The 70,242-nt window shown below is 47.5% G+C and overlaps 2 protein-coding genes and 2 long non-coding RNA genes across 4 annotated transcripts; all 4 read right to left on the reverse strand.

Annotated features, from left to right (window-relative positions):
* Positions 1-13,613: 13,613 nt before the first annotated feature.
* Positions 13,614-14,589, reverse strand: LOC148378452 (janus kinase and microtubule-interacting protein 3-like). The gene is made up of 4 exons (XM_088367892.1): positions 14,476-14,589; positions 14,182-14,244; positions 13,997-14,095; positions 13,614-13,907 (listed from the first exon to the last, which is right to left on the reverse strand). The coding sequence occupies exons 1-4, from the start codon at positions 14,542-14,544 to the stop codon at positions 13,614-13,616; spliced, it is 525 nt and encodes a 174-aa protein (XP_088224018.1). The 5' UTR covers positions 14,545-14,589.
* A 359-nt stretch (positions 14,590-14,948) lies between these two features.
* Positions 14,949-15,733, reverse strand: LOC148378453 (uncharacterized). Its single transcript, XR_015855870.1, has 3 exons — positions 15,328-15,733; positions 15,173-15,243; positions 14,949-15,036 (listed from the first exon to the last, which is right to left on the reverse strand). It is a non-coding gene; the product is annotated as an uncharacterized LOC148378453 (long non-coding RNA).
* Positions 15,734-36,184: 20,451 nt separating this feature from the next.
* Positions 36,185-36,703, reverse strand: LOC148378454 (uncharacterized). Its single transcript, XR_015855871.1, has 3 exons — positions 36,610-36,703; positions 36,425-36,523; positions 36,185-36,339 (listed from the first exon to the last, which is right to left on the reverse strand). It is a non-coding gene; the product is annotated as an uncharacterized LOC148378454 (long non-coding RNA).
* Positions 36,704-55,699: 18,996 nt separating this feature from the next.
* LOC148378455 (janus kinase and microtubule-interacting protein 3-like) lies at positions 55,700-56,529 on the reverse strand. The gene is made up of 3 exons (XM_088367890.1): positions 56,462-56,529; positions 56,178-56,240; positions 55,700-56,091 (listed from the first exon to the last, which is right to left on the reverse strand). The coding sequence occupies exons 1-3, from the start codon at positions 56,519-56,521 to the stop codon at positions 55,966-55,968; spliced, it is 249 nt and encodes an 82-aa protein (XP_088224016.1). The 5' UTR covers positions 56,522-56,529; the 3' UTR covers positions 55,700-55,965.
* Positions 56,530-70,242: the final 13,713 nt, after the last annotated feature.

Raw genomic sequence — 70,242 nt, forward strand, 5'->3', positions numbered from 1 at the left:
GGATCGTGTTGTTCAGTGCGGCATAATGTTGTTCAGTGCAGCATGGTGTTGTTCAGTGCGGCATGGTGTTGTTCAGTGCGACATAATGTTGTTTAGTGCGGCATAATGTTGTTCAGTGCGGCATAATGTTGTTCAGTGCGGCATGGTGTTGTTCAGTGCGGCATGGTGTTGTTCAGTGCGGCATGGTGTTGTTCAGTGCAGGATGGTGTTGTTCAGTGCGGCATGGTGTTGTTCAATGCGGCATGGTGTTGTTCAGTGCGGGATGGTGTTGTTCAGTGCAGGATGGTGTTGTTCAGTGCGGCATGGTGTTGTTCAGTGTGGAATGGTGTTGTTCAGTGCGGCATGGTGTTGTTCAGTGCGGCATGGTGTTGTTCAGTGCAGGATGGTGTTGTTCGATGCGGGATCGTGTTGTTCAGTGCGGCATGGTGTTGTTCAGTGCGGCATGGTGTTGTTCAGTGCGGCATAATGTTGTTCAGTGCGGCATGGTGTTGTTCAGTGCGGCATGGTGTTGTTCAGTGCGGCATGGTGTTGTTCAGTGCGGCATGGTGTTGTTCAGTGCGGCATAATGTTGTCCAGTGCGCCATAATGTTGTTCAGTGTGGCATGGTGTTGTTTAGTGCGGGATGGTGTTGTTCAGTGCAGGATGGTGTTGTTCAGTGCGGCATGGTGTTGTTCAATGCGGCATGGTGTTGTTCAGTGCGGGATGGTGTTGTTCAGTGCGGCATGGTGTTGTTCAGTGCGGCATAATGTTGTTCAGTGCGGCATGGTGTTGTTCAGTGCGGCATGGTGTTGTTCAGTGCGGCATGGTGTTGTTCAGTGCGGCATGGTGTTGTTCAGTGCGGAATGGTGTTGTTCAGTGCGGCATGGTGTTGTTCAGTGCGGGATGGTGTTGTTCAATGCGGGATCATGTTGTTCAGTGCGGGGTGGTGTTGTTCAGTGCAGGATGGTGTTGTTCAGTGCAGGATGGTGTTGTTCAGTGCGGCATGGTGTTGTTCAATGCAGGATCGTGTTGTTCAGTGCAGCATAATGTTGTTCAGTGCAGCATGGTGTTGTTCAGTGCGGCATGGTGTTGTTCAATGCGGCATGGTGTTGTTCAGTGCGGGATGGTGTTGTTCAGTGCGGCATGGTGTTTTTCAGTGCGGCATAATGTTGTTCAGTGCGGCATGGTGTTGTTCAGTGCGGCATGGTGTTGTTCAGTGCAGGATGGTGTTGTTCAGTGCGGCATGGTGTTGTTCAATGCAGGATCGTGTTGTTCAGTGCAGCATAATGTTGTTCAGTGCAGCATGGTGTTGTTCAGTGCGGCATAATGTTGTCCAGTGCGCCATAATGTTGTTCAGTGCGGCATGGTGTTGTTTAGTGCGGGATGGTGTTGTTCAGTGCAGGATGGTGTTGTTCAGTGCGGCATGGTGTTGTTCAATGCGGCATGGTGTTGTTCAGTGCGGGATGGTGTTGTTAAGTGCGGCATGGTGTTGTTCAGTGCGGCATAATGTTGTTCAGTGCGGCATGGTGTTGTTCAGTGCGGCATGGTGTTGTTCAGTGCGGCATGGTGTTGTTCAGTGCGGCATGGTGTTGTTCAGTGCGGCATGGTGTTGTTCAGTGCGGCATGGTGTTGTTCAGTGCGGCATGGTGTTGTTCAGTGCGGAATGGTGTTGTTCAGTGCGGCATGGTGTTGTTCAGTGCGGGATGGTGTTGTTCAATGCGGGATCATGTTGTTCAGTGCGGGGTGGTGTTGTTCAGTGCAGGATGGTGTTGTTCAGTGCAGGATGGTGTTGTTCAGTGCGGCATGGTGTTGTTCAATGCAGGATCATGTTGTTCAGTGCAGCATAATGTTGTTCAGTGCAGCATGGTGTTCAGTGCGGCATGGTGTTGTTCAATGCGGCATGGTATTGTTCAGTGCGGGATGGTGTTGTTCAGTGCGGCATGGTGTTTTTCAGTGCGGCATAATGTTGTTCAGTGCGGCATGGTGTTGTTCAGTGCGGCATGGTGTTGTTCAGTGCAGGATGGTGTTGTTCAGTGCGGCATGGTGTTGTTCAATGCAGGATCGTGTTTTTCAGTGCAGCATAATGTTGTTCAGTGCAGCATGGTGTTGTTCAGTGCGGCATAATGTTGTCCAGTGCGCCATAATGTTGTTCAGTGCGGCATGGTGTTGTTTAGTGCGGGATGGTGTTGTTCAGTGCAGGATGGTGTTGTTCAGTGCGGCATGGTGTTGTTCAATGCGGCATGGTGTTGTTCAGTGCGGGATGGTGTTGTTCAGTGCGGCATGGTGTTGTTCAGTGCGGCATAATGTTGTTCAGTGCGGCATGGTGTTGTTCAGTGCGGCATGGTGTTGTTCAGTGCGGCATGGTGTTGTTCAGTGCGGCATGGTGTTGTTCAGTGCGGAATGGTGTTGTTCAGTGCGGCATGGTGTTGTTCAGTGCGGGATGGTGTTGTTCAATGCGGGATCATGTTGTTCAGTGCGGGGTGGTGTTGTTCAGTGCAGGATGGTGTTGTTCAGTGCAGGATGGTGTTGTTCAGTGCGGCATGGTGTTGTTCAATGCAGGATCGTGTTGTTCAGTGCAGCATAATGTTGTTCAGTGCAGCATGGTGTTGTTCAGTGCGGCATGGTGTTGTTCAATGCGGCATGGTGTTGTTCAGTGCGGGATGGTGTTGTTCAGTGCGGCATGGTGTTTTTCAGTGCGGCATAATGTTGTTCAGTGCGGCATGGTGTTGTTCAGTGCGGCATGGTGTTGTTCAGTGCAGGATGGTGTTGTTCAGTGCGGCATGGTGTTGTTCAATGCAGGATCGTGTTATTCAGTGCAGCATAATGTTGTTCAGTGCAGCATGGTGTTGTTCAGTGCGGCATGGTGTTGTTCAATGCGGCATGGTGTTGTTCACTGCGGGATGGTGTTGTTCAATGCGGGATCGTGTTGTTCAGTGCGGCATAATGTTGTTCAGTGCAGCATGGTGTTGTTCAGTGCGGCATGGTGTTGTTCAGTGCGACATAATGTTGTTTAGTGCGGCATAATGTTGTTCAGTGCGGCATAATGTTGTTCAGTGCGGCATGGTGTTGTTCAGTGCGGCATGGTGTTGTTCAGTGCGGCATGGTGTTGTTCAGTGCAGGATGGTGTTGTTCAGTGCGGCATGGTGTTGTTTAATGCGGCATGGTGTTGTTCAGTGCGGGATGGTGTTGTTCAGTGCAGGATGGTGTTGTTCAGTGCGGCATGGTGTTGTTCAGTGCGGAATGGTGTTGTTCAGTGCGGCATGGTGTTGTTCAGTGCGGCATGGTGTTGTTCAGTGCAGGATGGTGTTGTTCAATGCGGGATCGTGTTGTTCAGTGCGGCATGGTGTTGTTCAGTGCGGCATGGTGTTGTTCAGTGCGGCATAATGTTGTTCAGTGCAGCATGGTGTTGTTCAGTGCGGCATGGTGTTGTTCAGTGCGGCATGGTGTTGTTCAGTGCGGCATGGTGTTGTTCAGTGCGGCATAATGTTGTCCAGTGCGCCATAATGTTGTTCAGTGCGGCATGGTGTTGTTTAGTGCGGGATGGTGTTGTTCAGTGCAGGATGGTGTTGTTCAGTGCGGCATGGTGTTGTTCAATGCGGCATGGTGTTGTTCAGTGCGGGATGGTGTTGTTCAGTGCGGCATGGTGTTGTTCAGTGCGGCATAATGTTGTTCAGTGCGGCATGGTGTTGTTCAGTGCGGCATGGTGTTGTTCAGTGCGGCATGGTGTTGTTCAGTGCGGCATGGTGTTGTTCAGTGCGGAATGGTGTTGTTCAGTGCGGCATGGTGTTGTTCAGTGCGGGATGGTGTTCAATGCGGGATCGTGTTGTTCAGTGCGGGGTGGTGTTGTTCAGTGCAGGATGGTGTTGTTCAGTGCAGGATGGTGTTGTTCAGTGCGGCATGGTGTTGTTCAATGCAGGATCGTGTTGTTCAGTGCAGCATAATGTTGTTCAGTGCAGCATGGTGTTGTTCAGTGCGGCATGGTGTTGTTCAATGCGGCATGGTGTTGTTCAGTGCGGGATGGTGTTGTTCAGTGCGGCATGGTGTTTTTCAGTGCGGCATAATGTTGTTCAGTGCGGCATGGTGTTGTTCAGTGCGGCATGGTGTTGTTCAGTGCGACATAATGTTGTTCAGTGCGGCATAATGTTGTTCAGTGCGGCATGGTGTTGTTCAGTGCGGCATGGTGTTGTTCAGTGCGGCATGGTGTTGTTCAGTGCGGCATGGTGTTGTTCAGTGCAGGATGGTGTTGTTCAGTGCAGGATGGTGTTGTTCAATGCGGCATGGTGTTTTTCAGTGCGGGATGGTGTTGTTCAGTGCAGGATGGTGTTGTTCAGTGCGGCATGGTGTTGGTCAGTGCGTAATGGTGTTGTTCAGTGCGGCATGGTGTTGTTCAGTGCGGCATGGTGTTGTTCAGTGCAGGATGGTGTTGTTCAATGCGGGATGGTGTTGTTCAGTGCGGGATGGTGTTGTTCAGTGCAGGATGGTGTTGTTCAGTGCGGCATGGTGTTGTTCAATGCGGCATGGTGTTGTTCAGTGCAGGATGGTGTTGTTCAGTGCGGCATGGTGTTGTTCAATGCGGCATGGTGTTGTTCAATGCGGCATGGTGTTGTTCAGTGCGGCATGGTGTTGTTCAGTGCGGCATGGTGTTGTTCAGTGCAGCGTAATGTTGTTCAGTGCGGCATGGTGTTGTTCAGTGCGGAATGGTGTTGTTCAGTGCGGCATGGTGTTGTTCAGTGCAGGATGGTGTTGTTCAGTGCGGCATGGTGTTGCTCAGTGCGGCATGGTGTTGTTCAGTGCGGGATGGTGTTGTTCATTGCGGCATGGTGTTGTTCAGTGCGGCATGGTGTTGTTCAGTGCGGCATGGTGTTGTTCAGTGCGGCATAATGTTGTTCAGTGCGCCATAATGTTGTTCAGTGCGGCATGGTGTTGTTCAGTGCGGGATGGTGTTGTTCAGTGCAGGATGGTGTTGTTCAGTGCGGCATGGTGTTGTTCAATGCGGGATCGTGTTGTTCAGTGCGGCATGGTGTTGTTCAGTGCGGCATGGTGTTGTTCAGTGCGGCATGGTGTTGTTCAGTGCGGCATGGTGTTGTTCAGTGCGGCATAATGTTGTTCAGTGCGGCATAATGTTGTTCAGTGCGGCATAATGTTGTTCAGTGCGGCATAATGTTGTTCAGTGCGGGATGGTGTTGTTCATTGCGGCATGGTGTTGTTCAGTGCGGCATGGTGTTGTTCAGTGCGGCATGGTGTTGTTCAGTGCGGGATGGTTTTGTTCAGTGCAGGATGGTGTTGTTCAGTGCGGCATGGTGTTGTTCAGTGCGGCATGGTGTTGTTCATTTCGGCATAATGTTGTTCAGTGCGGCATAATGTTGTTTAGTGCGGCATGGTGTTGTTCAGTGCGGGATGGTGTTGTTCAGTGCGTTATAATGTTGTTCAGTGCGGCATGGTGTTGTTCAGTGCGGCATAATGTTGTTCAGTGCGGGATGGTGTTGTTCATTGCGGCATGGTGTTGTTCAGTGCGGCATGGTGTTGTTCAGTGCGGCATGGTGTTGTTCAGTGCGGGATGGTTTTGTTCAGTGCAGGATGGTGTTGTTCAGTGCGGCATGGTGTTGTTCAGTGCGGCATGGTGTTGTTCATTTCGGCATAATGTTGTTCAGTGCGGCATAATGTTGTTTAGTGCGGCATGGTGTTGTTCAGTGCGGCATGGTGTTGTTCAGTGCGGCATGGTGTTGTTCAGTGCGGCATGGTGTTGTTCAGTGCGGCATGGTGTTGTTCAGTGCGGCATGGTGTTGTTCAGTGCGGCATAATGTTGTTCAGTGCGGCATAATGTTGTTCAGTGCGGGATGGTGTTGTTCAGTGCGGGATGGTGTTGTTCAGTGCGGCATGGTGTTCAATGCGGAATGGTGTTGTTCAGTGCAGGATGGTGTTGTTCAGTGCGGCATGGTGTTGTTCAGTGCGGCATAATGTTGTTCAGTGCGGCATGGTGTTGTTCAGTGCGGCATGGTGTTGTTCAGTGCGGCATGGTGTTGTTCAGTGCGGCATAATGTTGTTCAGTGCGGCATGGTGTTGTTCAGTGCGGCATGGTGTTGTTCAGTGCGGCATAATGTTCAGTGCGGCATAATGTTGTTCAGTGCGGCATGGTGTTGTTCAGTGCGGGATGGTGTTGTTCAGTGCAGGATGGTGTTGTTCAGTGCGGCATGGTGTTCAGTGCGGGATGGTGTCTTTCAGTGCGGCATGGTGTCGTTCAGTGCGGCATGGTGTCTTTCAGTGCGGCATGGTGTCGTTCAGTGAGGCATGGTGTTGTTCAGTGCGGCATGGTGTTGTTTAGTGCGGCATGGTGTTGTTCAGTGCGGGATGGTGTTGTTCAGTGTGGCATGGTGTTCAGTGCGGCATGGTGTTGTTCAGTGCGGTATCGTGTTGTTCAGTGCGGTATCGTGTTTCTCAGTGCGGTATCGTGTTGTTCAGTGCAGTATCGTTGTGTTGTTCGTATTGTGTTTAACACTTAGCCTCTAACACTTAGCCTCTAACACTTAGCCTCTAGCATCTAGAAGGTAAATAAATAGGAAGGAAGGACTCACCGGTGACGTCTTCGCCCACGTCCAAGCGTTGTACTTTGTATTTTCATCCTTCTGACAGTGGAAAACATAGCCAACAAACACCGTGGAACCTAAACGAATGAAAGAAAACTATCATTTGGCCACAACCAACATTCACAGATACAACACAATGTGACGTGCGGGGTTGAGGTTAAAGGTTGAGTGAAGGGCCCTCGTTTTAAACTACTTTTTTGAAAAGGATTGGGAACAAGTAAGACGTATTTAATTTATTTAATGGGAAGTAGTAAGAGCTATTGAATTTAATCTATGTATTATATTCTATTGTATTGTATTCTGTTGTATTCTTTTGGATTGTATTCACACTAACCCCACTAAAACTTCAGCCCACAAAAACTCGCCTCTGGCGCCTAGCCTCTGGCACTTAGCCTCTAACACTTAGCCTTTAACACTTAGCCTTTAACACTTAGCCTTTAACACTTAGCCTAGAAGGTGAATAAATAGGGTTAAAGGTTGAGTGAAGGGACCTCGTTTTAAACTACTTTTTTGTAAAGGAGTGGGAACAAGTAAGACGTATTTAATTTATTTAATGGGAAGTAGTAAGACTTATTAAATTTATTTAATCTACTTTTCTTCCCAGGCAAAATTTGATGTGCTGCAATTCCAAATTTCCAAAGTGAATGAAGGAATGAAGTCCTTTAAATTATGATTTTGTATAAATACTAGGCATTAACACAAAATCGACGGCACAAAATGGGCAGACTTTACTTGTTTGAAAAGGACTGGTTACAAGACAGACTTTTTTAATTTATTTAATGGGAAGAAGACTTATTTAGTTTAATTGATCTATTTTTGTTCCCTGCCAAAATTCGATTTGCTGCAATTCCAAATTTCCAAAGTGAATGAAGGAAAGAAGTCGTTTAAATTATGATTTTGTTTAAATACTAGGCATAGACACAAAATCTACGGCACAAAATGGGCAGACTTTACTTGTTTGAAGAGGACTGGTTACAAGACAGACTTTTCTGATTTATTTAATGGGAAGAAGACTTATTTAGTTTATTTAATCTATTTTTGTTCCCTGGCAAAATTGGATTTGCTGAAATTGTATTTTGCCAAATCTTGCCTTGAGACCTGATAGGAAGTATTAAACGCTTAGTTAAATCAATACAAGTTGGTAATAAGAGCGAGTAATGTTGGTTGAACCGATGAATGAAGGTTGAAAGCAATTTAAATTATGACTTTGTATAAATACTAGATATTAACAGAACATCTACTGCGCGAAATGGGCAGAGTTTACTTGTTTGAGAAGGAGTGGCTTATTCAAAACTAAGATTTATTTAATCTGTTTGTTCCCAGGCAAAATTGGATGTGATGCAATTCCAAATTTCACCACATGATGGTGCCCAATTTTGACTTCATAGGACATATTAAACACTTAGCTTGTTATTATGTTCAAGGTAATCAGATTTGTTTATTATTCTAATGGCCTCTTCAAAACTATTCTGGATTACTACTTTGGATCTATTCTACATTACTTGGCAACAACATACTCTGTAACAGATTAGGCAGTATAATCATATCTGTTAACTTGAGAGTGCCCACACTCAATCTACTTATCGTGATGTGTTAAATCAATTACTGTTAGACATTATTTGTCTGATAATCTACCAAATCTTTGAATTGAAGAATTTGTGATTTAATTAATAGCTTGTTGTTATGTTAAGGGTAATCAGACTTGTATATAATTCTAATGGCCTTCTTTTGAAAACTATTCTGAATTACAACTTTGGATCTTATATTACTTTGCAACAATCTACTCCGTGACAGATTAGGCAGTATAATCACATATGTTAACTTCAGTGCCCACACTGTATTTATTTATGGTTATTTGTTAAATCAAGTACTGTTAGACATGAAATAGGAAGTGTTTAACATAAATGTTATGGCTACTCACCATTGTAGCTCGCTCCTGGTCAATGATACGAGCCTCTTCTTGCAGTGGAAAACTTGCAGCCAACAAACACCGTGGAACCTAAAGGAATGAAATTAAACATTAACATTTCGCCTCGACCAATTTTCACACGTACAACGCAACGCGGCTACACTTCTGCTATTACAAACGTAAATCTCCTAAAACACAATGAGTGTTACTTACCGTGTACGCTCTAGACGGTCCAGTTGCAAGCAGAAAATAAAGATATTTCTGTTGATAATCGTCGCTGCTCAGTGGCTCACGGCCATCGCGCCAACAGATTTGAATTTTGGCGGAGGTTCGGGCAATTACGTCATATCCACGGCACATGACTGCGACGTAATACCCGCTTATCTGAAACGGCAGTTAAAAGTAGAGTTACATCAAGTTTTCTTGGAACCTAAACGAATGAAAGAAAACTATCATTTGGCCACAACCAACATTCACAGATACAACACAACGTGCGGGGTTGGGGTTAAAGATTGAGTGAAGGGCCCTCGTTTTAAACTACTGTTTTGAAAAGGAGTGGGAACAAGTAAGACGTATTTAATTTATTTAATGGGAAGTAGTAAGACTTATTAAATTTATTTAATCTACTTTTCTTCCCAGGCAAAATTTGATGTGCTGCAATTCCAAATTTCCAAAGTGAATGAAGGAATGAAGTCCTTTAAATTATGATTTTGTATAAATACTAGGCATTAACACAAAATCGACGGCACAAAATGGGCAGACTTTACTTGTTTGAAAAGGACTGGTTACAAGACAGACTTTTTTAATTTATTTAATGGGAAGAAGACTTATTTAGTTTAATTGATCTATTTTTGTTCCCTGCCAAAATTCGATTTGCTGCAATTCCAAATTTCCAAAGTGAATGAAGGAAAGAAGTCGTTTAAATTATGATTTTGTTTAAATACTAGGCATAGACACAAAATCTACGGCACAAAATGGGCAGACTTTACTTGTTTGAAGAGGACTGGTTACAAGACAGACTTTTCTGATTTATTTAATGGGAAGAGGACTTATTTAGTTTATTTAATCTATTTTTGTTCCCTGGCAAAATTGGATTTGCTGAAATTGTATTTTGCCAAATCTCGATTTGAGACCTGATAGGAAGTATTAAACGCTTAGTTAAATCAATACAAGTTGGTAATAAGAGCGAGTAATGTTGGTTGAACCGATGAATGAAGGTTGAAAGCAATTTAAATTATGACTTTGTATAAATACTAGATATTAACAGAACATCTACTGCGCAAAATGGGCAGAGTTTACTTGTTTGAGAAGGAGTGGCTTATTCAAAACTAAGATTTATGTAATCTGTTTGTTCCCAGGCAAAATTGGATGTGATGCAATTCCAAATTTCACCACATGATGGTGCCCAATTTTGACTTCATAGGACATATTAAACACTTAGCTTGTTATTATGTTCAAGGTAATCAGATTTGTTTATCATTCTAATGGCCTCTTCAAAACTATTCTGGATTACTACTTTGGATCTATTCTACATTACTTGGCAACAACATACTCTGTAACAGATTAGGCAGTATAATCACATATGTTAACTTGAGAGTGCCCACACTCAATCTACTTATCGTGATGTGTTAAATCAATTACTGTTAGACATTATTTGTCTGATAATCTACCAAATCTTTGAATTGAAGAATTTGTGATTTAATTAATAGCTTGTTCAGGGTAATCAGACTTGTATATAATTCTAATGGCCTTCTTTTGAAAACTATTCTGAATTACAACTTTGGATCTTATATTACTTTGCAACAATCTACTCGGTGACAGATTAGGCAGTATAATCACATATGTTAACTTCAGTGCCCACACTGTATTTATTTATGGTTATTTGTTAAATCAAGTACTGTTAGAAATGAAATAGGAAGTGTTTAACATAAATGTTATGGCTACTCACCATTGTAGCTCGCTCCTGGTCAATGATATGAGCCTCTTCTTGCAGTGGAAAACTTGCAGCCAACAAACACCGTGGAACCTAAAGGAATGAAATTAAACATTAACATTTCGCCCGGACCAACATTCACACGTACAACGCAACGCGGCTACACTTCTGCTATTACAAACGTAAATCTCCTTAAACACAACGAGTGTTACTTACCGTGTACGCTCTAGGCAAAATTGGATGTGATGCAATTCCAAATCTATCTGAAACGGCAGTTAAAAGTAGAGTTACATCAAGTTTTCTTTTTTAATCAACACAATCATTTACAACCGTTGACCAGAAAGAATCGTCGAAATTCGACGTCCCCCACAAACGCCACGCTCACTCGCTTTTCAGGGCAACAAAAGTACTTCTTTTTAAAAACGATGAGTTGTACTTACCGTGTACGCTCTGGACGGTCCAGTTGCAAGCAGAAAATAAAAATATTTCTCTTGTTAGTCGTTTGTTACCATCCGCTGTGTCTTTGTCAACATCGCCGCCATTTTCCTACTTCCTGCTGCGAGCCACGCCCACGGATTTAAATTTGGGCGGAAGCTCTTTCCATTGGCGTCGTTTTCGCGTATAGCAAATGCGATTGGTTGGGAAGGGGGCACGGTTATGCAGCCGAGGGGTCCTGTGATCGGTGGGATGTAAAGTAGGCGTCGACGTCACGTCCGCGTCACGTGACCACGACGTGGCAGACGTCATATAGCAACCGCTGTTTTGTTTAGTAGACTTACAGTTGTTATGCATTGACATAATGGCGCACACACCAAATAGATTTAAATAAATTAAATAATTCTTCTGCCCACTCTCTTTTAAACAAGTTAACTCTCCCCGCGGATTTGAATTCCGGCGAAAGTTACGCCCATCGACGTCACGTATGTCACGTGACCACGAAGTGGCAGATGTCATATAGCAACCGCTGTTTTGTTTAGTAGATTTACAGTTGTTATGCATTGGCATAATGGTGTGCACTCAAAATAGATTTAAATAAATTAAATATTTCTTCTGCCTACTCCCTTTTAAACAAGTTAACTCTGCCCACGTCCATTGACGTCTTGTCTGCGTCACGTGACCACGACGTAGCGACGTCATATAGTAACCGCTGTTTTGACCAGTAGACTTAGTTATTATGCGTTGACATAATGGCGCACTGGTTAGCATGGCCACCTCTTAAGCATGATGATGCGGGTTCGACGCCTGATCAATGTTAGCATGGAGTGAGCTGAAGTGCATGGCGCTGAAGATTTGAATCTTTGAAATGCGCTGAGGTCTGACATATCAGGCAGAATGGTTTGCCATCACGTTCAACAAAAAATAGAAACTTTCCCACTCTGATTAAAACGTCCTGTGTTCATCTACGTATTTTCGTTTTGCTGTGCATCTTTTCCCTGCCATTTCGAGAGCCCAATTGACACTCATAGTTTAAAGAAATGTGTTTGCCCATCCTACTTTGTGGAATTTCACCACATGCGCTTTTGACCAAAATACCAAATTGAACTCAAGTGAAGCCAACACGCACAACCCCCCCCCCCCCCACACACACACACACACAAATGTTGATATGAACATAAAAGAGCCGCATGCGGTTCGGGAGTTGCGGCTTGGCCAAACCTGTACTATACAACTTTATTTGTATAAAATTTTCACAACAGCTGTCACACAAACAAAGCGGGAAAAACCGAAGACGTGCGTGTTCCGCCCACGCTGGATTTATTTGCACCTTTGAAAAGACACCGTATTGCCGCAGATGTGGCAAAGAGTACTTTTGGGCATCTGAGACGGAAGGATGTCCAAAGCATCACGTCACCTGCTCTGGTAGGCATGGTGGTGGGACGTTGAGGTCAACCGCTTTGGGGTTGGCTGACTCTTTGATCGCAGGATGCCACACACTTGAAGACAGAAGCAGAAAAGCAGAGCTAAATGCAAAATGTACTCACCGGTGACTCCAATTTTTTTCCCCCCTGAAGAAACAGCTGGACGGGTGGCCCCGGCTGGCCAGTGGGACTCTTGTTATTCTGACCCTTTTTAGTGCGCGTTTGGGGCAACAACCGTTTTTTGTGGCGCTCTCTTCTGGTTCAAAAGTGCCCTGCATGTGAATTTGCTTTTCCTGCCTTCTGATTGGATGAGCGCCGGTGTGACGCGGTGCCTCTGTCACCGTGGCGGGGGGTATACGTTGGCATCGGAGCGTCTGCCAACGTCTGAGACCGGCTGGCAGTGTATCGGAGGTGTCGAGTGCGGTGCCGCTGGAGCTCACTCACCAGCTGGTGTTAGGGCCACAGAATGAAGGCCAAGGAGAAGAATAGAAAGAGAAACAGAAACTTCTCCTCCAATTGTTTGATTTGTCTCTTCTGAGCTTCGATGAATTCTTTCAGCTCTTTGTTCCTCTAGGACGGACAAATGGAAAGTGGCATTCAAAAGCCAGTAAGCGTGCAAGTAAGTGCCGGGCTGGCTTTGGGCCCTTACCTGTTGCGCGCTGTGCAGCAGATCCATTCTCTCTTGGAGGATGCAAGCGTCGCGCTCCCTCAACTCGCACATCAGGGCTCGCTTCCATTGGTCCACGGCGCTCCTAAGCTCTTCTCTCTGATCCGCCGTCAGCACGTCATTCACGCCAGCGTGGCTGGCTTTTTCGCCGTCCGTGGCGGGGCAGTCCCGCTGCGGTAGCGCCTCGTACAACATGGCCTCCAGCTCCAGGATCCTCTGGGCCGCAATCCTCGTCCATCAGTGGTCCGGCGGGAGATTTGAGGGCGGCTTACCTTATGAGCCTGGTCCATGGAACACTTCCTGAAGTCCAACTCTTCATCCAGGTAGCCCTTCTGCTTGCAGAACATATCCTAGCACAGCTCAAGGTCAGAATTGTTGGGGCACATTGCCGGAGTTCCCCTTGGCTGATGTCGCGTGTCTGTCTACCTTCTCACTTTCAATGTCCAACATCTTCTGTTGAAGTGCTGACTTGGTCACTTTGATGTATTCTAACCACTGAGGAAAGGCTGCTGTCACATAAGCAGAATGCGAGAGCGTGCGTGGACGTGCGCGTTACCTTCTCGGCTAGGGTGAGAAGGGTCCTGGCGTGAATCACGACCACCTGCTCCTCGTTGGTGAGATTCTGCAAGAGCCCAAAGGCACAGCGTCAACAAGCTTCTTTCAGCGCAAAGCCTTCCAAAAGTCACATTTGAGCCGCCGAGTCTCGTGGAGTGCGAACATAAGGAGTTCGACATACACTTACGGCGTTATAGCCCAGGATGTCCAGCTTCTTCATCAGATCACTGATGACGATGTCCGGGGGAAAGGCGCAAGGAGCAATGTAAGGTGTTCTGGGACCTCGGGTTAAGGTTAGGGTTGCGAGGGACGCCTTACGTACGCTCACGCCCTCGGCCTCGCAGTAGATCTGCAAAGGGCTGAGGCCGTCTGGGAAACGGACTTGCAGAAACTTCAAGACGGGGGAGCGCCACTCCCTCTCCTGAAAGGCAGAGGCATGCATCCGTCCGTCCGTCCGTCCGTCCGTCCGTCACATCTCTGGCCTCAACACGCTTGTGCGAGTCTTCCCACCTCCAGCTCCAGGATGCGGAACTCAAGCAGTTCGTTTTGGTCTCGGATATCCTGGATGTGCTCTTTCAGACGCGCTTCTTCCGCCTCCATCCGCCTGACCTGAAAAGACAGTCAGACCTCATCTGCGGGGCTTCCCGACAGGTGTGACGCCAAGCGACTCCGCCCAGCGCCTTTCTTTCCGTCACCTTTTCGGCCAACTGCTGATTGCTCTGACGCAGCAGCTGCTTCTCCTCCACACACTTGACATTCTAGAAGAGACAAACGCGTGGACAGCTTTGGAATGTTGTGTCATTTTCATCCACAAATTCTTTGGTTGACTGGAAAATGACATTTGCTTTTCTCCGCATTTTCCCAGCCACGTTCGGGGGGGGGGGGGGGGGGGGGGGGGGGGGGGTTGGTCCAGTAATGCCAGACGGATGAGTGACTGAAGAATGTAGCTATTTTGTCTGAGAAAAAGGTGTGCTCATTGATGAGCTTACCTGTCCTTGTTGCTTCAGCGCTGACTCCAGATCTGCTACTCTGCTTTGATAGTGACCCATTTCTACCATCAGCTTTTCTCTGGTCTGAAAGGAGGAGGAGGGAGGCTCCTCCTCCTCCTTTCAGACCAGAGAACACCCGAGGCTGGGTGAGAACGGGGAGGCTGCGACCCGGCCGGGGGTTGCGGGAAGGGGCGCCACCTTGATCTCCTTCTCGGCGTCGTAGTCCCCTTTCGCTGGTCTGGGCTAGCAGAGCGTAGGCTCGTTGCAGCGCTTGATATTCTTGCGTCAGCTGGCGGTAGCGAAGCTCCGCCTCTTCATGCACACACCAATGCAACACAGCACTAGTACCAGAATCAGTCAGACCGGCGACAAAGCACCCGCGACGCAAAGACGAGTCCGATTCCAGGCTGAAGAGGAATGTTTGGTGCCAATACGCTGGCAGAAATGGCGGGCTACCTCTTCGGGTTCCGTGTCGGGGGTTCTGTCGGTGTGAAAAGACAAGGACGATCCGTCCGAGTCCACCAACACGTCTTCGTCGTAGCCGTAAAATGTTTCGATGACCTGCGGGCGCGGAAGCAAACATCTCTCTGAACAAACTGAAGCGACACCTCACGATGAATCGACGAGAGGAACGATAGCGAGAAAAAGGCCATTTCATCTTGCGCAACACCAAGCAGCCGCAAACAAACAGACTCACCTTGCAGGACCTCACGCTTTGTTCCTCCTCAGAGATTCTCGACGTCGGTATCGCAGCAGCAAATCTCTCTCCTGTCGACACAAATAATCCGCCTTTGAGATTCTTTGGATGCAAAGGGAACGAACGGCTCCGGCGCAGAAACAAACGCGACTCACAATGACATTTCTGACATGAGCTCCTGTCTCCAGAGCCTGAAAAACACGTCACCGGCGATGATTGGAGGGACGCTCGTCTTTTCCAAAAGTGACAACTACAGGGTGTGTCAGGGTTTTCCAGATTATCTTTATCGTATCATTGTGTTGCTTTGACTTTGACTGCGACCTGTAATAAATAATATTATTTATCCCTTATTTATCCCTATCGCTTATCCCTTCCTACACAAAGTCGTAAAACACCCCTTGCTATGTTTTGACTAGAGGTCAAGGGCTTCCTCTATTCAATCCACTCTTACACCCACCCTGTTTCTCTTAATTAAAATGCTCGTGCAGGAGCCGAGAGTCAGACTTCATTCGTACAACGGATGGACTCTCCACCTGCAGGTGTCCAAAAGAACTTACTTGTCTCCCGTGTGGTTCTTGCAAAATAAGTTGGAGCGAGCGCAACTCTAACAGGGTGCATTTTGCCACTAGCTGCCTACGGACAATGACGTCGCGCTCGCGGCTCATGGTTGACGGGCTGAGCAGCCGGGCAAGTCCGTCGTTTTCAGCGCACAGCGAGTGGCAAAGGCGCTGACAAAACGGGAGCTTTGAGCTGCTGAAAACGGCAAAACAAGTCTAAAGCGTGTTCAAACGCGTGCGCACAATGCTCCTGCTTGAAAGGTCGGAATTTAAGGGGCCAATTTTTTGGATGGCGGCCGCCGGCCAAGCTTTGGACGGAAAAGGTTTCCTGGCGACAGCGAGCGAGCGCGGCGCTGCCGTACGTGCACCGAGTCGCCTGCCTGAAGACCTTGGACAAGTCGTCGATGATGTGCCGCTGCTCCACAACTTGAAGGAACTCCATTTCACCGTCCTGCTGGCCGCAACCGCGGTCCAGGTCATTGAGCGAACTAGGCCTTCTCTATGATACACAAATGCAGTGGACTCTGTTGGCACGCCGCCGTTGTCCGCGTCAACTTACCAAGCTTGCCATCTCCTCGTTCTCCTGGGTGACAAAGCGCACTTTGTTTTCAAGGCGACTCGCTGCGCCGCTCAACTAATAAGCAAGCGCAATGGGTGCCTCGCTGGATGGCGCGCATCAAACGTAGCGCAAACCTTCAAGCGTGCCGTCAATAAATTACCAGTTCATTGCGCTCTTCAGAAAGCAGGGCGTTTCGATCCTCCAGTTTCCTGATGACTGCGCTGAGCTCAGCGATTTTCAGATGAAACCGTCGCGTGTCCCGATCCTCCTGAGACTGAAAACGCCCCGCAACACACACACACAAGCACTCGTTCAAAGTTCAAAACTGTTTTTGTGCTACCTTCCTCCAGCAACGAACTAAGTCATGCGTACTGCAAGTGTGTGATGAGGTGGCTTACGCAATGAAGAGGATTGCTAGTAGCGGCGTTGACCCCACTTCCAGGGTAGTTTAGGCCCGCCCTTTGGGAATCCCTCAGGGCAGCGATCTGCTGCTCGGCAGCCTGAGTCTGCAGCTGAAGGCGGTGGACGTGGCCGGCCCCAGGGCTTCATCCAAAACACTAACCGCTCTGTCTTTCAGCTTGATCTCATCCGTCTGGATGTACAAACGGGGAGCGCTCAGGCAGGCGGGCAAACTCATTTGCCAGAATTGTGACAAAAACAAAGAGAGCAACCGGCCAATTTTTTTCTTGAATCGACTAGAACACCTTTGCTGTGACAAAAGCGAAGCGAGCAACCGGACATTTTCTTCTTGTGAAATAGAATAGAATAGAATGCCTTAGGTGTCATTGCACTGCAGGTATACAACGAAATTGGGAACATAGCCACGCACCGCGCATCTGATCAGTCCTACCAGTCGGCGGATCTCCCTCTCGCAGTCTCTCTTGGTTCGGCTCAGCTCCTCCCGATGCTGGTGATGAGCCGATCGGAGCTCGGCCGCTCGGGACTGCCAGGCCTGCTGGGCCGCTGCCAGGGCTTCTTCCGCGCTCCTGGTGGAGGCGACACCGCTCGGTCTCCCGACACCGCCGCGTCTCCTCCACCTCCGCCAGCAAAGCGCCCCCCCTCCTCACCTGAGCAGACATTGCGCCACACCAGGCCGTTGAGACCGCAACGGAGCGCCGCGACGCTTACTGGGGACAAGCTACACAATACGGTAGCGGCCGCATCGAAGCCCGACGTGGCGTGCGGATAGTCAGACACGGATAGAGCGGATCACCTTGTCCATGGAGCCGTCCCTCAGGCTGAGGACCAAGGCATTCAGTCGCTGGATCTCTCCATCTTTGATTTTGATCACTCTCATCAGCTCCATTTCATGCTGCCGCAGTAATGTCTCCCTGGTAATGGCTAACTCTTTCTGCTTCTCCTCATGGAGTTTGCTTTTGAGTTCCGTCATGGCGGCGGTGGCACGGTGGTGCTCCGCCCGCAGGTCCTGACTTCTCTCTCTCTCCAGACAGCTGACCTGACATGACTTAGACTTAGACAAACTTTATTGTCATCTTGTCTGCACATGGTGCATACAAAACGAAATTCCGTTGCATACGTCTTACAACAAAGTAGTGATATTGCAGTTGAATAGAAGTAACATATCCTATGAAAATATATATATATACATATATACTATATATATATATATATATATATATTAAAAATAAGTATAAAGTGCAGCAGTGATAATTATGCAATAGTGCAAGTAGGCAAAACAGTATTCAAGAGTGTGCAGAGGAATGCTAAACCATGTATTAAACTTCTATTTAAAGGGTTTATACAAGTTCAGTAAAGTTGGTAGTGCGAGATAGTGCAAGATAGAGGTCCGTAGTGTCATAAAGTACAGTTCTGTGAATGTGTGATGCAGAGTTCAGTTTAGAGCTCAACAGTTCTAGTGTTCAACAGTCTGATGACAGCAGGGAAAAAGCTGTTGCAGAACCTGGTGGACCTGCAGCGGATGCTGCAAACCTCTTCCCAGAGGGCAGCAGGGAGAACAGTCCATGGTGGGGGTGTGATGGGTCATTGATGATGTTACGGGCACGGGACATGCAGCGCTGAGATGAAATGTCCTGAATGGAGGGAAGAGGAGCCCCTATGATCCTCTCTGCTGTCCTCACCACTCTCCTCACGTTCTTCCAATCGGAGGCGGTGCAGCCTCCACACCACACAGAGAGACAGCTTGTCAGAATGCTCTCTATGGTGCTCCTGTAGAACGTCCTCATGATGGGTGGGGGCAGGTGGGCTCTCCTCATCCTCCGCAGGAAGTACAAGCGCTTCTGTGCCCTCTTGACCAGTGCCGTAGTGTTCATAGTCCAGGTGAGGTCTTCTGTGATGTGGACCCCCAGGAATTTGGTGGTGCTGACCACCTCCACAGCTGAGCTGTTGATGATCAGTGGAGCGTGGTGAGGCTGTTTTTTCCTGAAGTCGACGATGATCTCCTTCATCTTCTCCTCATTCAGGATCAGGCTGTTTTCTCTGCACCAGCCCACCAGCTGCTCCACCTCCTCTCTGTAGTCCAGGTCGTTGTTGTCTCTGATGAGCCCCACCACCGTTGTGTCGTCTGCTGACTTCACGATGTGATTGGTGGTGAACCTGAGGACGCAGTCGTGTGTCATCAGGGTGCACAGCAGGGGGCTCAGGACGCAGCCCTGAAGGGAGCCTGTGCTGAGGGTGATGACATCAGAGGTGTTCTGTCCGACCCGGACTGACTGAGGTCTGTTGGTGAGGAAGTCTAGCAGCCAGTTGCGAAGGGGGGTGTTGAAGCCCAGGTGTTCCAATTTTCCTACCAGATGCTGTGGGATGATGGTGTTAAACGCTGAGCTGAAGTCCAGGAACAGCCTCCGCACATGGGTGTTCTTCTCCTCCAGGTGAGCCAGGCTCAGGTGAAGAACGGAGGAGATGGCGTCCTGAGTGGAGCGGTTTTGCCGGTCGGCAAACTGGAACGGGTCAAATAATAGGGGGAGTCTGGAAACGATGTGACCTTTAAGCAGCCTTTCGAAGCACTTCATCATAACCGGAGTCAGTGCAACAGGCCGGTAATCATTAAATGAGGTGATTTGAGGTTTCTTCGGCACCGGAATGATGGAGGCAGTCTTAAAGCACGCCGGCACTGTGGCTTGGCCCAGCGAGGTGTTAAAAATGTCTGTGATGACCCCAGCCAGATGACTTGCACATTCCCTGAACACACGCCCAGGAATGTTGTCGGGGCCAGGGGCCTTACAGGGGTTGACTCTCCTCAGGGTCTTCAACACATCGGCGGAGTCAAGGCAGAGTACCTCCTCTTCCTGATGGGGGACAGTTTTAACTGCTGGAGTGCCGTTTAGTGCCTCGAACCTCCCAAAGAAGTTATTTAGACCATTTAGAAAGTCAGCATCAACTACACCCACCGGGGGGGGGGAGGGTGAGTTGTAGTCTGTAATCGCCCGTATGCCTTGCCACATACTCCTGATGTTTTTGACGTCGTGGAAACGATCCTGAAATTTTCGACTGCGGTCTCGCTTCGCTATCCTGATGGCACGGTTCAAGTTGGCTCTCGCTGTCCTCAGTGTCTCCTTGTCGCCAGACTTGAAGGCAGAGTTCCGCGCTCGTAGCGTTTGACGTACCTCCTCAGTCATCCAGGGTCGTTGGTTGCCCCGGGTGATGATATTCTTAGTGGTGCTGACGTCCTCGGTGCATTTGTTGATGTAGGCTGACACAGTCATGGCACACGCATGTCTAATCTACATCGGGAAAACTGGGAGGGAGGGAGGCAGGCAGGGAGGCAGGCAGGGAGGCAGGCAGTGTCTGTCTGTTGAGGTTTTCACCTTGTTCTTCTCCTGCTGAAGTTCTAACTGGACGTCCATCAGTTTGGTTCTCAGCTCGTCATTGGCGGCCTGAAGGGCGTCCGTTCGCTCCGCCTTGGCCCGCCCTGCCGGAGCTCGTTTGGACATCTCTTACTCGAGTCTCGCCCGGTCGTCAGTCAGAGATCACAACATTTGTACCTGGAGAGCACAAACGCAGCGCTGTTTTCCACTGGCTTCGAACTCAACTTCAATCGGTACCGTAACTTACAACATCATAAACATAGAACTAGCTTGACTTATTCATTGAATAAATGCATTTGGTTCTTCAAAACTGCATCACGCAACATAGCGTGACCGAGACGGCCGTTATCCACCTGCGTGAAGTTATTTGGTGAAATGAATGAGATGTTTAAGACACCATCGTTCTGTCTCTATGTAGATGAAGGTAAATAATCGATTGCTGAAGGTCCAAAGGTGTTGTGATAAACAAATAAACATATTAGTGATTAGTGACATATTTGTGATAAACATATTAGGCAGGATAATCACATATGTTAACGTGACTGCCCACACTGTATTTATTTATGGTTATTTGTTAAATCGAGTACTGTTAGACATGAAATAGGAAGTGTTTAACATAAATGGAAGACGAAAGGGGTACTCACCATTGTAGCTCCTGCTGGTCAATGATACGAGCCTCTTCTTGCAGTGGAAAACATACAGCCAACAAACACCGTGGAACCTAAAGGAATGAAATTAAACATTAACATTTAGCCTCAACCAACATTCACAGATACAACGCAACGCAAACTACACAAACGTAAATCTTTTTAAACACAATGAGTTGTACTTACCGTGTACGCTCTAGACGGTCCACTTGCAAGCGGAAAATAAAGATATTTCTGTTGATAATCGTCGTGTTTGTATCCGGTGTCTCGCTCAAGGCCATTGCGCCCACAGATTTGAATTTTGGCGAGAGTTCAGCCTATTGACGTCATTTCCGCGGTGTAATACCCGCATATCTGAAACGGCAAAGTTAAGAGTAGAGTTAAATAAAGTTTTTAGTCAACGCAATAATTTACAACCGTTGACCAGTCGAAATAATCGTCGAAATTTGGCGTCTGTGGCTGGAAGCAGACGCCGAGTTCGACATTCCTCCCAAACGCCACACTCCCTTGCTTTTCAGGGCTAAAAAAAAACAGTTGTAATTACCTTGTACGCTCTAGACGGTCAAGTTGCAAGCTGAAAACAAAAATATTTGCCTTGTTAGTCATCGTGTTACTAACAGCTGTGTCTTGTTTGCCAGAACTGCCGCTTTCCTACTTCCTGTTGCAAGCCACGCCCACGGATTATAATTTTGCCGTGAGTTCCGCCTATTGACGTCATGTCCGCGTCACATGACTGCGACGTAATATTATCTAAAACTGTTTGTGCGGTATTGTGTTGTTCTGTGCGGTATTGTGTTATTCTGTGCGGCGTCGTGTTGTTCTGTGCGGCGTCGTGTTGTTCAGTGCGACGTCGTGTTGTTCAGTGCGGCATGGTGTTGTTCAGTGCGGCATGGTGTTGTTCAGTGCGGCATGGTGTTGTTCAGTGCGGCATAATGTTGTTCAGTGCGGCATAATGTTGTTCAGTGCGGCATGGTGTTGTTCAGTGCGGCATGGTGTTGTTCAGTGCGGCATGGTGTTGTTCAGTGCGGCATAATGTTGTTCAGTGCGCCATAATGTTGTTCAGTGCGGCATGGTGTTGTTCAGTGCGGGATGGTGTTGTTCAGTGCAGGATGGTGTTGTTCAGTGCGGCACGGTGTTGTTCAATGCGGCATGGTGTTGTTCAGTGCGGGATGGTGTTGTTCAGTGCGGCATGGTGTTGTTCAGTGCGGCATAATGTTGTTCAGTGCGGCATGGTGTTGTTCAGTGCGGCATGGTGTTGTTCAGTGCGGCATGGTGTTGTTCAGTGCGGCATGGTGTTGTTCAGTGCGGAATGGTGTTGTTCAGTGCGGCATGGTGTTGTTCAGTCCGGGATGGTGTTGTTCAATGCGGGATCGTGTTGTTCAGTGCGGGGTGGTGTTGTTCAGTGCGGGATGGTGTTGTTCAGTGCGGCATGGTGTTGTTCAATGCGGCATGGTGTTGTTCAGTGCGGGATGGTGTTGTTCATTGCGGCATGGTGTTGTTCAGTGCGGCATGGTGTTGTTCAGTGCGGCATGGTGTTGTTCAGTGCGGCATAATGTTGTTCAGTGCGGCATGGTGTTGTTCAGTGTGGAAAGGTGTTGTTCAGTGCAGGATGGTGTTGTTCAGTGCGGCATGGTGTTGTTCAATGCAGGATCGTGTTGTTCAGTGCAGCATAATGTTGTTCAGTGCAGCATGGTGTTGTTCAGTGCGGCATGGTGTTGTTCAATGCGGCATGGTGTTGTTCACTGCGGGATGGTGTTGTTCAATGCGGGATCGTGTTGTTCAGTGCGGCATAATGTTGTTCAGTGCAGCATGGTGTTGTTCAGTGCGGCATGGTGTTGTTCAGTGCGACATAATGTTGTTTAGTGCGGCATAATGTTGTTCAGTGCGGCATAATGTTGTTCAGTGCGGCATGGTGTTGTTCAGTGCGGCATGGTGTTGTTCAGTGCGGCATGGTGTTGTTCAGTGCAGGATGGTGTTGTTCAGTGCGGCATGGTGTTGTTCAATGCGGCATGGTGTTGTTCAGTGCGGCATGGTGTTGTTCAGTGCAGGATGGTGTTGTTCAGTGCGGCATGGTGTTGTTCAGTGCGGCATGGTGTTGTTCAGTGCAGGATGGTGTTGTTCAATGCGGGATCGTGTTGTTCAGTGCGGCATGGTGTTGTTCAGTGCGGCATGGTGTTGTTCAGTGCGGCATAATGTTGTTCAGTGCGGCATGGTGTTGTTCAGTGCGGCATGGTGTTGTTCAGTGCGGCATGGTGTTGTTCAGTGCGGCATGGTGTTGTTCAGTGCGGCATAATGTTGTCCAGTGCGCCATAATGTTGTTCAGTGCGGCATGGTGTTGTTTAGTGCGGGATGGTGTTGTTCAGTGCAGGATGGTGTTGTTCAGTGCGGCATGGTGTTGTTCAATGCGGCATGGTGTTGTTCAGTGCGGGATGGTGTTGTTCAGTGCGGCATGGTGTTGTTCAGTGCGGCATAATGTTGTTCAGTGCGGCATGGTGTTGTTCAGTGCGGCATGGTGTTGTTCAGTGCGGCATGGTGTTGTTCAGTGCGGAATGGTGTTGTTCAGTGCGGCATGGTGTTGTTCAGTGCGGGATGGTGTTGTTCAATGCGGGATCGTGTTGTTCAGTGCGGGGTGGTGTTGTTCAGTGCAGGATGGTGTTGTTCAGTGCAGGATGGTGTTGTTCAGTGCGGCATGGTGTTGTTCAATGCAGGATCGTGTTGTTCAGTGCAGCATAATGTTGTTCAGTGCAGCATGGTGTTGTTCAGTGCGGCATGGTGTTGTTCAATGCGGCATGGTGTTGTTCAGTGCGGGATGGTGTTGTTCAGTGCGGCATGGTGTTTTTCAGTGCGGCATAATGTTGTTCAGTGCGGCATGGTGTTGTTCAGTGCGGCATGGTGTTATTCAGTGCAGGATGGTGTTGTTCAGTGCGGCATGGTGTTGTTCAATGCAGGATCGTGTTCAGTGCAGCATAATGTTGTTCAGTGCAGCATGGTGTTGTTCAGTGCGGCATGGTGTTGTTCAATGCGGCATGGTGATGTTCACTGCGGGATGGTGTTGTTCAATGCGGGATCGTGTTGTTCAGTGCGGCATAATGTTGTTCAGTGCAGCATGGTGTTGTTCAGTGCGGCATGGTGTTGTTCAGTGCGACATAATGTTGTTTAGTTCGGCATAATGTTGTTCAGTGCGGCATAATGTTGTTCAGTGCGGCATGGTGTTGTTCAGTGCGGCATGGTGTTGTTCAGTGCGGCATGGTGTTGTTCAGTGCAGGATGGTGTTGTTCAGTGCGGCATGGTGTTGTTTAATGCGGCATGGTGTTGTTCAGTGCGGGATGGTGTTGTTCAGTGCAGGATGGTGTCGTTCAGTGCGGCATGGTGTTGTTCAGTGCGGAATGGTGTTGTTCAGTGCGGCATGGTGTTGTTCAGTGCGGCATGGTGTTGTTCAGTGCAGGATGGTGTTGTTCAATGCGGGATCGTGTTGTTCAGTGCGGCATGGTGTTGTTCAGTGCGGCATGGTGTTGTTCAGTGCGGCATAATGTTGTTCAGTGCGGCATGGTGTTGTTCAGTGCGGCATGGTGTTGTTCAGTGCGGCATGGTGTTGTTCAGTGCGGCATGGTGTTGTTCAGTGCGGCATAATGTTGTCCAGTGCGCCATAATGTTGTTCAGTGCGGCATGGTGTTGTTTAGTGCGGGATGGTGTTGTTCAGTGCAGGATGGTGTTGTTCAGTGCGGCATGGTGTTGTTCAATGCGGCATGGTGTTGTTCAGTGCGGGATGGTGTTGTTCAGTGCGGCATGGTGTTGTTCAGTGCGGCATAATGTTGTTCAGTGCGGCATGGTGTTGTTCAGTGCGGCATGGTGTTGTTCAGTGCAGCATGGTGTTGTTCAGTGCGGCATGGTGTTGTTCAGTGCGGAATGGTGTTGTTCAGTGCGGCATGGTGTTGTTCAGTGCGGGATGGTGTTCAATGCGGGGTCGTGTTGTTCAGTGCGGGGTGGTGTTGTTCAGTGCAGGATGGTGTTGTTCAGTGCAGGATGGTGTTGTTCAGTGCGGCATGGTGTTGTTCAATGCAGGATCGTGTTGTTCAGTGCAGCATAATGTTGTTCAGTGCAGCATGGTGTTGTTCAGTGCGGCATGGTGTTGTTCAATGCGGCATGGTGTTGTTCAGTGCGGGATGGTGTTGTTCAGTGCGGCATGGTGTTTTTCAGTGCAGCATAATGTTGTTCAGTGCGGCATGGTGTTGTTCAGTGCGGCATGGTGTTGTTCAGTGCGACATAATGTTGTTCAGTGCGGCATAATGTTGTTCAGTGCGGCATGGTGTTGTTCAGTGCGGCATGGTGTTGTTCAGTGCGGCATGGTGTTGTTCAGTGCGGCATGGTGTTGTTCAGTGCAGGATGGTGTTGTTCAGTGCAGGATGGTGTTGTTCAATGCGGCATGGTGTTGTTCAGTGCGGGATGGTGTTGTTCAGTGCAGGATGGTGTTGTTCAGTGCGGCATGGTGTTGTTCAGTGCGGAATGGTGTTGTTCAGTGCGGCATGGTGTTGTTCAGTGCGGCATGGTGTTGTTCAGTGCAGGATGGTGTTGTTCAATGCGGGATGGTGTTGTTCAGTGCGGGATGGTGTTGTTCAGTGCAGGATGGTGTTGTTCAGTGCGGCATGGTGTTGTTCAATGCGGCATGGTGTTGTTCAGTGCAGGATGGTGTTGTTCAGTGCGGCATGGTGTTGTTCAATGCGGCATGGTGTTGTTCAATGCGGCATGGTGTTGTTCAGTGCGGCATGGTGTTGTTCAGTGCGGCATGGTGTTGTTCAGTGCAGCGTAATGTTGTTCAGTGCGGCATGGTGTTGTTCAGTGCGGAATGGTGTTGTTCAGTGCGGCATGGTGTTGTTCAGTGCAGGATGGTGTTGTTCAGTGCGGCATGGTGTTGCTCAGTGCGGCATGGTGTTGTTCAGTGCGGGATGGTGTTGTTCATTGCGGCATGGTGTTGTTCAGTGCGGCATGGTGTTGTTCAGTGCGGCATGGTGTTGTTCAGTGCGGCATAATGTTGTTCAGTGCGCCATAATGTTGTTCAGTGCGGCATAGTTTTGTTCAGTGCGGGATGGTGTTGTTCAGTGCAGGATGGTGTTGTTCAGTGCGGCATGGTGTTGTTCAGTGCGGCATGGTGTTGTTCAGTGCGGCATAATGTTGTTCAGTGCGGCATAATGTTGTTCAGTGCGGGATGGTGTTGTTCATTGCGGCATGGTGTTGTTCAGTGCGGCATGGTGTTGTTCAGTGCGGCATGGTGTTGTTCAGTGCGGGATGGTGTTGTTCAGTGCAGGATGGTGTTGTTCAGTGCGGCATGGTGTTGTTCAGTGCGGCATGGTGTTGTTCATTTCGGCATAATGTTGTTCAGTGCGGCATAATGTTGTTTAGTGCGGCATGGTGTTGTTCAGTGCGGGATGGTGTTGTTCAGTGCGTTATAATGTTGTTCAGTGCGGCATGGTGTTGTTCAGTGCGGCATGGTGTTGTTCAGTGCGGCATGGTGTTGTTCAGTGCGGCATAATGTTGTTCAGTGCGGCATAATGTTGTTCAGTGCGGCATGGTGTTGTTCAGTGCGGGATGGTGTTGTTCAGTGCGGGATGGTGTTGTTCAGTGCGGCATGGTGTTCAATGCGGAATGGTGTTGTTCAGTGCAGGATGGTGTTGTTCAGTGCGGCATGGTGTTGTTCAGTGCGGCATAATGTTGTTCAGTGCGGCATGGTGTTGTTCAGTGCGGCATGGTGTTGTTCAGTGCGGCATGGTGTTGTTCAGTGCGGCATAATGTTGTTCAGTGCGGCATGGTGTTGTTCAGTGCGGCATGGTGTTGTTCAGTGCGGCATAATGTTCAGTGCGGCATAATGTTGTTCAGTGCGGCATGGTGTTGTTCAGTGCGGGATGGTGTTGTTCAGTGCAGGATGGTGTTGTTCAGTGCGGCATGGTGTTCAGTGCGGGATGGTGTCTTTCAGTGCGGCATGGTGTCGTTCAGTGCGGCATGGTGTCTTTCAGTGCGGCATGGTGTCGTTCAGTGAGGCATGGTGTTGTTCAGTGCGGCATGGTGTTGTTTAGTGCGGCATGGTGTTGTTCAGTGCGGGATGGTGTTGTTCAGTGTGGCATGGTGTTCAGTGCGGCATGGTGTTGTTCAGTGCGGTATCGTGTTGTTCAGTGCGGTATCGTGTTTCTCAGTGCGGTATCGTGTTGTTCAGTGCAGTATCGTTGTGTTGTTCGTATTGTGTTTAACACTTAGCCTCTAACACTTAGCCTCTAACACTTAGCCTCTAGCATCTAGAAGGTAAATAAATAGGAAGGAAGGACTCACCGGTGACGTCTTCGCCCACGTCCAAGCGTTGTACTTTGTATTTTCATCCTTCTGACAGTGGAAAACATAGCCAACAAACACCGTGGAACCTAAACGAATGAAAGAAAACTATCATTTGGCCACAACCAACATTCACAGATACAACACAATGTGACGTGCGGGGTTGAGGTTAAAGGTTGAGTGAAGGGCCCTCGTTTTAAACTACTTTTTTGAAAAGGATTGGGAACAAGTAAGACGTATTTAATTTATTTAATGGGAAGTAGTAAGAGCTATTGAATTTAATCTATGTATTATATTCTATTGTATTGTATTCTGTTGTATTCTTTTGGATTGTATTCACACTAACCCCACTAAAACTTCAGCCCACAAAAACTCGCCTCTGGCGCCTAGCCTCTGGCACTTAGCCTCTAACACTTAGCCTTTAACACTTAGCCTTTAACACTTAGCCTTTAACACTTAGCCTAGAAGGTGAATAAATAGGGTTAAAGGTTGAGTGAAGGGACCTCGTTTTAAACTACTTTTTTTGTAAAGGAGTGGGAACAAGTAAGACGTATTTAATTTATTTAATGGGAAGTAGTAAGACTTATTAAATTTATTTAATCTACTTTTCTTCCCAGGCAAAATTTGATGTGCTGCAATTCCAAATTTCCAAAGTGAATGAAGGAATGAAGTCCTTTAAATTATGATTTTGTATAAATACTAGGCATTAACACAAAATCGACGGCACAAAATGGGCAGACTTTACTTGTTTGAAAAGGACTGGTTACAAGACAGACTTTTTTAATTTATTTAATGGGAAGAAGACTTATTTAGTTTAATTGATCTATTTTTGTTCCCTGGCAAAATTCGATTTGCTGCAATTCCAAATTTCCAAAGTGAATGAAGGAAAGAAGTCGTTTAAATTATGATTTTGTTTAAATACTAGGCATAGACACAAAATCTACGGCACAAAATGGGCAGACTTTACTTGTTTGAAGAGGACTGGTTACAAGACAGACTTTTCTGATTTATTTAATGGGAAGAAGACTTATTTAGTTTATTTAATCTATTTTTGTTCCCTGGCAAAATTGGATTTGCTGAAATTGTATTTTGCCAAATCTTGCCTTGAGACCTGATAGGAAGTATTAAACGCTTAGTTAAATCAATACAAGTTGGTAATAAGAGCGAGTAATGTTGGTTGAACCGATGAATGAAGGTTGAAAGCAATTTAAATTATGACTTTGTATAAATACTAGATATTAACAGAACATCTACTGCGCGAAATGGGCAGAGTTTACTTGTTTGAGAAGGAGTGGCTTATTCAAAACTAAGATTTATTTAATCTGTTTGTTCCCAGGCAAAATTGGATGTGATGCAATTCCAAATTTCACCACATGATGGTGCCCAATTTTGACTTCATAGGACATATTAAACACTTAGCTTGTTATTATGTTCAAGGTAATCAGATTTGTTTATTATTCTAATGGCCTCTTCAAAACTATTCTGGATTACTACTTTGGATCTATTCTACATTACTTGGCAACAACATACTCTGTAACAGATTAGGCAGTATAATCATATCTGTTAACTTGAGAGTGCCCACACTCAATCTACTTATCGTGATGTGTTAAATCAATTACTGTTAGACATTATTTGTCTGATAATCTACCAAATCTTTGAATTGAAGAATTTGTGATTTAATTAATAGCTTGTTGTTATGTTAAGGGTAATCAGACTTGTATATAATTCTAATGGCCTTCTTTTGAAAACTATTCTGAATTACAACTTTGGATCTTATATTACTTTGCAACAATCTACTCCGTGACAGATTAGGCAGTATAATCACATATGTTAACTTCAGTGCCCACACTGTATTTATTTATGGTTATTTGTTAAATCAAGTACTGTTAGACATGAAATAGGAAGTGTTTAACATAAATGTTATGGCTACTCACCATTGTAGCTCGCTCCTGGTCAATGATACGAGCCTCTTCTTGCAGTGGAAAACTTGCAGCCAACAAACACCGTGGAACCTAAAGGAATGAAATTAAACATTAACATTTCGCCTCGACCAATTTTCACACGTACAACGCAACGCGGCTACACTTCTGCTATTACAAACGTAAATCTCCTTAAACACAATGAGTGTTACTTACCGTGTACGCTCTAGACGGTCCAGTTGCAAGCAGAAAATAAAGATATTTCTGTTGATAATGGTCGCTGCTCAGTGGCTCACGGCCATCGCGCCAACAGATTTGAATTTTGGCGGAGGTTCGGGCAATTACGTCATATCCACGGCACATGACTGCGACGTAATACCCGCTTATCTGAAACGGCAGTTAAAAGTAGAGTTACATCAAGTTTTCTTGGAACCTAAACGAATGAAAGAAAACTATCATTTGGCCACAACCAACATTCACAGATACAACACAACGTGCGGGGTTGGGGTTAAAGATTGAGTGAAGGGCCCTCGTTTTAAACTACTGTTTTGAAAAGGAGTGGGAACAAGTAAGACGTATTTAATTTATTTAATGGGAAGTAGTAAGACTTATTAAATTTATTTAATCTACTTTTCTTCCCAGGCAAAATTTGATGTGCTGCAATTCCAAATTTCCAAAGTGAATGAAGGAATGAAGTCCTTTAAATTATGATTTTGTATAAATACTAGGCATTAACACAAAATCGACGGCACAAAATGGGCAGACTTTACTTGTTTGAAAAGGACTGGTTACAAGACAGACTTTTTTAATTTATTTAATGGGAAGAAGACTTATTTAGTTTAATTGATCTATTTTTGTTCCCTGCCAAAATTCGATTTGCTGCAATTCCAAATTTCCAAAGTGAATGAAGGAAAGAAGTCGTTTAAATTATGATTTTGTTTAAATACTAGGCATAGACACAAAATCTACGGCACAAAATGGGCAGACTTTACTTGTTTGAAGAGGACTGGTTACAAGACAGACTTTTCTGATTTATTTAATGGGAAGAGGACTTATTTAGTTTATTTAATCTATTTTTGTTCCCTGGCAAAATTGGATTTGCTGAAATTGTATTTTGCCAAATCTCGATTTGAGACCTGATAGGAAGTATTAAACGCTTAGTTAAATCATTACAAGTTGGTAATAAGAGCGAGTAATGTTGGTTGAACCGATGAATGAAGGTTGAAAGCAATTTAAATTATGACTTTGTATAAATACTAGATATTAACAGAACATCTACTGCGCAAAATGGGCAGAGTTTACTTGTTTGAGAAGGAGTGGCTTATTCAAAACTAAGATTTATGTAATCTGTTTGTTCCCAGGCAAAATTGGATGTGATGCAATTCCAAATTTCACCACATGATGGTGCCCAATTTTGACTTCATAGGACATATTAAACACTTAGCTTGTTATTATGTTCAAGGTAATCAGATTTGTTTATCATTCTAATGGCCTCTTCAAAACTATTCTGGATTACTACTTTGGATCTATTCTACATTACTTGGCAACAACATACTCTGTAACAGATTAGGCAGTATAATCACATATGTTAACTTGAGAGTGCCCACACTCAATCTACTTATCGTGATGTGTTAAATCAATTACTGTTAGACATTATTTGTCTGATAATCTACCAAATCTTTGAATTGAAGAATTTGTGATTTAATTAATAGCTTGTTCAGGATAATCAGACTTGTATATAATTCTAATGGCCTTCTTTTGAAAACTATTCTGAATTACAACTTTGGATCTTATATTACTTTGCAACAATCTACTCCGTGACAGATTAGGCAGTATAATCACATATGTTAACTTCAGTGCCCACACTGTATTTATTTATGGTTATTTGTTAAATCAAGTACTGTTAGACATGAAATAGGAAGTGTTTAACATAAATGTTATGGCTACTCACCATTGTAGCTCGCTCCTGGTCAATGATACGAGCCTCTTCTTGCAGTGGAAAACTTGCAGCCAACAAACACCGTGGAACCTAAAGGAATGAAATTAAACATTAACATTTCGCCTCGACCAATTTTCACACGTACAACGCAACGCGGCTACACTTCTGCTATTACAAACGTAAATCTCCTTAAACACAATGAGTGTTACTTACCGTGTACGCTCTAGACGGTCCAGTTGCAAGCAGAAAATAAAGATATTTCTGTTGATAATCGTCGCTGCTCAGTGGCTCACGGCCATCGCGCCAACAGATTTGAATTTTGGCGGAGGTTCGGGCAATTACGTCATATCCGCGGCATTTGACTGCGACGTAATACCCGCTTATCTGAAACGGCAGTTAAAAGTAGAGTTACATCAAGTTTTCTTGGAACCTAAACGAATGAAAGAAAACTATCATTTGGCCACAACCAACATTCACAGATACAACACAACGTGCGGGGTTGAGGTTAAAGATTGAGTGAAGGGCCCTCGTTTTAAACTACTGTTTTGAAAAGGAGTGGGAACAAGTAAGACGTATTTAATTTATTTAATGGGAAGTAGTAAGACTTATTAAATTTATTTAATCTACTTTTCTTCCCAGGCAAAATTTGATGTGCTGCAATTCCAAATTTCCAAAGTGAATGAAGGAATGAAGTCCTTTAAATTATGATTTTGTATAAATACTAGGCATTAACACAAAATCGACGGCACAAAATGGGCAGACTTTACTTGTTTGAAAAGGACTGGTTACAAGACAGACTTTTTTAATTTATTTAATGGGAAGAAGACTTATTTAGTTTAATTGATCTATTTTTGTTCCCTGCCAAAATTCGATTTGCTGCAATTCCAAATTTCCAAAGTGAATGAAGGAAAGAAGTCGTTTAAATTATGATTTTGTTTAAATACTAGGCATAGACACAAAATCTACGGCACAAAATGGGCAGACTTTACTTGTTTGAAGAGGACTGGTTACAAGACAGACTTTTCTGATTTATTTAATGGGAAGAGGACTTATTTAGTTTATTTAATCTATTTTTGTTCCCTGGCAAAATTGGATTTGCTGAAATTGTATTTTGCCAAATCTCGATTTGAGACCTGATAGGAAGTATTAAACGCTTAGTTAAATCAATACAAGTTGGTAATAAGAGCGAGTAATGTTGGTTGAACCGATGAATGAAGGTTGAAAGCAATTTAAATTATGACTTTGTATAAATACTAGATATTAACAGAACATCTACTGCGCAAAATGGGCAGAGTTTACTTGTTTGAGAAGGAGTGGCTTATTCAAAACTAAGATTTATGTAATCTGTTTGTTCCCAGGCAAAATTGGATGTGATGCAATTCCAAATTTCACCACATGATGGTGCCCAATTTTGACTTCATAGGACATATTAAACACTTAGCTTGTTATTATGTTCAAGGTAATCAGATTTGTTTATCATTCTAATGGCCTCTTCAAAACTATTCTGGATTACTACTTTGGATCTATTCTACATTACTTGGCAACAACATACTCTGTAACAGATTAGGCAGTATAATCACATATGTTAACTTGAGAGTGCCCACACTCAATCTACTTATCGTGATGTGTTAAATCAATTACTGTTAGACATTATTTGTCTGATAATCTACCAAATCTTTGAATTGAAGAATTTGTGATTTAATTAATAGCTTGTTCAGGGTAATCAGACTTGTATATAATTCTAATGGCCTTCTTTTGAAAACTATTCTGAATTACAACTTTGGATCTTATATTACTTTGCAACAATCTACTCGGTGACAGATTAGGCAGTATAATCACATATGTTAACTTCAGTGCCCACACTGTATTTATTTATGGTTATTTGTTAAATCAAGTACTGTTAGACATGAAATAGGAAGTGTTTAACATAAATGTTATGGCTACTCACCATTGTAGCTCGCTCCTGGTCAATGATATGAGCCTCTTCTTGCAGTGGAAAACTTGCAGCCAACAAACACCGTGGAACCTAAAGGAATGAAATTAAACATTAACATTTCGCCCGGACCAACATTCACACGTACAACGCAACGCGGCTACACTTCTGCTATTACAAACGTAAATCTCCTTAAACACAACGAGTGTTACTTACCGTGTACGCTCTAGGCAAAATTGGATGTGATGCAATTCCAAATCTATCTGAAACGGCAGTTAAAAGTAGAGTTACATCAAGTTTTCTTTTTTAATCAACACAATCATTTACAACCGTTGACCAGAAAGAATCGTCGAAATTCGACGTCCCCCACAAACGCCACGCTCACTCGCTTTTCAGGGCAACAAAAGTACTTCTTTTTAAAAACGATGAGTTGTACTTACCGTGTACGCTCTGGACGGTCCAGTTGCAAGCAGAAAATAAAAATATTTCTCTTGTTAGTCGTATGTTACCATCCGCTGTGTCTTTGTCAACATCGCCGCCATTTTCCTACTTCCTGCCGCGAGCCACGCCCACGGATTTAAATTTGGGCGGAAGCTCTTTCCATTGGCGTCGTTTTCGCGTATAGCAAATCCGATTGGTTGGGAAGGGGGCACGGTTATGCAGCCGAGGAGTCCTGTGATCGGTGGGATGTAAAGTAGGCGTCGACGTCACGTCCGCGTCACGTGACCACGACGTGGCAGACGTCAAATAGCAACCGCTGTTTTGTTTAGTAGACTTACAGTTGTTATGCATTGACATAATGGCGCACACACCAAATAGATTTAAATAAATTAAATAATTCTTCTGCCCACTCTCTTTTAAACAAGTTAACTCTCCCCGCGGATTTGAATTCCGGCGAAAGTTACGCCCATCGACGTCACGTATGTCACGTGACCACGACGTGGCAGATGTCATATAGCAACCGCTGTTTTGTTTAGTAGATTTACAGTTGTTATGCATTGGCATAATGGTGTGCACTCAAAATAGATTTAAATAAATTAAATATTTCTTCTGCCTACTCCCTTTTAAACAACTTAACTCTGCCCACGTCCATTGACGTCTTGTCTGCGTCACGTGACCACGACGTAGCGACGTCATATAGTAACCGCTGTTTTGACCAGTAGACTTAGTTATTATGCGTTGACATAATGGCGCACTGGTTAGCATGGCCACCTCTTAAGCATGATGATGCGGGTTCGACGCCTGATCAATGTTAGCATGGAGTGAGCTGAAGTGCATGGCGCTGAAGATTTGAATCTTTGAAATGCGCTGAGGTCTGACATATCAGGCAGAATGGTTTGCCATCACGTTCAACAAAAAATAGAAACTTTCCCACTCTGATTAAAACGTCCTGTGTTCATCTACGTATTTTCGTTTTGCTGTGCATCTTTTCCCTGCCATTTCGAGAGCCCAATTGACACTCATAGTTTAAAAAAATGTGTTTGCCCATCCTACTTTGTGGAATTTCACCACATGCGCTTTTGACCAAAATACCAAATTGAACTCAAGTGAAGCCAACACGCACAACCCCCCCCCCCCCCACACACACACACACACACACACACAAATGTTGATATGAACATAAAAGAGCCGCATGCGGTTCGGGAGTTGCGGCTTGGCCAAACCTGTACTATACAACTTTATTTGTATAAAATTTTCACAACAGCTGTCACACAAACAAAGCGGGAAAAACCGAAGACGTGCGTGTTCCGCCCACGCTGGATTTATTTGCACCTTTGAAAAGACACCGTATTGCCGCAGATGTGGCAAAGAGTACTTTTGGGCATCTGAGACGGAAGGATGTCCAAAGCATCACGTCACCTGCTCTGGTAGGCATGGTGGTGGGACGTTGAGGTCAACCGCTTTGGGGTTGGCTGACTCTTTGATCGCAGGATGCCACACACTTGAAGACAGAAGCAGAAAAGCAGAGCTAAATGCAAAATGTACTCACCGGTGACTCCAATTTTTTTCCCCCCTGAAGAAACAGCTGGACGGGTGGCCCCGGCTGGCCAGTGGGACTCTTGTTATTCTGACCCTTTTTAGTGCGCGTTTGGGGCAACAACCGTTTTTTGTGGCGCTCTCTTCTGGTTCAAAAGTGCCCTGCATGTGAATTTGCTTTTCCTGCCTTCTGATTGGATGAGCGCCGGTGTGACGCGGTGCCTCTGTCACCGTGGCGGGGGGTATACGTTGGCATCGGAGCGTCTGCCAACGTCTGAGACCGGCTGGCAGTGTATCGGAGGTGTCGAGTGCGGTGCCGCTGGAGCTCACTCACCAGCTGGTGTTAGGGCCACAGAATGAAGGCCAAGGAGAAGAATAGAAAGAGAAACAGAAACTTCTCCTCCAATTGTTTGATTTGTCTCTTCTGAGCTTCGATGAATTCTTTCAGCTCTTTGTTCCTCTAGGACGGACAAATGGAAAGTGGCATTCAAAAGCCAGTAAGCGTGCAAGTAAGTGCCGGGCTGGCTTTGGGCCCTTACCTGTTGCGCGCTGTGCAGCAGATCCATTCTCTCTTGGAGGATGCAAGCGTCGCGCTCCCTCAACTCGCACATCAGGGCTCGCTTCCATTGGTCCACGGCGCTCCTAAGCTCTTCTCTCTGATCCGCCGTCAGCACGTCATTCACGCCAGCGTGGCTGGCTTTTTCGCCGTCCGTGGCGGGGCAGTCCCGCTGCGGTAGCGCCTCGTACAACATGGCCTCCAGCTCCAGGATCCTCTGGGCCGCAATCCTCGTCCATCAGTGGTCCGGCGGGAGATTTGAGGGCGGCTTACCTTATGAGCCTGGTCCATGGAACACTTCCTGAAGTCCAACTCTTCATCCAGGTAGCCCTTCTGCTTGCAGAACATATCCTAGCACAGCTCAAGGTCAGAATTGTTGGGGCACATTGCCGGAGTTCCCCTTGGCTGATGTCGCGTGTCTGTCTACCTTCTCACTTTCAATGTCCAACATCTTCTGTTGAAGTGCTGACTTGGTCACTTTGATGTATTCTAACCACTGAGGAAAGGCTGCTGTCACATAAGCAGAATGCGAGAGCGTGCGTGGACGTGCGCGTTACCTTCTCGGCTAGGGTGAGAAGGGTCCTGGCGTGAATCACGACCACCTGCTCCTCGTTGGTGAGATTCTGCAAGAGCCCAAAGGCACAGCGTCAACAAGCTTCTTTCAGCGCAAAGCCTTCCAAAAGTCACATTTGAGCCGCCGAGTCTCGTGGAGTGCGAACATAAGGAGTTCGACATACACTTACGGCGTTATAGCCCAGGATGTCCAGCTTCTTCATCAGATCACTGATGACGATGTCCGGGGGAAAGGCGCAAGGAGCAATGTAAGGTGTTCTGGGACCTCGGGTTAAGGTTAGGGTTGCGAGGGACGCCTTACGTACGCTCACGCCCTCGGCCTCGCAGTAGATCTGCAAAGGGCTGAGGCCGTCTGGGAAACGGACTTGCAGAAACTTCAAGACGGGGGAGTGCCACTCCCTCTCCTGAAAGGCAGAGGCATGCATCCGTCCGTCCGTCCGTCCGTCCGTCACATCTCTGGCCTCAACACGCTTGTGCGAGTCTTCCCACCTCCAGCTCCAGGATGCGGAACTCAAGCAGTTCGTTTTGGTCTCGGATATCCTGGATGTGCTCTTTCAGACGCGCTTCTTCCGCCTCCATCCGCCTGACCTGAAAAGACAGTCAGACCTCATCTGCGGGGCTTCCCGACAGGTGTGACGCCAAGCGACTCCGCCCAGCGCCTTTCTTTCCGTCACCTTTTCGGCCAACTGCTGATTGCTCTGACGCAGCAGCTGCTTCTCCTCCACCCACTTGACATTCTAGAAGAGACAAACGCGTGGACAGCTTTGGAATGTTGTGTCATTTTCATCCACAAATTCTTTGGTTGACTGGAAAATGACATTTGCTTTTCTCCGCATTTTCCCAGCCACGTTCGGGGGGGGGGGGGGGGGGGGGGGTTGTTCCAGTAATGCCAGACGGATGAGTGACTGAAGAATGTAGCTATTTTGTCTGAGAAAAAGGTGTGCTCATTGATGAGCTTACCTGTCCTTGTTGCTTCAGCGCTGACTCCAGATCTGCTACTCTGCTTTGATAGTGACCCATTTCTACCATCAGCTTTTCTCTGGTCTGAAAGGAGGAGGAGGGAGGCTCCTCCTCCTCCTTTCAGACCAGAGAACACCCGAGGCTGGGTGAGAACGGGGAGGCTGCGACCCGGCCGGGGGTTGCGGGAAGGGGCGCCACCTTGATCTCCTTCTCGGCGTCGTAGTCCCCTTTCGCTGGTCTGGGCTAGCAGAGCGTAGGCTCGTTGCAGCGCTTGATATTCTTGCGTCAGCTGGCGGTAGCGAAGCTCCGCCTCTTCATGCACACACCAATGCAACACAGCACTAGTACCAGAATCAGTCAGACGGGCGACAAAGCACCCGCGACGCAAAGACGAGTCCGATTCCAGGCTGAAGAGGAATGTTTGGTGCCAATACGCTGGCAGAAATGGCGGGCTACCTCTTCGGGTTCCGTGTCGGGGGTTCTGTCGGTGTGAAAAGACAAGGACGATCCGTCCGAGTCCACCAACACGTCTTCGTCGTAGCCGTAAAATGTTTCGATGACCTGCGGGCGCGGAAGCAAACATCTCTCTGAACAAACTGAAGCGACACCTCACGATGAATCGACGAGAGGAACGATAGCGAGAAAAAGGCCATTTCATCTTGCGCAACACCAAGCAGCCGCAAACAAACAGACTCACCTTGCAGGACCTCACGCTTTGTTCCTCCTCAGAGATTCTCGACGTCGGTATCGTAGCAGCAAATCTCTCTCCTGTCGACACAAATAATCCGCCTTTGAGATTCTTTGGATGCAAAGGGAACGAACGGCTCCGGCGCAGAAACAAACGCGACTCACAATGACATTTCTGACATGAGCTCCTGTCTCCAGAGCCTGAAAAACACGTCACCGGCGATGATTGGAGGGACGCTCGTCTTTTCCAAAAGTGACAACTACAGGGTGTGTCAGGGTTTTCCAGATTATCTTTATCGTATCATTGTGTTGCTTTGACTTTGACTGCGACCTGTAATAAATAATATTATTTATCCCTTATTTATCCCTATCGCTTATCCCTTCCTACACAAAGTCGTAAAACACCCCTTGCTATGTTTTGACTAGAGGTCAAGGGCTTCCTCTATTCAATCCACTCTTACACCCACCCTGTTTCTCTTAATTAAAATGCTCGTGCAGGAGCCGAGAGTCAGACTTCATTCGTACAACGGATGGACTCTCCACCTGCAGGTGTCCAAAAGAACTTACTTGTCTCCCGTGTGGTTCTTGCAAAATAAGTTGGAGCGAGCGCAACTCTAACAGGGTGCATTTTGCCACTAGCTGCCTACGGACAATGACGTCGCGCTCGCGGCTCATGGTTGACGGGCTGAGCAGCCGGGCAAGTCCGTCGTTTTCAGCGCACAGCGAGTGGCAAAGGCGCTGACAAAACGGGAGCTTTGAGCTGCTGAAAACGGCAAAACAAGTCTAAAGCGTGTTCAAACGCGTGCGCACAATGCTCCTGCTTGAAAGGTCGGAATTTAAGGGGCCAATTTTTTGGATGGCGGCCGCCGGCCAAGCTTTGGACGGAAAAGGTTTCCTGGCGACAGCGAGCGAGCGCGGCGCTGCCGTACGTGCACCGAGTCGCCTGCCTGAAGACCTTGGACAAGTCGTCGATGATGTGCCGCTGCTCCACAACTTGAAGGAACTCCATTTCACCGTCCTGCTGGCCGCAACCGCGGTCCAGGTCATTGAGCGAACTAGGCCTTCTCTGTGGAACACAAATGCAGTGGACTCTGTTGGCACGCCGCCGTTGTCCGCGTCGACTTACCAAGCTTGCCATCTCCTCGTTCTCCTGGGTGACAAAGCGCACTTTGTTTTCAAGGCGACACAGCACCAGCGAGAGTTCTTCATTCTTCCTGCTCAGGCGTTTGTTTTTGTACAGGAGTGGCAGAAACTGGCTTTCTGTTTCTCTCAGTCGCTTTAGCTGCAAGCATGAAGTGCGGGATGTGAAAGACGCACAACACGCGGGCCAGAACGTATCCATTCCTTTTGCATCGGTTTGAACGGAATCGTGGCTTTGGCTCCCAATAAAAGACATCTACCAGGCAACCGACTCGCCGCGCCGCTCAACTAATAAGCAAGCGCAATGGGTGCCTCGCTGGATGGCGCGCATCAAACGTAGCGCAAACCTTCAAGCGTGCCGTCAATAAATTACCAGTTCATTGCGCTCTTCAGAAAGCAGGGCGTTTCGATCCTCCAGTTTCCTGATGACTGCGCTGAGCTCAGCGATTTTCAGATGAAACCGTCGCGTGTCCCGATCCTCCTGAGACTGAAAACGCCCCGCAACACACACACACAAGCACTCGTTCAAAGTTCAAAACTGTTTTTGTGCTACCTTCCTCCAGCAACGAACTAAGTCATGCGTACTGCAAGTGTGTGATGAGGTGGCTTACGCAATGAAGAGGATTGCTAGTAGCGGCGTTGACCCCACTTCCAGGGTAGTTTAGGCCCGCCCTTTGGGAATCCCTCAGGGCAGCGATCTGCTGCTCGGCAGCCTGAGTCTGCAGCTGAAGGCGGTGGACGTGGCCGGCCCCAGGGCTTCATCCAAAACACTAACCGCTCTGTCTTTCAGCTTGATCTCATCCGTCTGGATGTACAAACGGGGAGCGCTCAGGCAGGCGGGCAAACTCATTTGCCAGAATTGTGACAAAAACAAAGAGAGCAACCGGCCAATTTTTTTCTGGAATCGACTAGAACACCTTTGCTGTGACAAAAGCGAAGCGAGCAACCGGACATTTTCTTCTTGTGAAATAGAATAGAATAGAATGCCTTAGGTGTCATTGCACTGCAGGTATACAACGAAATTGGGAACATAGCCACGCACCGCGCATCTGATCAGTCCTACCAGTCGGCGGATCTCCCTCTCGCAGTCTCTCTTGGTTCGGCTCAGCTCCTCCCGATGCTGGTGATGAGCCGATCGGAGCTCGGCCGCTCGGGACTGCCAGGCCTGCTGGGCCGCTGCCAGGGCTTCTTCCGCGCTCCTGGTGGAGGCGACACCGCTCGGTCTCCCGACACCGCCGCGTCTCCTCCACCTCCGCCAGCAAAGCGCCCCCCCTCCTCACCTGAGCAGACATTGCGCCACACCGGGCCGTTGAGACCGCAACGGAGCGCCGCGACGCTTACTGGGGACAAGCTACACAATACGGTAGCGGCCGCATCGAAGCCCGACGTGGCGTGCGGATAGTCAGACACGGATAGAGCGGATCACCTTGTCCATGGAGCCGTCCCTCAGGCTGAGGACCAAGGCATTCAGTCGCTGGATCTCTCCATCTTTGATTTTGATCACTCTCATCAGCTCCATTTCATGCTGCCGCAGTAATGTCTCCCTGGTAATGGCTAACTCTTTCTGCTTCTCCTCATGGAGTTTGCTTTTGAGTTCCGTCATGGCGGCGGTGGCACGGTGGTGCTCCGCCCGCAGGTCCTGACTTCTCTCTCTCTCCAGACAGCTGACCTGACATGACTTAGACTTAGACAAACTTTATTGTCATCTTGTCTGCACATGGTGCATACAAAACGAAATTCCGTTGCATACGTCTTACAACAAAGTAGTGATATTGCAGTTGAATAGAAGTAACATATCCTATGAAAATATATATATATACATATATACTATATATATATATATATATATATATTAAAAATAAGTATAAAGTGCAGCAGTGATAATTATGCAATAGTGCAAGTAGGCAAAACAGTATTCAAGAGTGTGCAGAGGAATGCTAAACCATGTATTAAACTTCTATTTAAAGGGTTTATACAAGTTCAGTAAAGTTGGTAGTGCGAGATAGTGCAAGATAGAGGTCCGTAGTGTCATAAAGTACAGTTCTGTGAATGTGTGATGCAGAGTTCAGTTTAGAGCTCAACAGTTCTAGTGTTCAACAGTCTGATGACAGCAGGGAAAAAGCTGTTGCAGAACCTGGTGGACCTGCAGCGGATGCTGCAAACCTCTTCCCAGAGGGCAGCAGGGAGAACAGTCCATGGTGGGGGTGTGATGGGTCATTGATGATGTTACGGGCACGGGACATGCAGCGCTGAGATGAAATGTCCTGAATGGAGGGAAGAGGAGCCCCTATGATCCTCTCTGCTGTCCTCACCACTCTCCTCACGTTCTTCCAATCGGAGGCGGTGCAGCCTCCACACCACACAGAGAGACAGCTTGTCAGAATGCTCTCTATGGTGCTCCTGTAGAACGTCCTCATGATGGGTGGGGGCAGGTGGGCTCTCCTCATCCTCCGCAGGAAGTACAAGCGCTTCTGTGCCCTCTTGACCAGTGCCGTAGTGTTCATAGTCCAGGTGAGGTCTTCTGTGATGTGGACCCCCAGGAATTTGGTGGTGCTGACCACCTCCACAGCTGAGCTGTTGATGATCAGTGGAGCGTGGTGAGGCTGTTTTTTCCTGAAGTCGACGATGATCTCCTTCATCTTCTCCTCATTCAGGATCAGGCTGTTTTCTCTGCACCAGCCCACCAGCTGCTCCACCTCCTCTCTGTAGTCCAGGTCGTTGTTGTCTCTGATGAGCCCCACCACCGTTGTGTCGTCTGCTGACTTCACGATGTGATTGGTGGTGAACCTGAGGACGCAGTCGTGTGTCATCAGGGTGCACAGCAGGGGGCTCAGGACGCAGCCCTGAAGGGAGCCTGTGCTGAGGGTGATGACATCAGAGGTGTTCTGTCCGACCCGGACTGACTGAGGTCTGTTGGTGAGGAAGTCTAGCAGCCAGTTGCGAAGGGGGGTGTTGAAGCCCAGGTGTTCCAATTTTCCTACCAGATGCTGTGGGATGATGGTGTTAAACGCTGAGCTGAAGTCCAGGAACAGCCTCCGCACATGGGTGTTCTTCTCCTCCAGGTGAGCCAGGCTCAGGTGAAGAACGGAGGAGATGGCGTCCTGAGTGGAGCGGTTTTGCCGGTCGGCAAACTGGAACGGGTCAAATAATAGGGGGAGTCTGGAAACGATGTGACCTTTAAGCAGCCTTTCGAAGCACTTCATCATAACCGGAGTCAGTGCAACAGGCCGGTAATCATTAAATGAGGTGATTTGAGGTTTCTTCGGCACCGGAATGATGGAGGCAGTCTTAAAGCACGCCGGCACTGTGGCTTGGCCCAGCGAGGTGTTAAAAATGTCTGTGATGACCCCAGCCAGATGACTTGCACATTCCCTGAACACACGCCCAGGAATGTTGTCGGGGCCAGGGGCCTTACAGGGGTTGACTCTCCTCAGGGTCTTCAACACATCGGCGGAGTCAAGGCAGAGTACCTCCTCTTCCTGATGGGGGACAGTTTTAACTGCTGGAGTGCCGTTTAGTGCCTCGAACCTCCCAAAGAAGTTATTTAGACCATTTAGAAAGTCAGCATCAACTACACCCACCGGGGGGGGGGAGGGTGAGTTGTAGTCTGTAATCGCCCGTATGCCTTGCCACATACTCCTGATGTTTTTGACGTCGTGGAAACGATCCTGAAATTTTCGACTGCGGTCTCGCTTCGCTATCCTGATGGCACGGTTCAAGTTGGCTCTCGCTGTCCTCAGTGTCTCCTTGTCGCCAGACTTGAAGGCAGAGTTCCGCGCTCGTAGCGTTTGACGTACCTCCTCAGTCATCCAGGGTCGTTGGTTGCCCCGGGTGATGATATTCTTAGTGGTGCTGACGTCCTCGGTGCATTTGTTGATGTAGGCTGACACAGTCATGGCACACGCATGTCTAATCTACATCGGGAAAACTGGGAGGGAGGGAGGCAGGCAGGGAGGCAGGCAGGGAGGCAGGCAGGGAGGCAGGCAGTGTCTGTCTGTTGAGGTTTTCACCTTGTTCTTCTCCTGCTGAAGTTCTAACTGGACGTCCATCAGTTTGGTTCTCAGCTCGTCATTGGCGGCCTGAAGGGCGTCCGTTCGCTCCGCCTTGGCCCGCCCTGCCGGAGCTCGTTTGGACATCTCTTACTCGAGTCTCGCCCGGTCGTCAGTCAGAGATCACAACATTTGTACCTGGAGAGCACAAACGCAGCGCTGTTTTCCACTGGCTTCGAACTCAACTTCAATCGGTACCGTAACTTACAACATCATAAACATAGAACTAGCTTGACTTATTCATTGAATAAATGCATTTGGTTCTTCAAAACTGCATCACGCAACATAGCGTGACCGAGACGGCCGTTATCCACCTGCGTGAAGTTATTTGGTGAAATGAATGAGATGTTTAAGACACCATCGTTCTGTCTCTATGTAGATGAAGGTAAATAATCGATTGCTGAAGGTGCAAAGGTGTTGTGATAAACAAATAAACATATTAGTGATTAGTGACATATTTGTGATAAACATATTAGGCAGGATAATCACATATGTTAACGTGACTGCCCACACTGTATTTATTTATGGTTATTTGTTAAATCGAGTACTGTTAGACATGAAATAGGAAGTGTTTAACATAAATGGAAGACGAAAGGGGTACTCACCATTGTAGCTCCTGCTGGTCAATGATACGAGCCTCTTCTTGCAGTGGAAAACATACAGCCAACAAACACCGTGGAACCTAAAGGAATGAAATTAAACATTAACATTTAGCCTCAACCAACATTCACAGATACAACGCAACGCAAACTACACAAACGTAAATCTTTTTAAACACAATGAGTTGTACTTACCGTGTACGCTCTAGACGGTCCACTTGCAAGCGGAAAATAAAGATATTTCTGTTGATAATCGTCGTGTTTGTATCCGGTGTCTCGCTCAAGGCCATTGCGCCCACAGATTTGAATTTTGGCGAGAGTTCAGCCTATTGACGTCATTTCCGCGGTGTAATACCCGCATATCTGAAACGGCAAAGTTAAGAGTAGAGTTAAATAAAGTTTTTAGTCAACGCAATAATTTACAACCGTTGACCAGTCGAAATAATCGTCGAAATTTGGCGTCTGTGGCTGGAAGCAGACGCCGAGTTCGACATTCCTCCCAAACGCCACACTCCCTTGCTTTTCAGGGCTAAAAAAAAACAGTTGTAATTACCTTGTACGCTCTAGACGGTCAAGTTGCAAGCTGAAAACAAAAATATTTGCCTTGTTAGTCATCGTGTTACTAACAGCTGTGTCTTGTTTGCCAGAACTGCCGCTTTCCTACTTCCTGTTGCAAGCCACGCCCACGGATTATAATTTTGCCGTGAGTTCCGCCTATTGACGTCATGTCCGCGTCACATGACTGCGACGTAATATTATCTAAAACTGTTTGTGCGGTATTGTGTTGTTCTGTGCGGTATTGTGTTATTCTGTGCGGTGTCGTGTTGTTCTGTGCGGCGTCGTGTTGTTCAGTGCGACGTCGTGTTGTTCAGTGCGGCATGGTGTTGTTCAGTGCGGCATGGTGTTGTTCAGTGCGGCATGGTGTTGTTCAGTGCGGCATAATGTTGTTCAGTGCGGCATAATGTTGTTCAGTGCGGCATGGTGTTGTTCAGTGCGGCATGGTGTTGTTCAGTGCGGCATGGTGTTGTTCAGTGCGGCATAATGTTGTTCAGTGCGCCATAATGTTGTTCAGTGCGGCATGGTGTTGTTCAGTGCGGGATGGTGTTGTTCAGTGCAGGATGGTGTTGTTCAGTGCGGCACGGTGTTGTTCAATGCGGCATGGTGTTGTTCAGTGCGGGATGGTGTTGTTCAGTGCGGCATGGTGTTGTTCAGTGCGGCATAATGTTGTTCAGTGCGGCATGGTGTTGTTCAGTGCGCCATGGTGTTGTTCAGTGCGGCATGGTGTTGTTCAGTGCGGCATGGTGTTGTTCAGTGCGGAATGGTGTTGTTCAGTGCGGCATGGTGTTGTTCAGTCCGGGATGGTGTTGTTCAATGCGGGATCGTGTTGTTCAGTGCGGGGTGGTGTTGTTCAGTGCGGGATGGTGTTGTTCAGTGCGGCATGGTGTTGTTCAATGCGGCATGGTGTTGTTCAGTGCGGGATGGTGTTGTTCATTGCGGCATGGTGTTGTTCAGTGCGGCATGGTGTTGTTCAGTGCGGCATGGTGTTGTTCAGTGCGGCATGGTGTTGTTCAGTGCGGCATAATGTTGTTCAGTGCGGCATGGTGTTGTTCAGTGTGGAAAGGTGTTGTTCAGTGCAGGATGGTGTTGTTCAGTGCGGCATGGTGTTGTTCAATGCAGGATCGTGTTGTTCAGTGCAGCATAATGTTGTTCAGTGCAGCATGGTGTTGTTCAGTGCGGCATGGTGTTGTTCAATGCGGCATGGTGTTGTTCACTGCGGGATGGTGTTGTTCAATGCGGGATCGTGTTGTTCAGTGCGGCATAATGTTGTTCAGTGCAGCATGGTGTTGTTCAGTGCGGCATGGTGTTGTTCAGTGCGACATAATGTTGTTTAGTGCGGCATAATGTTGTTCAGTGCGGCATAATGTTGTTCAGTGCGGCATGGTGTTGTTCAGTGCGGCATGGTGTTGTTCAGTGCGGCATGGTGTTGTTCAGTGCAGGATGGTGTTGTTCAGTGCGGCATGGTGTTGTTCAATGCGGCATGGTGTTGTTCAGTGCGGGATGGTGTTGTTCAGTGCAGGATGGTGTTGTTCAGTGCGGCATGGTGTTGTTCAGTGCGGAATGGTGTTGTTCAGTGCGGCATGGTGTTGTTCAGTGCGGCATGGTGTTGTTCAGTGCAGGATGGTGTTGTTCAATGCGGGATCGTGTTGTTCAGTGCGGCATGGTGTTGTTCAGTGCGGCATGGTGTTGTTCAGTGCGGCATAATGTTGTTCAGTGCGGCATGGTGTTGTTCAGTGCGGCATGGTGTTGTTCAGTGCGGCATGGTGTTGTTCAGTGCGGCATGGTGTTGTTCAGTGTGGCATAATGTTGTCCAGTGCGCCATAATGTTGTTCAGTGCGGCATGGTGTTGTTTAGTGCGGGATGGTGTTGTTCAGTGCAGGATGGTGTTGTTCAGTGCGGCATGGTGTTGTTCACTGCGGCATGGTGTTGTTCAGTGCGGGATGGTGTTGTTCAGTGCGGCATGGTGTTGTTCAGTGCGGCATAATGTTGTTCAGTGCGGCATGGTGTTGTTCAGTGCGGCATGGTGTTGTTCAGTGCGGCATGGTGTTGTTCAGTGCGGCATGGTGTTGTTCAGTGCGGAATGGTGTTGTTCAGTGCGGCATGGTGTTGTTCAGTGCGGGATGGTGTTGTTCAATGCGGGATCGTGTTGTTCAGTGCGGGGTGGTGTTGTTCAGTGCAGGATGGTGTTGTTCAGTGCAGGATGGTGTTGTTCAGTGCGGCATGGTGTTGTTCAATGCAGGATCGTGTTGTTCAGTGCAGCATAATGTTGTTCAGTGCAGCATGGTGTTGTTCAGTGCGGCATGGTGTTGTTCAATGCGGCATGGTGTTGTTCAGTGCGGGATGGTGTTGTTCAGTGCGGCATGGTGTTTTTCAGTGCGGCATAATGTTGATCAGTGCGGCATGGTGTTGTTCAGTGCGGCATGGTGTTGTTCAGTGCAGGATGGTGTTGTTCAGTGCGGCATGGTGTTGTTCAATGCAGGATCGTGTTGTTCAGTGCAGCATAATGTTGTTCAGTGCAGCATGGTGTTGTTCAGTGCGGCATGGTGTTGTTCAATGCGGCATGGTGTTGTTCACTGCGGGATGGTGTTGTTCAATGCGGGATCGTGTTGTTCAGTGCAGCATAATGTTGTTCAGTGCAGCATGGTGTTGTTCAGTGCGGCATGGTGTTGTTCAGTGCGGCATGGTGTTGTTCAGTGCGACATAATGTTGTTCAGTGCGGCATAATGTTGTTCAGTGCGGCATAATGTTGTTCAGTGCGGCATGTTGTTGTTCAGTGCGGCATGGTGTTGTTCAGTGCGGCATGGTGTTGTTCAGTGCGGCATGGTGTTGTTCAGTGCAGGATGGTGTTGTTCAGTGCGGCATGGTGTTGTTTAATGCGGCATGGTGTTGTTCAGTGCGGGATGGTGTTGTTCAGTGCAGGATGGTGTCGTTCAGTGCGGCATGGTGTTGTTCAGTGCGGAATGGTGTTGTTCAGTGCGGCATGGTGTTGTTCAGTGCGGCATGGTGTTGTTCAGTGCAGGATGGTGTTGTTCAATGCGGGATCGTGTTGTTCAGTGCGGCATGGTGTTGTTCAGTGCGGCATGGTGTTGTTCAGTGCGGCATAATGTTGTTCAGTGCGGCATGGTGTTGTTCAGTGCGGAATGGTGTTGTTCAGTGCGGCATGGTGTTGTTCAGTGCAGGATGGTGTTGTTCAGTGCGGCATGGTGTTGCTCAGTGCGGCATGGTGTTGTTCAGTGCGGGATGGTGTTGTTCATTGCGGCATGGTGTTGTTCAGTGCGGCATGGTGTTGTTCAGTGCGGCATGGTGTTGTTCAGTGCGGCATAATGTTGTTCAGTGCGCCATAATGTTGTTCAGTGCGGCATGGTGTTGTTCAGTGCGGGATGGTGTTGTTCAGTGCAGGATGGTGTTGTTCAGTGCGGCATGGTGTTGTTCAGTGCGGCATAATGTTGTTCAGTGCGGCATAATGTTGTTCAGTGCGGCATAATGTTGTTCAGTGCGGGATGGTGTTGTTCATTGCGGCATGGTGTTGTTCAGTGCGGCATGGTGTTGTTCAGTGCGGCATGGTGTTGTTCAGTGCGGGATGGTGTTGTTCAGTGCAGGATGGTGTTGTTCAGTGCGGCATGGTGTTGTTCAGTGCGGCATGGTGTTGTTCATTTCGGCATAATGTTGTTCAGTGCGGCATAATGTTGTTTAGTGCGGCATGGTGTTGTTCAGTGCGGGATGGTGTTGTTCAGTGCGTTATAATGTTGTTCAGTGCGGCATGGTGTTGTTCAGTGCGGCATGGTGTTGTTCAGTGCGGCATGGTGTTGTTCAGTGCGGCATAATGTTGTTCAGTGCGGCATAATGTTGTTCAGTGCGGCATGGTGTTGTTCAGTGCGGGATGGTGTTGTTCAGTGCGGGATGGTGTTGTTCAGTGCGGCATGGTGTTCAATGCGGAATGGTGTTGTTCAGTGCAGGATGGTGTTGTTCAGTGCGGCATGGTGTTGTTCAGTGCGGCATAATGTTGTTCAGTGCGGCATGGTGTTGTTCAGTGCGGCATGGTGTTGTTCAGTGCGGCATGGTGTTGTTCAGTGCGGCATAATGTTGTTCAGTGCGGCATGGTGTTGTTCAGTGCGGCATGGTGTTGTTCAGTGCGGCATAATGTTCAGTGCGGCATAATGTTGTTCAGTGCGGCATGGTGTTGTTCAGTGCGGGATGGTGTTGTTCAGTGCAGGATGGTGTTGTTCAGTGCGGCATGGTGTTCAGTGCGGGATGGTGTCTTTCAGTGCGGCATGGTGTCGTTCAGTGCGGCATGGTGTCTTTCAGTGCGGCATGGTGTCGTTCAGTGAGGCATGGTGTTGTTCAGTGCGGCATGGTGTTGTTTAGTGCGGCATGGTGTTGTTCAGTGCGGGATGGTGTTGTTCAGTGTGGCATGGTGTTCAGTGCGGCATGGTGTTGTTCAGTGCGGTATCGTGTTGTTCAGTGCGGTATCGTGTTTCTCAGTGCGGTATCGTGTTGTTCAGTGCAGTATCGTTGTGTTGTTCGTATTGTGTTTAACACTTAGCCTCTAACACTTAGCCTCTAACACTTAGCCTCTAGCATCTAGAAGGTAAATAAATAGGAAGGAAGGACTCACCGGTGACGTCTTCGCCCACGTCCAAGCGTTGTACTTTGTATTTTCATCTTTCTGACAGTGGAAAACATAGCCAACAAACACCGTGGAACCTAAACGAATGAAAGAAAACTATCATTTGGCCACAACCAACATTCACAGATACAACACAATGTGACGTGCGGGGTTGAGGTTAAAGGTTGAGTGAAGGGCCCTCGTTTTAAACTACTTTTTTGAAAAGGATTGGGAACAAGTAAGACGTATTTAATTTATTTAATGGGAAGTAGTAAGAGCTATTGAATTTAATCTATGTATTATATTCTATTGTATTGTATTCTGTTGTATTCTTTTGGATTGTATTCACACTAACCCCACTAAAACTTCAGCCCACAAAAACTCGCCTCTGGCGCCTAGCCTCTGGCACTTAGCCTCTAACACTTAGCCTTTAACACTTAGCCTTTAACACTTAGCCTTTAACACTTAGCCTAGAAGGTGAATAAATAGGGTTAAAGGTTGAGTGAAGGGACCTCGTTTTAAACTACTTTTTTGTAAAGGAGTGGGAACAAGTAAGACGTATTTAATTTATTTAATGGGAAGTAGTAAGACTTATTAAATTTATTTAATCTATTTTTCTTCCCAGGCAAAATTTGATGTGCTGCAATTCCAAATTTCCAAAGTGAATGAAGGAATGAAGTCCTTTAAATTATGATTTTGTATAAATACTAGGCATTAACACAAAATCGACGGCACAAAATGGGCAGACTTTACTTGTTTGAAAAGGACTGGTTACAAGACAGACTTTTTTAATTTATTTAATGGGAAGAAGACTTATTTAGTTTAATTGATCTATTTTTGTTCCCTGGCAAAATTCGATTTGCTGCAATTCCAAATTTCCAAAGTGAATGAAGGAAAGAAGTCGTTTAAATTATGATTTTGTTTAAATACTAGGCATAGACACAAAATCTACGGCACAAAATGGGCAGACTTTACTTGTTTGAAGAGGACTGGTTACAAGACAGACTTTTCTGATTTATTTAATGGGAAGAAGACTTATTTAGTTTATTTAATCTATTTTTGTTCCCTGGCAAAATTGGATTTGCTGAAATTGTATTTTGCCAAATCTTGCCTTGAGACCTGATAGGAAGTATTAAACGCTTAGTTAAATCAATACAAGTTGGTAATAAGAGCGAGTAATGTTGGTTGAACCGATGAATGAAGGTTGAAAGCAATTTAAATTATGACTTTGTATAAATACTAGATATTAACAGAACATCTACTGCGCGAAATGGGCAGAGTTTACTTGTTTGAGAAGGAGTGGCTTATTCAAAACTAAGATTTATTTAATCTGTTTGTTCCCAGGCAAAATTGGATGTGATGCAATTCCAAATTTCACCACATGATGGTGCCCAATTTTGACTTCATAGGACATATTAAACACTTAGCTTGTTATTATGTTCAAGGTAATCAGATTTGTTTATTATTCTAATGGCCTCTTCAAAACTATTCTGGATTACTACTTTGGATCTATTCTACATTACTTGGCAACAACATACTCTGTAACAGATTAGGCAGTATAATCATATCTGTTAACTTGAGAGTGCCCACACTCAATCTACTTATCGTGATGTGTTAAATCAATTACTGTTAGACATTATTTGTCTGATAATCTACCAAATCTTTGAATTGAAGAATTTGTGATTTAATTAATAGCTTGTTGTTATGTTAAGGGTAATCAGACTTGTATATAATTCTAATGGCCTTCTTTTGAAAACTATTCTGAATTACAACTTTGGATCTTATATTACTTTGCAACAATCTACTCCGTGACAGATTAGGCAGTATAATCACATATGTTAACTTCAGTGCCCACACTGTATTTATTTATGGTTATTTGTTAAATCAAGTACTGTTAGACATGAAATAGGAAGTGTTTAACATAAATGTTATGGCTACTCACCATTGTAGCTCGCTCCTGGTCAATGATACGAGCCTCTTCTTGCAGTGGAAAACTTGCAGCCAACAAACACCGTGGAACCTAAAGGAATGAAATTAAACATTAACATTTCGCCTCGACCAATTTTCACACGTACAACGCAACGCGGCTACACTTCTGCTATTACAAACGTAAATCTCCTTAAACACAATGAGTGTTACTTACCGTGTACGCTCTAGACGGTCCAGTTGCAAGCAGAAAATAAAGATATTTCTGTTGATAATCGTCGCTGCTCAGTGGCTCACGGCCATCGCGCCAACAGATTTGAATTTTGGCGGAGGTTCGGGCAATTACGTCATATCCGCGGCATTTGACTGCGACGTAATACCCGCTTATCTGAAACGGCAGTTAAAAGTAGAGTTACATCAAGTTTTCTTGGAACCTAAACGAATGAAAGAAAACTATCATTTGGCCACAACCAACATTCACAGATACAACACAACGTGCGGGGTTGAGGTTAAAGATTGAGTGAAGGGCCCTCGTTTTAAACTACTGTTTTGAAAAGGAGTGGGAACAAGTAAGACGTATTTAATTTATTTAATGGGAAGTAGTAAGACTTATTAAATTTATTTAATCTACTTTTCTTCCCAGGCAAAATTTGATGTGCTGCAATTCCAAATTTCCAAAGTGAATGAAGGAATGAAGTCCTTTAAATTATGATTTTGTATAAATACTAGGCATTAACACAAAATCGACGGCACAAAATGGGCAGACTTTACTTGTTTGAAAAGGACTGGTTACAAGACAGACTTTTTTAATTTATTTAATGGGAAGAAGACTTATTTAGTTTAATTGATCTATTTTTGTTCCCTGCCAAAATTCGATTTGCTGCAATTCCAAATTTCCAAAGTGAATGAAGGAAAGAAGTCGTTTAAATTATGATTTTGTTTAAATACTAGGCATAGACACAAAATCTACGGCACAAAATGGGCAGACTTTACTTGTTTGAAGAGGACTGGTTACAAGACAGACTTTTCTGATTTATTTAATGGGAAGAGGACTTATTTAGTTTATTTAATCTATTTTTGTTCCCTGGCAAAATTGGATTTGCTGAAATTGTATTTTGCCAAATCTCGATTTGAGACCTGATAGGAAGTATTAAACGCTTAGTTAAATCAATACAAGTTGGTAAGAAGAGCGAGTAATGTTGGTTGAACCGATGAATGAAGGTTGAAAGCAATTTAAATTATGACTTTGTATAAATACTAGATATTAACAGAACATCTACTGCGCAAAATGGGCAGAGTTTACTTGTTTGAGAAGGAGTGGCTTATTCAAAACTAAGATTTATGTAATCTGTTTGTTCCCAGGCAAAATTGGATGTGATGCAATTCCAAATTTCACCACATGATGGTGCCCAATTTTGACTTCATAGGACATATTAAACACTTAGCTTGTTATTATGTTCAAGGTAATCAGATTTGTTTATCATTCTAATGGCCTCTTCAAAACTATTCTGGATTACTACTTTGGATCTATTCTACATTACTTGGCAACAACATACTCTGTAACAGATTAGGCAGTATAATCACATATGTTAACTTGAGAGTGCCCACACTCAATCTACTTATCGTGATGTGTTAAATCAATTACTGTTAGACATTATTTGTCTGATAATCTACCAAATCTTTGAATTGAAGAATTTGTGATTTAATTAATAGCTTGTTCGGGGTAATCAGACTTGTATATAATTCTAATGGCCTTCTTTTGAAAACTATTCTGAATTACAACTTTGGATCTTATATTACTTTGCAACAATCTACTCGGTGACAGATTAGGCAGTATAATCACATATGTTAACTTCAGTGCCCACACTGTATTTATTTATGGTTATTTGTTAAATCAAGTACTGTTAGACATGAAATAGGAAGTGTTTAACATAAATGTTATGGCTACTCACCATTGTAGCTCGCTCCTGGTCAATGATATGAGCCTCTTCTTGCAGTGGAAAACTTGCAGCCAACAAACACCGTGGAACCTAAAGGAATGAAATTAAACATTAACATTTCGCCCGGACCAACATTCACACGTACAACGCAACGCGGCTACACTTCTGCTATTACAAACGTAAATCTCCTTAAACACAACGAGTGTTACTTACCGTGTACGCTCTAGGCAAAATTGGATGTGATGCAATTCCAAATCTATCTGAAACGGCAGTTAAAAGTAGAGTTACATCAAGTTTTCTTTTTTAATCAACACAATCATTTACAACCGTTGACCAGAAAGAATCGTCGAAATTCGACGTCCCCCACAAACGCCACGCTCACTCGCTTTTCAGGGCAACAAAAGTACTTCTTTTTAAAAACGATGAGTTGTACTTACCGTGTACGCTCTGGACGGTCCAGTTGCAAGCAGAAAATAAAAATATTTCTCTTGTTAGTCGTATGTTACCATCCGCTGTGTCTTTGTCAACATCGCCGCCATTTTCCTACTTCCTGCTGCGAGCCACGCCCACGGATTTAAATTTGGGCGGAAGCTCTTTCCATTGGCGTCGTTTTCGCGTATAGCAAATCCGATTGGTTGGGAAGGGGGCACGGTTATGCAGCCGAGGAGTCCTGTGATCGGTGGGATGTAAAGTAGGCGTCGACGTCACGTCCGCGTCACGTGACCACGACGTGGCAGACGTCAAATAGCAACCGCTGTTTTGTTTAGTAGACTTACAGTTGTTATGCATTGACATAATGGCGCACACACCAAATAGATTTAAATAAATTAAATAATTCTTCTGCCCACTCTCTTTTAAACAAGTTAACTCTCCCCGCGGATTTGAATTCCGGCGAAAGTTACGCCCATCGACGTCACGTATGTCACGTGACCACGACGTGGCAGATGTCATATAGCAACCGCTGTTTTGTTTAGTAGATTTACAGTTGTTATGCATTGGCATAATGGTGTGCACTCAAAATAGATTTAAATAAATTAAATATTTCTTCTGCCTACTCCCTTTTAAACAAGTTAACTCTGCCCACGTCCATTGACGTCTTGTCTGCGTCACGTGACCACGACGTAGCGACGTCATATAGTAACCGCTGTTTTGACCAGTAGACTTAGTTATTATGCGTTGACATAATGGCGCACTGGTTAGCATGGCCACCTCTTAAGCATGATGATGCGGGTTCGACGCCTGATCAATGTTAGCATGGAGTGAGCTGAAGTGCATGGCGCTGAAGATTTGAATCTTTGAAATGCGCTGAGGTCTGACATATCAGGCAGAATGGTTTGCCATCACGTTCAACAAAAAATAGAAACTTTCCCACTCTGATTAAAACGTCCTGTGTTCATCTACGTATTTTCGTTTTGCTGTGCATCTTTTCCCTGCCATTTCGAGAGCCCAATTGACACTCATAGTTTAAAGAAATGTGTTTGCCCATCCTACTTTGTGGAATTTCACCACATGCGCTTTTGACCAAAATACCAAATTGAACTCAAGTGAAGCCAACACGCACAACCCCCCCCCCCCCCACACACACACACACACACACAAATGTTGATATGAACATAAAAGAGCCGCATGCGGTTCGGGAGTTGCGGCTTGGCCAAACCTGTACTATACAACTTTATTTGTATAAAATTTTCACAACAGCTGTCACACAAACAAAGCGGGAAAAACCGAAGACGTGCGTGTTCCGCCCACGCTGGATTTATTTGCACCTTTGAAAAGACACCGTATTGCCGCAGATGTGGCAAAGAGTACTTTTGGGCATCTGAGACGGAAGGATGTCCAAAGCATCACGTCACCTGCTCTGGTAGGCATGGTGGTGGGACGTTGAGGTCAACCGCTTTGGGGTTGGCTGACTCTTTGATCGCAGGATGCCACACACTTGAAGACAGAAGCAGAAAAGCAGAGCTAAATGCAAAATGTACTCACCGGTGACTCCAATTTTTTTCCCCCCTGAAGAAACAGCTGGACGGGTGGCCCCGGCTGGCCAGTGGGACTCTTGTTATTCTGACCCTTTTTAGTGCGCGTTTGGGGCAACAACCGTTTTTTGTGGCGCTCTCTTCTGGTTCAAAAGTGCCCTGCATGTGAATTTGCTTTTCCTGCCTTCTGATTGGATGAGCGCCGGTGTGACGCGGTGCCTCTGTCACCGTGGCGGGGGGTATACGTTGGCATCGGAGCGTCTGCCAACGTCTGAGACCGGCTGGCAGTGTATCGGAGGTGTCGAGTGCGGTGCCGCTGGAGCTCACTCACCAGCTGGTGTTAGGGCCACAGAATGAAGGCCAAGGAGAAGAATAGAAAGAGAAACAGAAACTTCTCCTCCAATTGTTTGATTTGTCTCTTCTGAGCTTCGATGAATTCTTTCAGCTCTTTGTTCCTCTAGGACGGACAAATGGAAAGTGGCATTCAAAAGCCAGTAAGCGTGCAAGTAAGTGCCGGGCTGGCTTTGGGCCCTTACCTGTTGCGCGCTGTGCAGCAGATCCATTCTCTCTTGGAGGATGCAAGCGTCGCGCTCCCTCAACTCGCACATCAGGGCTCGCTTCCATTGGTCCACGGCGCTCCTAAGCTCTTCTCTCTGATCCGCCGTCAGCACGTCATTCACGCCAGCGTGGCTGGCTTTTTCGCCGTCCGTGGCGGGGCAGTCCCGCTGCGGTAGCGCCTCGTACAACATGGCCTCCAGCTCCAGGATCCTCTGGGCCGCAATCCTCGTCCATCAGTGGTCCGGCGGGAGATTTGAGGGCGGCTTACCTTATGAGCCTGGTCCATGGAACACTTCCTGAAGTCCAACTCTTCATCCAGGTAGCCCTTCTGCTTGCAGAACATATCCTAGCACAGCTCAAGGTCAGAATTGTTGGGGCACATTGCCGGAGTTCCCCTTGGCTGATGTCGCGTGTCTGTCTACCTTCTCACTTTCAATGTCCAACATCTTCTGTTGAAGTGCTGACTTGGTCACTTTGATGTATTCTAACCACTGAGGAAAGGCTGCTGTCACATAAGCAGAATGCGAGAGCGTGCGTGGACGTGCGCGTTACCTTCTCGGCTAGGGTGAGAAGGGTCCTGGCGTGAATCACGACCACCTGCTCCTCGTTGGTGAGATTCTGCAAGAGCCCAAAGGCACAGCGTCAACAAGCTTCTTTCAGCGCAAAGCCTTCCAAAAGTCACATTTGAGCCGCCGAGTCTCGTGGAGTGCGAACATAAGGAGTTCGACATACACTTACGGCGTTATAGCCCAGGATGTCCAGCTTCTTCATCAGATCACTGATGACGATGTCCGGGGGAAAGGCGCAAGGAGCAATGTAAGGTGTTCTGGGACCTCGGGTTAAGGTTAGGGTTGCGAGGGACGCCTTACGTACGCTCACGCCCTCGGCCTCGCAGTAGATCTGCAAAGGGCTGAGGCCGTCTGGGAAACGGACTTGCAGAAACTTCAAGACGGGGGAGCGCCACTCCCTCTCCTGAAAGGCAGAGGCATGCATCCGTCCGTCCGTCCGTCCGTCCGTCCGTCACATCTCTGGCCTCAACACGCTTGTGCGAGTCTTCCCACCTCCAGCTCCAGGATGCGGAACTCAAGCAGTTCGTTTTGGTCTCGGATATCCTGGATGTGCTCTTTCAGACGCGCTTCTTCCGCCTCCATCCGCCTGACCTGAAAAGACAGTCAGACCTCATCTGCGGGGCTTCCCGACAGGTGTGACGCCAAGCGACTCCGCCCAGCGCCTTTCTTTCCGTCACCTTTTCGGCCAACTGCAGATTGCTCTGACGCAGCAGCTGCTTCTCCTCCACCCACTTGACATTCTAGAAGAGACAAACGCGTGGACAGCTTTGGAATGTTGTGTCATTTTCATCCACAAATTCTTTGGTTGACTGGAAAATGACATTTGCTTTTCTCCGCATTTTCCCAGCCACGTTTGGGGGGGGGGGGGGGGGGGGGTTGGTCCAGTAATGCCAGACGGATGAGTGACTGAAGAATGTAGCTATTTTGTCTGAGAAAAAGGTGTGCTCATTGATGAGCTTACCTGTCCTTGTTGCTTCAGCGCTGACTCCAGATCTGCTACTCTGCTTTGATAGTGACCCATTTCTACCATCAGCTTTTCTCTGGTCTGAAAGGAGGAGGAGGGAGGCTCCTCCTCCTCCTTTCAGACCAGAGAACACCCGAGGCTGGGTGAGAACGGGGAGGCTGCGACCCGGCCGGGGGTTGCGGGAAGGGGCGCCACCTTGATCTCCTTCTCGGCGTCGTAGTCCCCTTTCGCTGGTCTGGGCTAGCAGAGCGTAGGCTCGTTGCAGCGCTTGATATTCTTGCGTCAGCTGGCGGTAGCGAAGCTCCGCCTCTTCATGCACACACCAATGCAACACAGCACTAGTACCAGAATCAGTCAGACCGGCGACAAAGCACCCGCGACGCAAAGACGAGTCCGATTCCAGGCTGAAGAGGAATGTTTGGTGCCAATACGCTGGCAGAAATGGCGGGCTACCTCTTCGGGTTCCGTGTCGGGGGTTCTGTCGGTGTGAAAAGACAAGGACGATCCGTCCGAGTCCACCAACACGTCTTCGTCGTAGCCGTAAAATGTTTCGATGACCTGCGGGCGCGGAAGCAAACATCTCTCTGAACAAACTGAAGCGACACCTCACGATGAATCGACGAGAGGAACGATAGCGAGAAAAAGGCCATTTCATCTTGCGCAACACCAAGCAGCCGCAAACAAACAGACTCACCTTGCAGGACCTCACGCTTTGTTCCTCCTCAGAGATTCTCGACGTCGGTATCGTAGCAGCAAATCTCTCTCCTGTCGACACAAATAATCCGCCTTTGAGATTCTTTGGATGCAAAGGGAACGAACGGCTCCGGCGCAGAAACAAACGCGACTCACAATGACATTTCTGACATGAGCTCCTGTCTCCAGAGCCTGAAAAACACGTCACCGGCGATGATTGGAGGGACGCTCGTCTTTTCCAAAAGTGACAACTACAGGGTGTGTCAGGGTTTTCCAGATTATCTTTATCGTATCATTGTGTTGCTTTGACTTTGACTGCGACCTGTAATAAATAATATTATTTATCCCTTATTTATCCCTATCGCTTATCCCTTCCTACACAAAGTCGTAAAACACCCCTTGCTATGTTTTGACTAGAGGTCAAGGGCTTCCTCTATTCAATCCACTCTTACACCCACCCTGTTTCTCTTAATTAAAATGCTCGTGCAGGAGCCGAGAGTCAGACTTCATTCGTACAACGGATGGACTCTCCACCTGCAGGTGTCCAAAAGAACTTACTTGTCTCCCGTGTGGTTCTTGCAAAATAAGTTGGAGCGAGCGCAACTCTAACAGGGTGCATTTTGCCACTAGCTGCCTACGGACAATGACGTCGCGCTCGCGGCTCATGGTTGACGGGCTGAGCAGCCGGGCAAGTCCGTCGTTTTCAGCGCACAGCGAGTGGCAAAGGCGCTGACAAAACGGGAGCTTTGAGCTGCTGAAAACGGCAAAACAAGTCTAAAGCGTGTTCAAACGCGTGCGCACAATGCTCCTGCTTGAAAGGTCGGAATTTAAGGGGCCAATTTTTTGGATGGCGGCCGCCGGCCAAGCTTTGGACGGAAAAGGTTTCCTGGCGACAGCGAGCGAGCGCGGCGCTGCCGTACGTGCACCGAGTCGCCTGCCTGAAGACCTTGGACAAGTCGTCGATGATGTGCCGCTGCTCCACAACTTGAAGGAACTCCATTTCACCGTCCTGCTGGCCGCAACCGCGGTCCAGGTCATTGAGCGAACTAGGCCTTCTCTGTGGAACACAAATGCAGTGGACTCTGTTGGCACGCCGCCGTTGTCCGCGTCGACTTACCAAGCTTGCCATCTCCTCGTTCTCCTGGGTGACAAAGCGCACTTTGTTTTCAAGGCGACACAGCACCAGCGAGAGTTCTTCATTCTTCCTGCTCAGGCGTTTGTTTTTGTACAGGAGTGGCAGAAACTGGCTTTCTGTTTCTCTCAGTCGCTTTAGCTGCAAGCATGAAGTGCGGGATGTGAAAGACGCACAACACGCGGGCCAGAACGTATCCATTCCTTTTGCATCGGTTTGAACGGAATCGTGGCTTTGGCTCCCAATAAAAGACATCTACCAGGCAACCGACTCGCTGCGCCGCTCAACTAATAAGCAAGCGCAATGGGTGCCTCGCTGGATGGCGCGCATCAAACGTAGCGCAAACCTTCAAGCGTGCCGTCAATAAATTACCAGTTCATTGCGCTCTTCAGAAAGCAGGGCGTTTCGATCCTCCAGTTTCCTGATGACTGCGCTGAGCTCAGCGATTTTCAGATGAAACCGTCGCGTGTCCCGATCCTCCTGAGACTGAAAACGCCCCGCAACACACACACACAAGCACTCGTTCAAAGTTCAAAACTGTTTTTGTGCTACCTTCCTCCAGCAACGAACTAAGTCATGCGTACTGCAAGTGTGTGATGAGGTGGCTTACGCAATGAAGAGGATTGCTAGTAGCGGCGTTGACCCCACTTCCAGGGTAGTTTAGGCCCGCCCTTTGGGAATCCCTCAGGGCAGCGATCTGCTGCTCGGCAGCCTGAGTCTGCAGCTGAAGGCGGTGGACGTGGCCGGCCCCAGGGCTTCATCCAAAACACTAACCGCTCTGTCTTTCAGCTTGATCTCATCCGTCTGGATGTACAAACGGGGAGCGCTCAGGCAGGCGGGCAAACTCATTTGCCAGAATTGTGACAAAAACAAAGAGAGCAACCGGCCAATTTTTTTCTTGAATCGACTAGAACACCTTTGCTGTGACAAAAGCGAAGCGAGCAACCGGAGATTTTCTTCTTGTGAAATAGAATAGAATAGAATGCCTTAGGTGTCATTGCACTGGAGGTATACAACGAAATTGGGAACATAGCCACGCACCGCGCATCTGATCAGTCCTACCAGTCGGCGGATCTCCCTCTCGCAGTCTCTCTTGGTTCGGCTCAGCTCCTCCCGATGCTGGTGATGAGCCGATCGGAGCTCGGCCGCTCGGGACTGCCAGGCCTGCTGGGCCGCTGCCAGGGCTTCTTCCGCGCTCCTGGTGGAGGCGACACCGCTCGGTCTCCCGACACCGCCGCGTCTCCTCCACCTCCGCCAGCAAAGCGCCCCCCCTCCTCACCTGAGCAGACATTGCGCCACACCGGGCCGTTGAGACCGCAACGGAGCGCCGCGACGCTTACTGGGGACAAGCTACACAATACGGTAGCGGCCGCATCGAAGCCCGACGTGGCGTGCGGATAGTCAGACACGGATAGAGCGGATCACCTTGTCCATGGAGCCGTCCCTCAGGCTGAGGACCAAGGCATTCAGTCGCTGGATCTCTCCATCTTTGATTTTGATCACTCTCATCAGCTCCATTTCATGCTGCCGCAGTAATGTCTCCCTGGTAATGGCTAACTCTTTCTGCTTCTCCTCATGGAGTTTGCTTTTGAGTTCCGTCATGGCGGCGGTGGCACGGTGGTGCTCCGCCCGCAGGTCCTGACTTCTCTCTCTCTCCAGACAGCTGACCTGACATGACTTAGACTTAGACAAACTTTATTGTCATCTTGTCTGCACATGGTGCATACAAAACGAAATTCCGTTGCATACGTCTTACAACAAAGTAGTGATATTGCAGTTGAATAGAAGTAACATATCCTATGAAAATATATATATATACATATATACTATATATATATATATATATATATATATATATATATATTAAAAATAAGTATAAAGTGCAGCAGTGATAATTATGCAATAGTGCAAGTAGGCAAAACAGTATTCAAGAGTGTGCAGAGGAATGCTAAACCATGTATTAAACTTCTATTTAAAGGGTTTATACAAGTTCAGTAAAGTTGGTAGTGCGAGATAGTGCAAGATAGAGGTCCGTAGTGTCATAAAGTACAGTTCTGTGAATGTGTGATGCAGAGTTCAGTTTAGAGCTCAACAGTTCTAGTGTTCAACAGTCTGATGACAGCAGGGAAAAAGCTGTTGCAGAACCTGGTGGACCTGCAGCGGATGCTGCAAACCTCTTCCCAGAGGGCAGCAGGGAGAACAGTCCATGGTGGGGGTGTGATGGGTCATTGATGATGTTACGGGCACGGGACATGCAGCGCTGAGATGAAATGTCCTGAATGGAGGGAAGAGGAGCCCCTATGATCCTCTCTGCTGTCCTCACCACTCTCCTCACGTTCTTCCAATCGGAGGCGGTGCAGCCTCCACACCACACAGAGAGACAGCTTGTCAGAATGCTCTCTATGGTGCTCCTGTAGAACGTCCTCATGATGGGTGGGGGCAGGTGGGCTCTCCTCATCCTCCGCAGGAAGTACAAGCGCTTCTGTGCCCTCTTGACCAGTGCCGTAGTGTTCATAGTCCAGGTGAGGTCTTCTGTGATGTGGACCCCCAGGAATTTGGTGGTGCTGACCACCTCCACAGCTGAGCTGTTGATGATCAGTGGAGCGTGGTGAGGCTGTTTTTTCCTGAAGTCGACGATGATCTCCTTCATCTTCTCCTCATTCAGGATCAGGCTGTTTTCTCTGCACCAGCCCACCAGCTGCTCCACCTCCTCTCTGTAGTCCAGGTCGTTGTTGTCTCTGATGAGCCCCACCACCGTTGTGTCGTCTGCTGACTTCACGATGTGATTGGTGGTGAACCTGAGGACGCAGTCGTGTGTCATCAGGGTGCACAGCAGGGGGCTCAGGACGCAGCCCTGAAGGGAGCCTGTGCTGAGGGTGATGACATCAGAGGTGTTCTGTCCGACCCGGACTGACTGAGGTCTGTTGGTGAGGAAGTCTAGCAGCCAGTTGCGAAGGGGGGTGTTGAAGCCCAGGTGTTCCAATTTTCCTACCAGATGCTGTGGGATGATGGTGTTAAACGCTGAGCTGAAGTCCAGGAACAGCCTCCGCACATGGGTGTTCTTCTCCTCCAGGTGAGCCAGGCTCAGGTGAAGAACGGAGGAGATGGCGTCCTGAGTGGAGCGGTTTTGCCGGTCGGCAAACTGGAACGGGTCAAATAATAGGGGGAGTCTGGAAACGATGTGACCTTTAAGCAGCCTTTCGAAGCACTTCATCATAACCGGAGTCAGTGCAACAGGCCGGTAATCATTAAATGAGGTGATTTGAGGTTTCTTCGGCACCGGAATGATGGAGGCAGTCTTAAAGCACGCCGGCACTGTGGCTTGGCCCAGCGAGGTGTTAAAAATGTCTGTGATGACCCCAGCCAGATGACTTGCACATTCCCTGAACACACGCCCAGGAATGTTGTCGGGGCCAGGGGCCTTACAGGGGTTGACTCTCCTCAGGGTCTTCAACACATCGGCGGAGTCAAGGCAGAGTACCTCCTCTTCCTGATGGGGGACAGTTTTAACTGCTGGAGTGCCGTTTAGTGCCTCGAACCTCCCAAAGAAGTTATTTAGACCATTTAGAAAGTCAGCATCAACTACACCCACCGGGGGGGGGGAGGGTGAGTTGTAGTCTGTAATCGCCCGTATGCCTTGCCACATACTCCTGATGTTTTTGACGTCGTGGAAACGATCCTGAAATTTTCGACTGCGGTCTCGCTTCGCTATCCTGATGGCACGGTTCAAGTTGGCTCTCGCTGTCCTCAGTGTCTCCTTGTCGCCAGACTTGAAGGCAGAGTTCCGCGCTCGTAGCGTTTGACGTACCTCCTCAGTCATCCAGGGTCGTTGGTTGCCCCGGGTGATGATATTCTTAGTGGTGCTGACGTCCTCGGTGCATTTGTTGATGTAGGCTGACACAGTCATGGCACACGCATGTCTAATCTACATCGGGAAAACTGGGAGGGAGGGAGGCAGGCAGGGAGGCAGGCAGGGAGGCAGGCAGGGAGGCAGGCAGTGTCTGTCTGTTGAGGTTTTCACCTTGTTCTTCTCCTGCTGAAGTTCTAACTGGACGTCCATCAGTTTGGTTCTCAGCTCGTCATTGGCGGCCTGAAGGGCGTCCGTTCGCTCCGCCTTGGCCCGCCCTGCCGGAGCTCGTTTGGACATCTCTTACTCGAGTCTCGCCCGGTCGTCAGTCAGAGATCACAACATTTGTACCTGGAGAGCACAAACGCAGCGCTGTTTTCCACTGGCTTCGAACTCAACTTCAATCGGTACCGTAACTTACAACATCATAAACATAGAACTAGCTTGACTTATTCATTGAATAAATGCATTTGGTTCTTCAAAACTGCATCACGCAACATAGCGTGACCGAGACGGCCGTTATCCACCTGCGTGAAGTTATTTGGTGAAATGAATGAGATGTTTAAGACACCATCGTTCTGTCTCTATGTAGATGAAGGTAAATAATCGATTGCTGAAGGTCCAAAGGTGTTGTGATAAACAAATAAACATATTAGTGATTAGTGACATATTTGTGATAAACATATTAGGCAGGATAATCACATATGTTAACGTGACTGCCCACACTGTATTTATTTATGGTTATTTGTTAAATCGAGTACTGTTAGACATGAAATAGGAAGTGTTTAACATAAATGGAAGACGAAAGGGGTACTCACCATTGTAGCTCCTGCTGGTCAATGATACGAGCCTCTTCTTGCAGTGGAAAACATACAGCCAACAAACACCGTGGAACCTAAAGGAATGAAATTAAACATTAACATTTAGCCTCAACCAACATTCACAGATACAACGCAACGCAAACTACACAAACGTAAATCTTTTTAAACACAATGAGTTGTACTTACCGTGTACGCTCTAGACGGTCCACTTGCAAGCGGAAAATAAAGATATTTCTGTTGATAATCGTCGTGTTTGTATCCGGTGTCTCGCTCAAGGCCATTGCGCCCACAGATTTGAATTTTGGCGAGAGTTCAGCCTATTGACGTCATTTCCGCGGTGTAATACCCGCATATCTGAAACGGCAAAGTTAAGAGTAGAGTTAAATAAAGTTTTTAGTCAACGCAATAATTTACAACCGTTGACCAGTCGAAATAATCGTCGAAATTTGGCGTCTGTGGCTGGAAGCAGACGCCGAGTTCGACATTCCTCCCAAACGCCACACTCCCTTGCTTTTCAGGGCTAAAAAAAAACAGTTGTAATTACCTTGTACGCTCTAGACGGTCAAGTTGCAAGCTGAAAACAAAAATATTTGCCTTGTTAGTCATCGTGTTGCTAACAGCTGTGTCTTGTTTGCCAGAACTGCCGCTTTCCTACTTCCTGTTGCAAGCCACGCCCACGGATTATAATTTTGCCGTGAGTTCCGCCTATTGACGTCATGTCCGCGTCACATGACTGCGACGTAATATTATCTAAAACTGTTTGTGCGGTATTGTGTTGTTCTGTGCGGTATTGTGTTATTCTGTGCGGTGTCGTGTTGTTCTGTGCGGCGTCGTGTTGTTCAGTGCGACGTCGTGTTGTTCAGTGCGGCATGGTGTTGTTCAGTGCGGCATGGTGTTGTTCAGTGCGGCATGGTGTTGTTCAGTGCGGCATAATGTTGTTCAGTGCGGCATAATGTTGTTCAGTGCGGCATGGTGTTGTTCAGTGCGGCATGGTGTTGTTCAGTGCGGCATGGTGTTGTTCAGTGCGGCATAATGTTGTTCAGTGCGCCATAATGTTGTTCAGTGCGGCATGGTGTTGTTCAGTGCGGGATGGTGTTGTTCAGTGCAGGATGGTGTTGTTCAGTGCGGCACGGTGTTGTTCAATGCGGCATGGTGTTGTTCAGTGCGGGATGGTGTTGTTTAGTGCGGCATGGTGTTGTTCAGTGCGGCATAATGTTGTTCAGTGCGGCATGGTGTTGTTCAGTGCGGCATGGTGTTGTTCAGTGCGGCATGGTGTTGTTCAGTGCGGCATGGTGTTGTTCAGTGCGGAATGGTGTTGTTCAGTGCGGCATGGTGTTGTTCAGTCCGGGATGGTGTTGTTCAATGCGGGATCGTGTTGTTCAGTGCGGGGTGTTGTTGTTCAGTGCGGGATGGTGTTGTTCAGTGCGGCATGGTGTTGTTCAATGCGGCATGGTGTTGTTCAGTGCGGGATGGTGTTGTTCATTGCGGCATGGTGTTGTTCAGTGCGGCATGGTGTTGTTCAGTGCGGCATGGTGTTGTTCAGTGCGGCATGGTGTTGTTCAGTGCGGCATAATGTTGTTCAGTGCGGCATGGTGTTGTTCAGTGTGGAAAGGTGTTGTTCAGTGCAGGATGGTGTTGTTCAGTGCGGCATGGTGTTGTTCAATGCAGGATCGTGTTGTTCAGTGCAGCATAATGTTGTTCAGTGCAGCATGGTGTTGTTCAGTGCGGCATGGTGTTGTTCAATGCGGCATGGTGTTGTTCACTGCGGGATGGTGTTGTTCAATGCGGGATCGTGTTGTTCAGTGCGGCATAATGTTGTTCAGTGCAGCATGGTGTTGTTCAGTGCGGCATGGTGTTGTTCAGTGCGACATGTTGTTGTTTAGTGCGGCATAATGTTGTTCAGTGCGGCATAATGTTGTTCAGTGCGGCATGGTGTTGTTCAGTGCGGCATGGTGTTGTTCAGTGCGGCATGGTGTTGTTCAGTGCAGGATGGTGTTGTTCAGTGCGGCATGGTGTTGTTCAATGCGGCATGGTGTTGTTCAGTGCGGGATGGTGTTGTTCAGTGCGGGATGGTGTTGTTCAGTGCGGCATGGTGTTGTTCAGTGCGGAATGGTGTTGTTCAGTGCGGCATGGTGTTGTTCAGTGCGGCATGGTGTTGTTCAGTGCAGGATGGTGTTGTTCAATGCGGGATCGTGTTGTTCAGTGCGGCATGGTGTTGTTCAGTGCGGCAAGGTGTTGTTCAGTGCGGCATAATGTTGTTCAGTGCGGCATGGTGTTGTTCAGTGCGGCATGGTGTTGTTCAGTGCGGCATGGTGTTGTTCAGTGCGGCATGGTGTTGTTCAGTGCGGCATAATGTTGTCCAGTGCGCCATAATGTTGTTCAGTGCGGCATGGTGTTGTTTAGTGCGGGATGGTGTTGTTCAGTGCAGGATGGTGTTGTTCAGTGCGGCATGGTGTTGTTCAATGCGGCATGGTGTTGTTCAGTGCGGGATGGTGTTGTTCAGTGCGGCATGGTGTTGTTCAGTGCGGCATAATGTTGTTCAGTGCGGCATGGTGTTGTTCAGTGCGGCATGGTGTTGTTCAGTGCGGCATGGTGTTGTTCAGTGCGGCATGGTGTTGTTCAGTGCGGAATGGTGTTGTTCAGTGCGGCATGGTGTTGTTCAGTGCGGGATGGTGTTGTTCAATGCGGGATCGTGTTGTTCAGTGCGGGGTGGTGTTGTTCAGTGCAGGATGGTGTTGTTCAGTGCAGGATGGTGTTGTTCAGTGCGGCATGGTGCTGTTCAATGCAGGATCGTGTTGTTCAGTGCAGCATAATGTTGTTCAGTGCAGCATGGTGTTGTTCAGTGCGGCATGGTGTTGTTCAATGCGGCATGGTGTTGTTCAGTGCGGGATGGTGTTGTTCAGTGCGGCATGGTGTTTTTCAGTGCGGCATAATGTTGTTCAGTGCGGCATGGTGTTGTTCAGTGCGGCATGGTGTTGTTCAGTGCAGGATGGTGTTGTTCAGTGCGGCATGGTGTTGTTCAATGCAGGATCGTGTTGTTCAGTGCAGCATAATGTTGTTCAGTGCAGCATGGTGTTGTTCAGTGCGGCATGGTGTTGTTCAATGCGGCATGGTGTTGTTCACTGCGGGATGGTGTTGTTCAATGCGGGATCGTGTTGTTCAGTGCGGCATAATGTTGTTCAGTGCAGCATGGTGTTGTTCAGTGCGGCATGGTGTTGTTCAGTGCGACAATGTTGTTTAGTGCGGCATAATGTTGTTCAGTGCGGCATAATGTTGTTCAGTGCGGCATGGTGTTGTTCAGTGCGGCATGGTGTTGTTCAGTGCGGCATGGTGTTGTTCAGTGCAGGATGGTGTTGTTCAGTGCGGCATGGTGTTGTTTAATGCGGCATGGTGTTGTTCAGTGCGGGATGGTGTTGTTCAGTGCAGGATGGTGTCGTTCAGTGCGGCATGGTGTTGTTCAGTGCGGAATGGTGTTGTTCAGTGCGGCATGGTGTTGTTCAGTGCGGCATGGTGTTGTTCAGTGCAGGATGGTGTTGTTCAATGCGGGATCGTGTTGTTCAGTGCGGCATGGTGTTGTTCAGTGCGGCATGGTGTTGTTCAGTGCGGCATAATGTTGTTCAGTGCGGCATGGTGTTGTTCAGTGCGGCATGGTGTTGTTCAGTGCGGCATGGTGTTGTTCAGTGCGGCATGGTGTTGTTCAGTGCGGCATAATGTTGTCCAGTGCGCCATAATGTTGTTCAGTGCGGCATGGTGTTGTTTAGTGCGGGATGGTGTTGTTCAGTGCAGGATGGTGTTGTTCAGTGCGGCATGGTGTTGTTCAATGCGGCATGGTGTTGTTCAGTGCGGGATGGTGTTGTTCAGTGCGGCATGGTGTTGTTCAGTGCGGCATAATGTTGTTCAGTGCGGCATGGTGTTGTTCAGTGCGGCATGGTGTTGTTCAGTGCGGCATGGTGTTGTTCAGTGCGGCATGGTGTTGTTCAGTGCGGAATGGTGTTGTTCAGTGCGGCATGGTGTTGTTCAGTGCGGGATGGTGTTCAATGCGGGATCGTGTTGTTCAGTGCGGGGTGGTGTTGTTCAGTGCAGGATGGTGTTGTTCAGTGCAGGATGGTGTTGTTCAGTGCGGCATGGTGTTGTTCAATGCAGGATCGTGTTGTTCAGTGCAGCATAATGTTGTTCAGTGCAGCATGGTGTTGTTCAGTGCGGCATGGTGTTGTTCAATGCGGCATGGTGTTGTTCAGTGCGGGATGGTGTTGTTCAGTGCGGCATGGTGTTTTTCAGTGCGGCATAATGTTGTTCAGTGCGGCATGGTGTTGTTCAGTGCGGCATGGTGTTGTTCAGTGCGACATAATGTTGTTCAGTGCGGCATAATGTTGTTCAGTGCGGCATGGTGTTGTTCAGTGCGGCATGGTGTTGTTCAGTGCGGCATGGTGTTGTTCAGTGCGGCATGGTGTTGTTCAGTGCGGGATGGTGTTGTTCAGTGCAGGATGGTGTTGTTCAATGCGGCATGGTGTTGTTCAGTGCGGGATGGTGTTGTTCAGTGCAGGATGGTGTTGTTCAGTGCGGCATGGTGTTGTTCAGTGCGGAATGGTGTTGTTCAGTGCGGCATGGTGTTGTTCAGTGCGGCATGGTGTTGTTCAGTGCAGGATGGTGTTGTTCAATGCGGGATGGTGTTGTTCAGTGCGGGATGGTGTTGTTCAGTGCAGGATGGTGTTGTTCAATGCGGCATGGTGTTGTTCAGTGCAGGATGGTGTTGTTCAGTGCGGCATGGTGTTGTTCAATGCGGCATGGTGTTGTTCAATGCGGCATGGTGTTGTTCAGTGCGGCATGGTGTTGTTCAGTGCGGCATGGTGTTGTTCAGTGCAGCGTAATGTTGTTCAGTGCGGCATGGTGTTGTTCAGTGCGGAATGGTGTTGTTCAGTGCGGCATGGTGTTGTTCAGTGCGGCATGGTGTTGCTCAGTGCGGCATGGTGTTGTTCAGTGCGGGATGGTGTTGTTCATTGCGGCATGGTGTTGTTCAGTGCGGCATGGTGTTGTTCAGTGCGGCATGGTGTTGTTCAGTGCGGCATGGTGTTGTTCAGTGCGGCATAATGTTGTTCAGTGCGCCATAATGTTGTTCAGTGCGGCATGGTGTTGTTCAGTGCGGGATGGTGTTGTTCAGTGCAGGATGGTGTTGTTCAGTGCGGCATGGTGTTGTTCAGTGCGGCATGGTGTTGTTCAGTGCGGCATAATGTTGTTCAGTGCGGCATAATGTTGTTCAGTGCGGGATGGTGTTGTTCATTGCGGCATGGTGTTGTTCAGTGCGGCATGGTGTTGTTCAGTGCGGCATGGTGTTGTTCAGTGCGGGATGGTGTTGTTCAGTGCAGGATGGTGTTGTTCAGTGCGGCATGGTGTTGTTCAGTGCGGCATGGTGTTGTTCATTTCGGCATAATGTTGTTCAGTGCGGCATAATGTTGTTTAGTGCGGCATGGTGTTGTTCAGTGCGGGATGGTGTTGTTCAGTGCGTTATAATGTTGTTCAGTGCGGCATGGTGTTGTTCAGTGCGGCATGGTGTTGTTCAGTGCGGCATGGTGTTGTTCAGTGCGGCATAATGTTGTTCAGTGCGGCATAATGTTGTTCAGTGCGGCATGGTGTTGTTCAGTGCGGGATGGTGTTGTTCAGTGCGGGATGGTGTTGTTCAGTGCGGCATGGTGTTCAATGCGGAATGGTGTTGTTCAGTGCAGGATGGTGTTGTTCAGTGCGGCATGGTGTTGTTCAGTGCGGCATAATGTTGTTCAGTGCGGCATGGTGTTGTTCAGTGCGGCATGGTGTTGTTCAGTGCGGCATGGTGTTGTTCAGTGCGGCATAATGTTGTTCAGTGCGGCATGGTGTTGTTCAGTGCGGCATGGTGTTGTTCAGTGCGGCATAATGTTCAGTGCGGCATAATGTTGTTCAGTGCGGCATGGTGTTGTTCAGTGCGGGATGGTGTTGTTCAGTGCAGGATGGTGTTGTTCAGTGCGGCATGGTGTTCAGTGCGGGATGGTGTCTTTCAGTGCGGCATGGTGTCGTTCAGTGCGGCATGGTGTCTTTCAGTGCGGCATGGTGTCGTTCAGTGAGGCATGGTGTTGTTCAGTGCGGCATGGTGTTGTTTAGTGCGGCATGGTGTTGTTCAGTGCGGGATGGTGTTGTTCAGTGTGGCATGGTGTTCAGTGCGGCATGGTGTTGTTCAGTGCGGTATCGTGTTGTTCAGTGCGGTATCGTGTTTCTCAGTGCGGTATCGTGTTGTTCAGTGCAGTATCGTTGTGTTGTTCGTATTGTGTTTAACACTTAGCCTCTAACACTTAGCCTCTAACACTTAGCCTCTAGCATCTAGAAGGTAAATAAATAGGAAGGAAGGACTCACCGGTGACGTCTTCGCCCACGTCCAAGCGTTGTACTTTGTATTTTCATCCTTCTGACAGTGGAAAACATAGCCAACAAACACCGTGGAACCTAAACGAATGAAAGAAAACTATCATTTGGCCACAACCAACATTCACAGATACAACACAATGTGACGTGCGGGGTTGAGGTTAAAGGTTGAGTGAAGGGCCCTCGTTTTAAACTACTTTTTTGAAAAGGATTGGGAACAAGTAAGACGTATTTAATTTATTTAATGGGAAGTAGTAAGAGCTATTGAATTTAATCTATGTATTATATTCTATTGTATTGTATTCTGTTGTATTCTTTTGGATTGTATTCACACTAACCCCACTAAAACTTCAGCCCACAAAAACTCGCCTCTGGCGCCTAGCCTCTGGCACTTAGCCTCTAACACTTAGCCTTTAACACTTAGCCTTTAACACTTAGCCTTTAACACTTAGCCTAGAAGGTGAATAAATAGGGTTAAAGGTTGAGTGAAGGGACCTCGTTTTAAACTACTTTTTTGTAAAGGAGTGGGAACAAGTAAGACGTATTTAATTTATTTAATGGGAAGTAGTAAGACTTATTAAATTTATTTAATCTACTTTTCTTCCCAGGCAAAATTTGATGTGCTGCAATTCCAAATTTCCAAAGTGAATGAAGGAATGAAGTCCTTTAAATTATGATTTTGTATAAATACTAGGCATTAACACAAAATCGACGGCACAAAATGGGCAGACTTTACTTGTTTGAAAAGGACTGGTTACAAGACAGACTTTTTTAATTTATTTAATGGGAAGAGGACTTATTTAGTTTAATTGATCTATTTTTGTTCCCTGGCAAAATTCGATTTGCTGCAATTCCAAATTTCCAAAGTGAATGAAGGAAAGAAGTCGTTTAAATTATG

Source organism: Syngnathus floridae, unplaced genomic scaffold, assembly GCF_059516105.1.
Source record: "Syngnathus floridae isolate MCC-2025c unplaced genomic scaffold, RoL_Sflo_1.0 HiC_scaffold_44, whole genome shotgun sequence".
Classification (NCBI taxonomy): domain Eukaryota; kingdom Metazoa; phylum Chordata; class Actinopteri; order Syngnathiformes; family Syngnathidae; genus Syngnathus; species Syngnathus floridae.

Coding starts and splice junctions, on each gene's coding strand:
- LOC148378455 (XM_088367890.1), bottom strand. CDS start 56,521: ATGGGTCACTATCAAAGCAGAGTAGCAGATCTGGAGTCAGCGCTGAAG. Junction 56,241..56,461: donor CGCTGAAGCAACAAGGACAG/GTAAGCTCATCA, acceptor TGTCTCTTCTAG/AATGTCAAGTGGGTGGAGGA. Junction 56,092..56,177: donor ATCTGCAGTTGGCCGAAAAG/GTGACGGAAAGA, acceptor CTGTCTTTTCAG/GTCAGGCGGATGGAGGCGGA.
- LOC148378452 (XM_088367892.1), bottom strand. CDS start 14,544: ATGGTAGAAATGGGTCACTATCAAAGCAGAGTAGCAGATCTGGAGTCA. Junction 14,245..14,475: donor CGCTGAAGCAACAAGGACAG/GTAAGCTCATCA, acceptor TGTCTCTTCTAG/AATGTCAAGTGTGTGGAGGA. Junction 13,908..13,996: donor TCCGCATCCTGGAGCTGGAG/GTGGGAAGACTC, acceptor TCTGCCTTTCAG/GAGAGGGAGTGGCGCTCCCC.